At 51.9% G+C, this 70,254-nt stretch overlaps 3 protein-coding genes across 3 annotated transcripts; 1 reads left to right on the top strand and 2 right to left on the bottom strand.

Moving 5' to 3' along the window:
* Nucleotides 1–27,244: 27,244 nt before the first annotated feature.
* Nucleotides 27,245–35,894, bottom strand: LOC135326396 (olfactory receptor 6B2-like). The gene is made up of 4 exons (XM_064504280.1): nt 35,882–35,894; nt 30,451–31,376; nt 28,035–28,114; nt 27,245–27,494 (listed from the first exon to the last, which is right to left on the bottom strand). Exons 1-4 carry the CDS (start codon nt 35,892–35,894, stop codon nt 27,245–27,247), a joined length of 1,269 nt encoding a protein of 422 aa, XP_064360350.1.
* Nucleotides 35,895–41,927: 6,033 nt separating this feature from the next.
* On the top strand, nt 41,928–42,863 carry LOC135326395 (olfactory receptor 14C36-like). Its single transcript, XM_064504279.1, has one exon. The coding sequence runs from the start codon at nt 41,928–41,930 to the stop codon at nt 42,861–42,863; it is 936 nt and encodes a 311-aa protein (XP_064360349.1).
* Nucleotides 42,864–47,363: 4,500 nt separating this feature from the next.
* LOC135326420 (olfactory receptor 14A16-like) lies at nt 47,364–47,849 on the bottom strand (the record flags this gene model as incomplete). The annotated part of the gene is made up of 1 exon (XM_064504307.1): nt 47,364–47,849. A coding segment is annotated over one exon (486 nt), but the record flags the coding sequence as incomplete, so codon positions are not given.
* Nucleotides 47,850–70,254: the final 22,405 nt, after the last annotated feature.

The following is a 70,254-nucleotide window of genomic DNA, read 5'->3' as shown; positions in this document are numbered from 1 at the left end:
TCATGGGAACCATGCTGGGGGGACATTTCCCCACCCTGAACGCACCCTGTCCTGTGCGGTGCCTGCACAGTGGGGCCATGGGGGTCACACGGAGGGCAGCAGGGCTGGGCCAGCACAGGGACAGGAGGGAGACAGGAGCCACAACACTCCAGAAGCTCCCGACAGTCCTGGAGGGGACTCACTGCTGCTAGCAGAGTTGGGGATTTCTCGAGGGCTGCAGCCACCGGCACAGGCTGCCAGGACTCCCAGACCCAGCACAGGTGGTTGGAGCCCAGTAACGCAGCTCATGGGGCCTTCAATCCTGTGTCACTGCCCTCTCTCAGGCGCACTGCTGGGTGTGTCACTCCCTGCACGGGCAGGGAGAGGAGCTGCTGGAGGTCTTGTGTTCTCACCCCTGCTGATCTTGGCTCTGCCCTGGTGTCAGCCCACAGGCTCTGTCCTGGGTCATGTTATGTCTCCATACCCTCTCCTCTGAGACCATGTAGGGACCTGCAGCACATAGCTCTGCTTGGAGCTGGCCACCATGGCCCACCTGCACAGGGCCCAGAGAACCCAGTAAGGCTATGTTTGGAGGTGCGGCTCTGATTGTCCCCGGCCAAAGTAGATGGGATGGTCTGGCTGGCAGCCAGGAGAGGAAAGGACAAGAGACAGCAAGGAGAAGATGCAATAAGGGAAATGTCATATGAGTTTATGGAAAAAAATAAAGAAATAACCATGGTAGTTGAGCAGCACTGAGTCAGGGGCCAGGAGGTCTTTCAAAACTCTCCCAGAGAAAGCACTCACCAACCTGATCTAAATGTAGTTAGCTCAGCTCAGAGCAGGTTGTGGTCCTGGAGATCTCCAGCAGTCTCTCCCAACCCAAAGCCTCTAGGAGGAAGGGGCTGGAAGGAGAAGTCCTGAGCAGGGGACACTGTTGTGGGGTTGAGGTCTTGCTGGTATTTGTACTGACTGGTCAACTCTGTCCTCAGAGTCACACAGGGAGTGAGTTCATCCTCAAAAGGAGTCTCTGCTCCATGGCAACAGGAGTCAAACCAGTACAGGAGACTGCAGAAGAGTTCTCAGGAACACGCCAGGCATTCAGCCCCTTCGACTGCTGAGGTGTCCCCAGACTGGTGCTTTGCATGCTGGGTCTTGAGGGCTGAGAAATCTTTAGAGCCAGGGCAGATCGGAGTCCCACCTCCTGGGCCCACGGGTTACAGGACATCAGCAGGGCTGTACTGGCTGCAGGGAGGGAATCACTGCCCAGGGCAGGAGCAGATCCCCTTCTGCCCTCCCCTCTCTCTTCACACCACAGAACAGAGATTGTGTTTCCCATATTGACCCTCCCCGATTGTCTGTATTCCCAGCTGCGGGGAACACAGTCTTCAGACTAGGGAAATGTAGGAGAGCCCAGTCTGACCTAGAGGAGTGGGGTCCCGCCACACCTGCTGGGTGGCCAGGGCTGCAGGCTGCAGACCCCACGCTGTTCCCTGCAGACCTCCTGCCTGGGGCTGGAGGGTGCCCAGCAGCAAGGCAGGCATGCCTGGGGGCCTGGTGCCATTGGGGTGGTGGCCTTTGGACCAGCCTCTGTCTGTAAGGGGCTCAGGAGCTTCTCTGCCTCCATGTTAGTGGCAAAGTTAGTGTCCCAGGTGGTTTGTGGCATACAACGACACAGACCTGAGGTAGGAATGCCCAATTATATAGCAATCAAGCTCAGCCACTCCTCCAAGTATCTCCTAGACATTGTGGCATCTTGTGATAGGTAGGAAGACATCTCCTGATGCCCAGCAGGCGGGCAGGACAGTCCAGCAGCACAGCCCCACCGCAGCTGCTGGCACGTAGGCAGGGGGGCACACCGTGTCTGCTGGCATGTAGGCAAGAAGGCACATGATCACTGGTGACTCACGTGCACACATTCTGGCCACAAATCATAGTTACCACATCATTACTTTCTGCCTTAAAGATCCTCTGCTGTCTTACACAGCATCATTCTATCTTGGTCCCCAACAGTCTATGAAGCCTACTCAGGCTGGGGATTTCTATGCATACGACACCCTGGGTGATTAGTGTTAGGTCCTTATTTATTCATTTATTTATTTATTCAGAAGCAGACTAACAACAAGGGGGCCAGCACAGCCTTTGGCATTATCTGCTGGTGGGCGGGGGGGGGGGGGGGGGGGGTTAGCCCTGAAACTTTGTGTTCATAAACAGCCACAGAAGTCCACGAGACTCATAACCCTTTTTATGTCCCATTCTCACTGAGGTGTCCTTTCTACTCCTTCTTCATCCCACGCTACTTCCAGTACTAACTCCAGGAAAGAAATATAATTTCGGACATTCGTTCCAGTTTCCTGTATTTGTTACATATCATAGAAAATACAGCCCTTCCCTGTTTCTGGGGGTTTGACCACAGGCATGAAACACTGATGCTGGCCGACATTCAAGATCTTTTCATGACACAAACTGCATTCCTAGCTTTTACACTTGAGATGCTTTTCCATGTAGACTGTGCACCTCTCTCACAAAATCATAGACAAACCATTTAAAGTCTAATAGCCACGGCCTTGTGCTGGCCCAGATCTACATATAAGCTTGCAGTTAGGACACCTTATTCTTGTGCCTATGCTATCTGCACAGTTTTGCAGCAGGCGGAAATGGCAATAATGTAGCTATGGAGATGCTTGTGCAATGTCTGACAGCGCTCAAAAGAATTTCTCGACCCAAATACCTTCCTGCCATTCTTAATACAAGAGTAATAGCCATTGTGTAAAAGGAGAAAACAGGTCTTGAGATATTTGCAATAGGTATTTAGCTGAAAAATCCCCCAGTTTTATTTTTTTTTTTTACCCATGGATATGATGAAGATGGGTATAGTAATGTGCAGCAGATCCTCAGACAATGAAGTTTTGCTCACCACGACTGTCCTGCTCATGGACTGGCAGCAAAACAGTGATCATTGCCCCTGCTATTTAGATTGACTAAGTAGTGCTACTTTCTGTAGATGGTTTTAAAATGGAGGGTAGTTCATATGGCACTGCCCGTCCAAACCCAGCCACTTTTACAATAAAGGTTGGCAGATGATAAGTCTGACCAACAACAACAACAACAAAAAATCTCCCATTGACTCTAGGGAATCACTGACCCAAACACTTATAAAATCTTTGTGTTCGTATTGCTTAGATTAATAGTGGGGAAATAGAAAGATGTGTGCCAAAGCTGGTCCTTCATGCTGCAACCCCAAAGCCTAAGCCTATAGTCATCTCTGTCCCCTTTGGGGATCACAAAGTAATGGAGAAGAGGGACCTTGACATCAAGATCAAGCAGGTGCAGCACCTCCAAGGCCTGCACTGTTAAAGGACGCTGAACCTGGTGGACTTTTGGATCCAGGGGATTCCTCCTCCCTGGTCCACTGGATGGGAGACTGCTGCGGTTCTCTGCTCCCTGGTCCTGCCAGCAGTGAGGCTGCGCATGTGCTTCCAACAGGCACACACACACTCTGTACGGACATGGTGGGCCACCAAAAAATCAGTGCAGCCAGGGCACAGTACCTTTACAGGCACCACAGAAGCACTAGCAGCACTCATAAACATGAACCATGCAAATGGCCTGGTCCTGTTTTTGCTCACCGGCTAATGAGACTCAAAGCTTGCAGGAGACCTCACACGCACCCTTGCATGGGTGTCCCTGGCAGCTGGCTGCCTTGAGGGCTGCAAGCCTTCCACACATGTACTCACAAAGAACAGAGAACGCTCACCCAGAAAGTAGCTAGGAATAGGATTTAATACGATGCTAAGGCAGACCGCAGTGACCAGGCACACAGCTTGGCCAGGCAAGTGTACTTGCCAGCAGCTTGCTTACACAAAACTGGCCCCTTTTATTCCCTCTCCCTCCATTTTCCCATGCTTTTTCTTCCATAATCCAGCTGATCCCTCCCTTTCGCCAGCTTTATCCCCTTTGCAATAAACAATCCGTCACTAAGTAGTTTTTTCCTCATTGGTCCCAGTTTTACTATGTATGTACTCAAGCACATATGTAGTAGACAATTTAGTCAGTTATCTCAGCCTCAAGCCACAGCCTAGTTGTCTGCCTGCATACCCTAACCTACCCACGTTGCTGGTGGAGCTGTAGGCCTGGATGGGAAGACCAGGGCCACCACATCCTTCACTGCAGTGCAGAAGGACCCAGGCTGGAGCTGAATTTTTGTGCTTAGCATCTTCTGTTATTCAGGGAGAGAAGATGTTCTGAGCTTTTCTGAACAGTCCGGGGACATTGTCGCCAGAGTTTTCAGCTAAATTTCCTGAGATGACTTATGAAAGCCTCCTTGTGTCAGCACCCACTGGCAGTCTATGCCCCAGTCCTAAGAAGTACATTTCCAGCATTTTATTAATTTTTTTCAGATTTTGTTTATAATAACCCCCTGTGACTAAGACACACAATTCACATTTCTTCCTTTCACTACTACAATCCAACAAGAAAATAAATCTCCTGAGGCACCTGTACTTAGTAGCTACATATCTGTGTGTGTATGATATTTTACATGATACATAATTAAAATTGTTATCTCGAGAAACATCATGACTGGGGGAAAAGTTGAACCTTTGCTCGGCCAATGGCTTCCTTCAAGGCCAGTTTCACAGTCTTGTTTCTGAGACTGTAGACGAAGGGATTTAAGAATGGGTACAGGACAGTGTTCAGCAAAGCTACAGTTCTGTTGGTCTCCAAGGAAACATCTTCTGAGGGCTGTGCGTAGAGCACAATGCAGCTTCCATACGCGATGGCTAAGGTGATGAGATGGGAAGAACATGTAGCAAAAGCTTTCTTCCTCCCAGATGCTGATGGCATGTGCAGAATACAATGGAAGACACACATGTAGGACACCAGGACTAAACATAAGGAACCCAGCACTACAAATGATATGAAAAGAGAGTCTGCTTTCCAAAGCAGGCTGGTGTCAGAGCAGGACAGTTTGAACAAGGGAGAGTTGTCACAGAAAAAATGGTGGATCTTGTTTGGGCCACAGAAAGTCAGCTTTGAGAGCAGGACCAGGCGGTAACTCGAGAGTGTGAAGCCTATGACCCAAGCAGCCACAACGAGGTGGGTGCAGAGCTGCCACTTCACGACAGCAGCATAATGCAAAGGTTGGCAGATGGCAACGTAGCGGTCAAAGGACATGACAACAAGGAGACCCATCTCTGTACCACCCAGGGCAAAATAGAAATAGGACTGGGCAAAGCAGCTGCTTAATGAGATTGTCCTCCTACCAGAGCTCAGAATCACCAACAATTTGATAGTTGTGGAGGATGTAAACCAGATTTCCAGGAATGCCAGATTGCTGATGAAAAAGTACATGGGGGTTTGCAGGCGGTGATCCACACACACGAGGAAAATGATCGCTGTGTTCCCTATCACAGTTGTCAGGTATATGAGCAGAAGGAGCAGGGAGAGAAACAGCTGTAGTCTTCGATGAAGCCCTGAGAAACCCTCTAGGATGAACTCAGCAACTACAGTTCCATTTCCTGGTCCCATGCCCAATTTCAGTACATCCTGCTGAGAGAGGAGCAGGAAGAAACAAGTGTGAGAATTCCACAGCCTGCACAGGAGGCTGTATCCTTCTTTCTTTGCTCCCTTGCTTGCTTCCTATGTAACACAGACAGAATATTCCTCTCAACCATTCATTGCACCCTGATTTCTCTGTTTCACATTTACAGTCCTCAGAGATTTTACTGTCTTCTTTCTACCTTTTCCATAGTCTCACAAAGGATTCTTTCTCAAGAGCACAATATTTTAAAGAGATTGTGAACTATTTCGTGCCATGCCTTGGAAATTCCCAGTTCACTTTGACTTACTGCAAACATCCATCACATCTGTGTTTCAAAAGCCAGACTAATGTCCCAGCAAAAATGCTTACTGTTATCTGCAGATGCCAGACCATCCCTTTATATATGCATTTGGAAAGGTATTCCTTCTACTTTCCAGTACTTGCCTTTTTTGATTCAGAACATCTGGGCGGCTGTTGATTTCGAAACAAGTCAATATCGAGTATCTCTTTTGTAATTCCCTGCTTTCTTCCACATCTTCTTTCTCCAGAAAAGGGGAGGAAATAGGGAACAAGTATAGCTTGCCTTTTTTAATACTCTAAATAGTGAAATTCATGACGGTTCCTTTCAGTCACTGGAAGTGGCTTTCCCTTTAGGGGAGGGGGGAATCATCTCATGCGAAAAACCTAAAGGCTGTCCTTTTGGTTATTTGAAACAGGAAGCATCTGGAACAAAGAAAGCATGAAGCAGGGTTATATTTTAGGTGTCTAGAAGTTGGGCGCTTCAGTTTGAGCAAGTTAGCATACTCCCATATTGCCAGGGCAGAGAGAGAAGAGTGTCTGGAAGACACTGGTAACACTTCTTTCACGTGATGGTTATAGTCTGGGAGGACCCAGCCTCTAGAGCTCTCTGTTCATCTCCACTGACTATATAGGGAGCCAAGGGAAAATGAGTACAGGCTCCAGCTGCTCACAGACACCTCCAGTGATGTAGATGAAACTCCCTATTTCTATCTCAAATCTCCTAATTTATTTAGTAGCTAATTTCCTTTTCAGACAAAAGAACACGTCTAACAGAAGAAAGCCCAGGGAAACCACAGGCAATAAATGTTGATGTTTTGCCCTCCACCTTTGCATTTGGTTTTAGACATATAAAGGAAAGGAGCAGATGACTCCATAAACAGGATGCCTCAAAAATGCAAGGGTGGGAGGAGGAGATGATGGGTTTTAAGTGGTGGCACAGAGGTTCTCCACAAACTGTGTTGTCCCCCCAGACCTCGTCTCAGAGCATAGCACGTGGTTTTTATATAGGGAGTAAAATGGGAAGCCCAGTAGTGGGCAATACCCCATGTTTGCACTGGCATTTTAACTTGGGGCTCAGGTTAGTCCTAGATCCCAAACACCCTGTCTTGCCCTCTGCCTCTAGTCTGGCATTGGGGAATATCTGTACTGGGTTCATCTGGAAGATTTGCTGAAATTAAACTGCTGACTATAATTGAGCAAAAGCTCAAGCCCGGCCACCTACAGCAACATCACTGTAGCCTCAGTGAATCAGAGGTGACAGTCCCAGCTTCCCATTTTCTGGAGAAGTTCCAACATTCAAAGGGTTGTGTCTTCTTAGTCTGCTGGATGTCACCTAAACTTATTCTTCTGCTGAATGTACTCTCTTAGAGGAACCTGCAAAGTTGCTGAGGGGTTACAGCAAAGCAGCTTGTCTGCTCACCATGGGGGTAACCCTCTGCTGAACCCTTTTTTCAGGCTTTGATTAGTGCAAAGGATTTGCTGTGTTCAGGTCCCACATAGCCAAAAATGGAGCTAGCATACGCGATACTGACTATGGCAGTGTGAGATATGCAGGTGAAGAAGGCTTCTTATGGCTTCCAGCAGAGGGTATTCTCGGGACAGTACATCTAGTGCAGGCATAAGACAGAGTGGTCAGTGTGAAGAAACTCAGCAACACAGTGGAGGAGGGAACAGAGCTCTCGTTTGAAGGTAGCTGGTGGCCATGGAGGCTGCTCTCATCAAAGAGATGAGGCCACAGAAGAAACAGTCTCCTTACTGGGGACAGGGGGTACCTTGGTACATAGGGCACAGGATTCCCATAGCTTCTGTGTCATTTCTCACAGCCTTTAGGGATGTCTCCAATGCCTCAAGGTGTCTAGAACAGAATCAGATGTCTATGCCTGGGCACCTGGCTCCCACCCAGAGCTTCCCTCTGTAATTAATAGACACAGGCCCCTTCCAAAGGAAAAGTATTCCATCCTCAGGTCGATGTCCAGAACTGATGGGTGGGTCACTTTTGAAATATGACAGTTTCTTCTGGTACCACGAGGGAGATACCAAAAGACTTGCTTAGGTGATGTCACATCTGCTTTTTCAAAACGTTTAGCCCCTTGGCTTCTCCCTGAATCTGGTCCCCACTAAATGCATAATGGTTCAGTCCCAGGTTTTCTTTTAGAGTGAACCAGTTTGTTCCATCAAAGAAAAAAAAAAAGCTTTGAGACAGTTGTGGGGAAAGTGTATTCCATTTATGAAGTGGGTACCTTCACACTACTAAAACCAACACTGCTGCACACTGCAGAGAGCAGCCTTTATCCTCTAAGTCAAGTGGTGCAGACCAACAGGGTCTGAGGCTAAGGCCAGTCCCCCTACAGAGCAGAGTGGCTGGGCCCACACTACAGGGACATGGCCTAGCCCTCCCTGGGACCCCTGAAGTGACCATCTGGCCCTAAGATAGAGTCATGCATGTGTGTGTGTGTGTCTGTGTCCGTGTGTGTTTCACGTGTGTGTTTTGCCACTTAGAATGTCTTAGCAGTCTAATCCAAGAATCATTACCAGCCAGATCTAACTATTCTAGAAAGAGAAATATAATAATTACAATAATAACAGTTTAAACTGTTATACACATACTTTTCAGTTTCCACCCCTTTCCTGGTGTTACGCTCACTCTTCCCCTGCTACCCTGGGTCCTAAAGTTGCTAGTTTCACTCTGGTGTTGTTGGTGGGTTGTTACGACGAGTAGTCATCATCTGGAGTCCTTCAAGAGGTTGAATATAATTTTGTCAGTTATCACCTTGAGTTATTTTTGGAGAAGATTTCAGCTTATGACTAGATTCTCCTTTTGGGGCTTAATTCATTTGACCACATAGAGAGGCTGCTGCTGCCTGAGAAACCCTGGGATAGCTGTGTTCCCACGTGGTGCTGGAGATTTTGGAGGCAGCTGCTATGGGACCTTAGCTTGTCGTTAGGAAAAGTATCTCAAAACAACTCAGTTGAGACAACTTATTTCCCTCCTTTGACTAGAAACAGAAGTGCAGACAACTGGGTCAGACAGAGACATCTGCACTGACGGGGTCTGGCAGGGGGTGAGATCAGCCTCCTCCCTGTTGTCCCCTAAAATGAAGTTACACTTCAGTGACCATGCAGGGAATGTCAAGGGAGTGTGGCTAGATGTTTTAGGGACTCCTTTAAAAGGTCACAGTAACACAGGTATGTTGAGATTTGTGCAAAGTTAGCCATCCAAAAATAGACGAAGCTGGTCACCCTGCTTTCCTCATCAGTTGAGAGAGCCCGACACCTCAGAGTGCAACATGCTCTGTGCAAAGGGTGAGGAGTGGCACGGACAGTCGTGGGCAGGGGGTGGTTTTCTGAGTACTGGTCTCTGTGTGAGACTCAAAAATATCTTGTTTAACAGTGCAGGCCTGATTATAAGAGAACTGTTTAGAAAATGGCATTAAAAATGAAACAAGCAAGGAATTAAGAAAAAATGATTTAAAGCAAATAGATGTTTTCTTATACTTTCCAGCTTTTCATTTTTCTGTGTTCTTATTGTCTTTCTTGATTTGTTCTGTTTCGGTATACTAGTCTTCTGGGGAGATTATGCATTATCTTTTTGTCAGAAATTGAAAGTGATATTCAGAGCTGGGCTGGGATGCAGTCCCCGGGTCATGGACAGCTGGTGCCATTGCAGGTGCCCTGGTCCCCTCTGCCCAGCCTCCCTCTGCAGCTCCAAGGGGCTCTGGTCTCCCGCAGGTCCCCTGTGAGAGCTGCCAGGCCCAGGCAGGTCCCTCAGAGACACCGGGGCCTCTCCAAGTGCCACTGGGTGCTTGTGGTTGGACAGCTGAGCTCTGTCTGGAAAGGGAAAGAACTGTTTCCAACATTAAAGAAGTATATATATATGAGAACACTCCAACAACTCCTTCACTGTGTGTCTAAGCAGCCTTTGTTATCTATTTATGAATCACCCCGGGATCTCCCGACCTCTCCTGATATCTTCCTGTCCTCACTTGCTTTTCCTTGAAACACAAAGCCAAGGGCTGATCACAGACTCCTTCTAGGTGACCTGTGGCACCACAGCACTGCCCTAGGAGTCACATTCTTTTTACCTGAAGTCCAGTCTGAATCTCTCAAGCTGCTGTTTGTGGCTCTTTCCCCTTCTCATGCTGTTTCCCACTACCAAGAAAAGCTCCAGCATCTCTGAAACCACCCTTCAAGCAGTCACAGCCTCCTACTCTACTGCCCTTTGTCTGCACTTCAGTGGGCTAAAGAAGCCCAGGTCCCTCAACCTCTCCTCATGGACAGGTTTATTGCTGCCTATGCGCAGGACTTGACACTTCTCTTGTAAATCTTCATGAGGTACCTGTTGTCCAAATCACCCGAGTTCCTCAAGATCCTTCTGAACTTTAGCTCCTCCTGTGTCAAAAGAAAAATAAAAGACAAAGCAACAAACAAAAAAGAAACCAATACAGCACCAATGAGTTAAGAGTAAGCAGGAGTGGGCTGATTGTAGGGGAAGGGATCAGGATGGTAAAGGAGACAAACTGAGAAGGGGGGGAAGAAAACAACTCTAGGAAACTCAAAGTGAGGTAAAGGATTGATCAGGGCTGTCTTGGGGATTGAGGTGGAGAGAACCTCAGGAGGTCTCTAGCCCAATCTCCTTGCTCACAGCAGGGTCAGCTCTGGGGTCAGACCAGGTGGCTCTGGCCTTCAGCCAGTCTGGTCTTGGAAACCTCCAAGGCAGGAGACTGCACAGCCTCTCTGGGCAACCACTTCCAAAGCTTGACCATCCTCATAGTGGAAAAGCTTTTCCTTATGTCCTGCATGAACATCTCTTCTTTCAACTTATGCCCATTGTCTCTTGTCCTCCCACTGCACCCTGGTGAAGAGCCTGGCTCCATCTTCTAGGTGACCTCCTCATAGCCGTTGGAAGGCTGCTGTGAGATCCCTCCAAAGCCATCTCTTCTGCAATTGAACAAGCCCCATTTCCTCACAGAGCAGGTGCTCCAGCTCCCCAACTACTGTGAGGACCCTCAGCCGAATTTGCTCCCAGTTATCAGCCTCTCTCTTGTTCTGGGAACCTGAAACTGGATGCAGTATTCTGTAGATGGTCTAATGAATACTGACTGGAAGGTGATCATCATTTCTCTTGACCTCCTGGCTGTGCTCCTGCTCAGACAGCCCACAATGCTTCTGGCCTTCTTTGCTGCCAGGGAAAGCTGCTGGCTCATGTTTTGCCTCTGTCCCCCAGCACCCTCAGGTCCTTTTCCACAGAGCTGCTCCCCAGGCACTCAGGCTCCAGCCTGTAACACTGTGGGGTGTTGGTTTCTCCCAGGTGTAAGACTTGGCATTTGTCCTTGTTGAATTCCAGGAGGTTCCTGACAGCCCATTCCTCCTGCCTGTCCAGGTCCCTCTGAATGGCAGCCCTCAAGCATATGTCTGCCCCCCCCCCCCACCTCCAGTTTGGGGTCATCCACAAGTATGATGAGTGTTACCTCCTGCATGTAACTAGTACAGATGATAAACGAGACAAGTTCCTGGGGAGAGATCAATGGTGCTGCACTTCTCCCTGGCCTCCAGGAACGAGTGCTACCCATTCACCAATGCCCTCTGACCATCCAAGCAGCTTTTTACCCATCTGGGTGTCTACCCTTCTAGACTGTAATGTTCTAACGTGCATGCAAGAATATTGAGGGAGACAGTGTCAAACACCTTGCTGAAGTCTAGCAAAAAGACATTTACTCTTCTCCATCCACAAATGCAGTTATTTATTCATAGCAGGCAATCAGGTTGGTGTGGCACAATCTTCCCTGGGTAAATCCATGCTACGTGTTACCAGGCACCTTCTTCTCCTTCATGTGCCCAGAAATGTGATCTGAGAGGATTCATTTCATAACTCACTCCTCACCAAAGTGAGGCTGCACTGCCTGCAGCTCCCCAGGTTGTCCTTGTGGCTGTTTTTGAAGATGGATGCAACATTTGCCTTTCTCCAGTCATTGGGACTTCACCCCATCTCCACAACCTTTCAAAGATGGTGGTGAGTGGCCTTGCAGTGGCAGCAGTCAGCTCTCACAGCATCCTCTTTGCAGCCCATCTGACCCCCCTGACTGGTGTAGTTTGAGTTCTCACAAGGAATCCCTCACTAACCTCATCCACCATTGGCTGCTTTTCTCCTCCGGAGTCCTGACTCAAGGCACAACAGCCCAGGAAACCTTGCCTGTGGAAACAGAACCTAACAAGGGCTTGAGTCCCTCACACCTATCTGCATCTGCTGCTACAAGATTCCCTGTCCCATCTAGCAGTGAGGCCACATTTTCCTTCTTGTTCTTTCATTCTTACTGGAGCAATAGCAGCTCACCTCCATGCCCTTGACATCCCCTGCAAGTGTCATTCCTAGGGGAGCTTTTTCTTCCCTAACACCATGTCTATGACACAGGACAATATTTCTAAATTCCTCCTTAGCCTCTCCCTTCTTCCCCCTGCTGTATGCTGCCCTATTGCCCTGGAGCTCAGGTGTGAGGTACCTGTTTAGCCAAGTTGGTCCCCTGAGGTGTCTGCTAGTTTTAGCGAGTATTGGGATGGCCCATCCTTGTGCTTGGCAGGTCTGTCCTTAAAGACCTGCTGGGTTTCCTGAGAAAAAAGCCTCACCCTTATTGGCCCATCTGGCAGCTGTGTGAGGAAGTTGTCCTTGATGCCCTCCAGAATCCTCCTGGCCTGCTTGCACTCTGCTGTTGGCCCTTCCAGTTCATGTCAGGGGGGTTAAAATCCCCCCCACCAGAACCCGGGCTTGTTATTGACAGACTTTCTCACTTTGCTTATAGGAGACTGCATCCACCTCCTGACCCTTCTGAGGTGGTCTGTAGCTCCCATCATGATGTCACCTTTACTGTGATGCTCACCCACAAGCTCTCACCCAACCCTTGTCCATCTAATGCAAAAGCTCCACACACCCGACCTGCCCCTTCACACAACAGACATCCCCCCTGCTCATCTTGCCTGACAGTCTCTCCTGAAGAGATTGTACCCTACAAGCATCACCCTCCAGTCCTGTGAGGGATCCCACCATGTCTCAGTCATTCCAATGATGTTTCAGACCTCTGACAGCTTGTACATCTCCAGCTGTTCCTGTGTGTACCCCAGGCTGCATGCATTTGCATACATTTGGGCTGCAGAGCCTCAGCTGTGGCACAGAGCGCAGACTGGTCGTGGTGAAACCTGTTACCAAGAGCCAAAGACACCGTGTGTGCAATGGCCCCACTTCAGAGCAGAGACATGCTGGCATAGAGAGCAGGTGGCAATGTGATGGTGAATGGAGGTTCTCACTAAGAGAGCAAACTCTGCGGTGTCCAAGGCCAGGGAGAAACAGAGCTGGGCTGTGCAGGAGTGGCAGGAGAGGAGTTTGCTGCCTGAGCTGGTTCACAGTAGTGGGCATCTAGTGCCCTTTGAGATGGCCCAGGAAATTCCCCATCTGGCCCCCACCTGAGGCTCCAAAAGGATGAGTGTCACAGTCACTCCAACAGAGCAAGCAGACACTGGCACATGCCTTGGACCATCTCTGTCTCTTCACATGTCTCCAGGTGTTTGTGTGTGGGCAACTGACTCCCACTCTCCATCTCCAGTGACTCCACTGGGAGCTTAGACAAGGAGCTCATGGGCAGATCTCTCTGTTGTGTACACTTCAGCTTCAGCAAGGGGAATCTCAGCTCCTGTGTGTTTGTAGATATAATGGGAAGGATCTGAATCCCACTCCAGCCCAGGACCTTCTAAACCATCATGAGATGCCCAGATTGACTCATCCGAATCAATACCTGAACCATGGCATCAATGAATCCCTTCTTGTCCCTGTTTAGGTGTCCTGCCTAGTGAAGAGATGGGAAGAGGAGCTGCCAGAGTGGGACAGTTCCACCTCTTGCAAATAACCCTCCTCTGATGAGACAAATTGCAATGCTGGAATCAGTCTTCCTTCAGTGTTTAGAGAGGGACCATTGGTGATTATTTTAGTTTATTGCAGTGAACATTTCCCAGGAGGACGGAGCACAAAGGACAGAGAAAGTCACGCCTTCATCTGGGCCCCTGCTCCTGAGTGGGGCCAGGCTCCTGGGATGGAGGGAGCTCATGGCAACCTGGCAGCACTGCCCAGACACAGCTGTGTGCAGGAGCAGCTCCTCTGCCAAGAGCAGCAGGGCTGCGGGCACTGCCTGCTGCTGCTGACATGAGCTGAGAGAAGGCAGAGAGAAGTGCAAGGCAGTGTGGAGTGGGAGGACAGAGGAGAGCTCACTGTGGGAGGAATCTTCACAGCCCTTTGCATGGTAAGTCTCTGGCTGCAGGGTGATACTACTGAGGTTCCTGGAGGGGTCTTCTGAACCCAGCCCGTAACATGGGGTGACAGGCATTTTAATGCTCTCTCTCCTGGATTATCCAGGACATAGCAGGAGGAGGAGATGCTTCAGAGCAGGATTCCCTGCCTCACTCTCACAGGGACAGGGCATCCTGCTACTGGACAGGGCATCCTGCTACCTTCTTCCAGAGATACTGCAGCGGTGTGCTGCTGGGGTGGGCACCCAGGTCTGCGCAGGGCAGTGATTCAGAGCAGTGTCCCTGTGCCCCAGGGTGCTGTGTGCCCAGGGCAGAGACTCTGCTGCCTGCAAGTGTCAGCACTCAGCCTGCCTGGGGAGCTCCCCACGGCACTGAGGGAGCAGCTGTGGGTGGGAGGATCGACCCCTGGCCAGGCAGGTTTGTTCTCCCATCAAGAGGGTGCTGCATGGGTCGAGGCTGCTCACAGCTCTAGCTCATGCACAGGACATGTCCAAGGGGTCTTTGCAAGAGGAAGATCAAGAGAAGGGCTACTTCCAAGGGAAGGAGCTTTCCTTCTGGTGTCTCTGCTTTCTGTTTTCTCCCTAATTTTAGCAGGGAGAAAAAAGGAGAGTTTTCTTTTTTAGCAAGGAACTGGGACTCACACACCTCCCCTCTCAGAGATCAGGAGGTCTGGGAGAAAGCTCAGCAAACCCCTTCAGCCCCACCTCCACCTACAGACAGCATCAGCATCAGCATCAGCTGTGTGGTCTCCCTTGGGTGTATGTTACCTGCTCCTTACGAACTGCAGGCACAGAGATGCCTCTGGACAGTGCACTGTCCCAGGAGGTTTCTGTCAGGCAGATCTGAGCACACAAAAGGTGTGACGCGGTCTGTGAGCACTGACTAGAAGAGATATTGGGACAGAGAAAGGTCCCAGCAGGGACTGCTCCAGGCAGCAGAGACAGGCAAGGAAGGAGAGGGAACTGCTAAGAGAATCATCGTGGGAGGATGGATTTGGGCAAGTCATGATCAGTCCCTCCAATGCCAACACACTGCACTGAGCAAGCCCCCCACGTCTCTGCTTGCACCCAGCAGAGCCTCTGCCCTGACAGCCATGGAGCCCAGGCCATGAGTCACGCCCTCTGCAGCCAGACCTCCAGCAGAAGAGAGGGGCATCTCTCCTGCCAGGGGCCCATTTAGCGCTGCCCAGCAAAGGGGCTGAGCGTGACTGCCCTGCAATGTCACCTTCTGCCAGGTGGCATGCCCCACAGGATAAGGCGAAGGCTTTCCCAAGTGTCCCTCTGTCTCTCTCCTTGCCTCCCTTGGCAGCAGGATCATGGTATTGCTCCTTCTTCCCTCTCCTGTCCATGCTGCTCCTGTTCTTCTCTCAGGCTGTCCAGGGTGGATGGGTTTTCAATTGCAGTTCAGACACCACCACTGCGAGTTGGGCAGCAGAGGGGTCTGCATGGAAGTGAGGGGTCCGCAGCCCCCTTCTAAGCTGTGCGACTCCAGGAAATGCAGTCTGTGGGGTTGGGAAATGAGCTGATCCTCCCTTAAGGAGAACCCATCTCCAGTCCTGCTGGTCCTTTGACTGTTTCCCTGTGGTGTCCTGCCAGGCTGCGAGCTGCCCCCCAGAAAGGCACTGCTGTCTCATAGCGTATCTGTGATATCTGAGAGACCGTGAAGACAGTACAGAGATGCAGAGAGTATGGAGATGATGGTGGGTGTCTGTACATGGGCATCTGAAAAGAGCTCGGGGTGTCCTTGGCTAGAAGGGGAGTGTGGAGACCTCCCTCTGGTGCCCGGAGAAAGGGTGAGAAGTTTGGAGACCAGCACTTTGAAAGTGGAGTCCTCTGCTCTCAGCAGTGGCTGGTTTCCTTTTAGGGCAACATATAAGTGCGATCGTCCACCAGCTCAATGAGGTGGGAGCACAGGACAGCTGGGAACAAGACTAATAGACAGACTAGCTGTCCTCATGCTGCAACAAAGGACAGTGAATCCGTTTTTCTCAGGACTCACAGTAGAACCACCAAGGACTTCTACCTTTGAGGAACACTGCCCAGGGGTGACAAGGACATCTCAAAGAAAATAAGAAATCCCAGAAATTTTGTTCCTCAAACCTCATTCTTTAGAACTGAGAATGAAGATGCTGAAAACCCCTTCTACATGATGAGTGTATTTCAGCTGACAGAAATTGTGAGTGTCAGCGCTCGTCACCCCCAATCCCCCATTCCCAGTGCTGCACAGCACAACTGACTCCTCTGGAGCCCACGGGCAGAGGTCGCTGCTCCTCGCAGCAGCACACTGCAAAGTGGAGCCCAAGCAAGGGAGCTGCACAGAGATCTACTCAGTAAAGAGAGAGGCAATGTGGGGGGTTGTATGAGAACTGCAACAACTGGGGTTTTTTTTGTTTTTTTTGTTTGTTTTTGCTTGAAACATCTCTCCTAACTTCTCAATGTCTTTTCTTCTTTGGACAATTCCCCATGCTCAGAGAGAGCAAAATGTCCAACAGCAGCTCCCTCAACGAGTTCCTCCTCCTGGCGTTTGCTGACACACGGGAGCTGCAGCTCTTGCACTTCTCACTCTTCCTGGGCATCTACCTGGCTGCCCTCCTGGGCAACGGCCTCATCATCACAGCCGTAGCCTGTGACCACCACCTCCACACCCCTATGTACTTCTTCCTCCTCAACCTCTCCATCCTCGACCTCGGCTCCATCTCTGTCACTGTCCCCAAATCCATGGCCAATTCCCTGAGGAACACCAGGGCCATTTCCTACTTGGGATGTGCTGCCCAGGTCTTCCTGGTTGGGATCCTGTTTGCAGCCGAGTATTCTCTCCTCACAGTCATGGCCTATGACCGCTTTGTCGCTATCTGCAGACCCCTGCACTACGGGACCATCATGGACAGTAGAGCTTGTGTCAAAATGGCAGCAGCTGCCTGGGGCACTGGTTTTCTCAATGCTCTCCTGCACACTGCTAACACATTTTCAATACCACTCTGCCAAGGCAACACAGTGGAGCAGTTCTTCTGTGAAATCCCCAAGATCCTCAAGCTCTCCTGCTCAGACTCCTACCTCAGGGAACTTGGGCTTCTTGTGATTAGTGTTTTTTGAATCTTTGGGTGTTTCATTTTCATTGTGCTGTCCTACGTGCAGATCTTCACTGCTGTGCTGAGGATCCCATCTGAGCAGGGCCGGCACAAAGCCTTTTCCATGTGCCTCCCGCACCTGGCCGTGGTCTCCCTATTCATCAGCACTGTCATGATTGCCTACCTGAAGCCCCCCTCCCTCTCCTCCCCAGCTCTGGATCTGGTGGTGGCTGTTCTGTACTCAGTGGTGCCTCCAGCACTGAACCCCCTCATCTACAGCATGAGGAACAAGGAACTCAAAGATGCGCTGGGGAAAGTGCTTTCATGGCCATTTTTCAGCAGTGGTAACATTGCCATTGCTCTCCACAAATGACTCTCAGTGTATCCCATACCAGGACTGTGCATTTTTTGTTCACTTTAATTTTATTATGACTGTTGTTATTATTAGTAGTAGTATTTGTTATCATTTTGCTGCACAAATGCTTGGGTTCATTCCACCTTGACTGAGACTGCTCTGTCTCACCTTGTGTCTGCATAAAATTATATCTAATTAATAATAACTGTGTCAGAGCTGACTCCCTCACAGTATCTCTGTAATAAAGTAGGCTCTACCCAGTGCTGTGCCTGAAGGCTGGGCTTCCTCCAAAGCTGGTGTCAAGAATAGGCCCAAGGAATTGCACTCCAGAAGGGCCTGCTGAGTAGGGGTTGTCCATGGATCCAGCAGCAAAAAGCTCCTAATCATGTACTGATCTCTTAGAGAACAAGGGCTGGATTTAGGACTCCCCCATCGGTGTCCAGTGACAGTGGAGGGGATGAATGGTCTCAGATTTGCATAAGCAAAGCTGTACCGCATGTTTAAGCACAGTGTCAGATGCCTGTCCTTCTGGAGGGGGAAGCTGGAGAGGCCAGGAGAGCACAGAGGATCTCCTGAGACAGCAGGTTCTTTGGGTGGGCAGTGAGCGGAGCCTCACAGAAGGAAAGATCCTCCAAGGTGGAGTCATCTAAAGGTGAAGTGCTAAACCCAGGTATCTGTGGGCAAAGGAGGACTCTGCAATCCCAGGAGAGGCAGTGAGGACCCAGCTTGCACGGGGAAGGGAGACTGCAGTGATTCATGTCACCCTCTGTGAAATACCAGGGGCAGGATCTAGAGGCACACCTGGACACAACTACCACCTTTGGAAATGCTCCATAGTCCCTCCAAGCACCTGCCACATTTGCAGTTCCCTGGAGGGATTAGAGGCTGTGATCCCCATTTGGTTTGGTCTGATTTCCACCCTGACCAGCACGGCCAGCGCAGAGTCACCCCGTGGCCCTGTGGCCTCACAGTCCGCTTGCTCTGCAGAGCAGCATCATCAGCTCAAGGCCCTGGAGGAGAACAGGAGAGGGGTGGTAGGAATGGCCTACAAGATCAGAGGAGGGATTGGGAGAGATCAGAAAGAAGCAGAACTGGACTTGAAATTGTCTTGGAGAGAAAAATGCTGACATATAATCCATGACAATGTTCAGAGTGTGGGTACACTAAAGCGAGCTCATGGTGCAGAGCCAGAAGTCCTTGAAGTCCTGGAGCTCCCCATGGCCTGGGAAGTGCCTGAAGAAGGATTAATGCTCCCCACCCTCCCAGCTCATAGTGTCATTGTCCCTCCTGATAGGCTGCACCAAAAAGAAGGCTGGGACCCTTTGTCAGAGCTTGCTTTGGGGGAGGCATGAGTAAGGAGCCACATCGGTTTGCTGCTGTCCCTCAGGCCCTGTCCCCAGCACATGTCCTTCAGACAATCTCCCACACCCTGCATCCTGGTCCCTACCCCAAAAGTCACCCCCAGACAAGGCTCCGTGCCCAGCTGGAGGACTGGGCGTCCTGCTGTGAGCCCTGGGAGGATGAGCCCTCTCCTGGGTCCTCTGCAGGGCTGGCAGGGAGCATGCAGAGGAGGTCCTGGGCCTGTCTACTGGGCCTGTAGACCAACCTTCTCCCATGGGGGCCCTGAAACAGGGTCTATCAGGACAAAGATCCAGCCCAGCTTGTTGTTGCAAGAACAGAGAGGAGAAACAGTCCCAGGAAACTCCTCCCAGCCTCAGCCCCAGCCCCAGCCCCTTATAGCAGCCATTTCCAGCACTGGCCATTCCCCATGATCCTGGTGAGCGGTGATCCTTGAATGTGACCAGCTCCATCTGCCTGCTGTCCAGCCCTGCCTGGCCTCTCCCTGGGCCCAGACCCCAGAGCATGGCCTTCTGCTAACCCCGGGGGGGACATGGCTGGGGCTGGGCAGGGGCTGGGGATTGGTGGGAAATTGCTGGGCAGGAGGGCCTTGGGGGATGGGGCACTGGGGGCTATCATGGGAACCGTGCTGGGGAGATGTTTCCCCACCCCAGAATGCACCCTCTCCTGTGCAGTGCCTGTACAGTGGGGCCATGGGGCCATGCTCAAGGCAGTAGGGCTGGGCCAGTGCAGGGATGGAGCGCAGATGGGAGCCATGACGCTCCAGGAAGCTCCCGACAGTCGTGGAGGGGACTCTCTGCTGCTGGCAGGGTCGGGGGTCTCTCGGGGGCTGCAGCCACTGGCACCGCATGCCAAGGCTCCCAGACCCAGGACAGGTGGTTGGGGTCAAGCACCGCAGCCTGTGTCACCATCGTCTCTGAGGAGCATTTCCAGGTGCATCGCTCCCTGCCCAGATGTGGAGAGGAGCTGCTGGAGGTCTTCTGTTCTCACCCCTGCTGATTCTGGCTCTGCCCTGGCATCGGCCCAGAGGCTCTGCCCTAACTCATGTTATGTCTCCATACGTTCTCATCTGAGACCGTGTAGGGACCTGTAACACATAGCTCTGCTTTGAGCTGGCCAGAACAGCCCACCCACACAGTCCCAGGAAATCCCAGTAAGGCTGTGCTTGGAGACGAGGCTGTGATTGTCCTCCATCAAAGTTGGCTGGGGGCCAAGGGGAGGAAAGGACAAGAGGCAACAAGGACAAGCAGCAGCAAAGGAAATTTCAAATGAGTTTATGGGAAAAAAAAATAGTAACTATGATAGTGAAGCAGCACTGGGGCAGGGGCCAGAAGATCTTTGAAATCTCTCCTGGAGAAGGCACTTATCAACCTGATCTAATTGTAAAGTTAGCCCAGCTCAGAGAAGATTGTGGTCCTGGAGATCTCCAGCGGTCCCTCCCAACCCAAATCCTCCAGGAGGAAGGGACTGGAAAGTGGAGTCCTGGGCAGGGGACACTGTTGTTCAGTTGAGGCCTTGCTGGCATTTGTACTGCCTGGTCAGCTCTGTCCTCAGAGTCACACAGGGAGTGAGTTCATCCTCAAAAGGAGTCTCTGCTCCACCAGCAACAGGAGTCAAACCAGTGCAGGAGACTGCAGAGAAGTTCTCAGGAACACGCCAGGCATTCGGCGGCTTCGACTGCTGAGGTGTCCCCAGAGCAGTGCTTTGCATGCTGGGTCCTAAGATCTGAGAAATCTTTAGAGCCAGAGCAGATCGGAGTCCCATCTCCTGGACCCACGGGTTACAGGGCATCAGCAGGGCTGTACTGGCTGCAGGGAGGGAATCACTGCCCAGGGCAGGAGCAGATCCCCCTCTGCCCTCCCCTCTCTCTTCACACCTCGGAACAGAGATTGTGTTTCCCATATTGACCCTCCCCGATTGTCTGTATTCCCAGCTGGGGGGAACACAGTCTTCAGACTAGGGAAATGTAGGAGAGCCCAGTCTGACCTAGAGGAGCGGGGTCCCACCACACCTGCTGGGTGGCCAGGGCTGCAGGCTGCAGACCCCACGCTGTTCCCTGCAGACCTCCTGCCTGGGGCTGGAGGGTGCCCAGCAGCAAGGCAGGCATGCCTGGGGGTCTGGTGTCATGGGGGTGGTGGCCTTTGGACCAGCCTCTGTCCGTAAGGGCCTCAGGAGCTTCTCTGCCTCCATGTTAGTGGCAAAGTTAGTGTCTCAGCTTGTTCCCTCTGGGGAGCTGAGGATTTAATTCTCTGGAAAAAGCAAAAAGAAACCCTTTTATGCGTGAGACTTGTACTACACTGTCAACTCTCTACTGTCTTCTCCTGCTCTATCAACCCAGAAATCCTTCAGCAAGGGCATTTTTTTTTTGTTTCTGATCCTCTCTCTGACCTCTCCTGTGAGCAGCTGGTGGCACTACAGGCCTCCTGTGGTCTCTTCAACCTGAATTATCCTAAAAGCCTGTGATCTCAGGCCCCATTTCAAGCACAGAGCAAATGTTTCTGGGACACAAGTCATTTCTGCTTTATGTGACCATCTAAAAGAAGGCAGGTGAACACCTTCTTACCGTTGACTACAAGGGCAGCCTGGGAAGCACTGCCTCAGGCATGTCTACATTACTCCGGAAATTCTTTGCATCCATCATTAGCCACATAGAAGGCCTGAATCTCCTCAGTGTTGAGGGGAGAAATGCAGGCTTTTCTGCAGTGTGAGTTCTTCACCTCTGTAGTTGCACCTCTAAGTAGATGGTGCCATCTTCCCCTTTCTTTCTTTCTTGCCTGAAGCTCAGCCTGGATGGGGATGTGAATGTGGAGGCTGGCTGTCACTGCAGTGACTGTGAGATGGTGAAGAGGTAAGATGAATAGCAGAATCACTGCCCTGGACTGCAGCAGAGGGGATTTCATCTTGTTCAGGAGGATCCTTGTCAGGATCCCAGGGGTGACTGCCTGGGAGGGCAGAGGAGCCATGGAGCCCCCTTGGATCTTCAGGGACAATGTCCTCAAAGCACAGGAACACTCTATTCTGCAGGAAAGTCCAGCAGGGCCTGGCCTGAGGCTGGCATGGATGAACAGGGACTTTGTGATTTACCACTTGAAAAGGCAGAAGGAAGTGCACAGAGGGTTGAAGGGGGAATGGGATACCCAGGAAGAAGGCACAGACATTTGCTGTGGCAGAAGGGATGGAGGTAGGCAAGTCAAAGCTCAGCTGGAGCTGGAGCTGGAGCTGGAGCTGGAGCTAGCAAGAGAGGGCAACCGGAAGGGCTTCTGTAAGGACGTTGGCAGCATAAGGAAGGCAGCTAGCCAAGGAAAATGTGGTCTCCCTGCTCAGTGGGGCAGGGGACCTAGTGACAAAGACAGGGGGAAGGCTGAGGTGCTCATTGCCTCTTTTACCTTGTCTTTCATGGATATTGTCTACTGCCAGGCCTCCCTGGCCCCTGAGTCCTTTGGCAGCATCTGTATTAGCAAAGCCTCACCCATGGCAGAGGAAGCTGCAGCTGGGGAGCACTTTTGCCCAATGGGCACACACAAGTCCACGAGACCAGATGGGAAGCACCCCAGGGTGCAGGGAGAGGTGGCTGGAGTCACTGCAATGCTGCTCCCAATTGTCTATGAAATGTCAGGGTGATCAGGAAGGTTCCTGATGACTGGGAAAAGGCAGAACACACCCATTTTTCAGAAGGGCAAGAGGGAGGATCTGGGGAATGACAGGCTGGTCGTCTTCCTCTCAGTCCCTGGCAAGGTGATGGAGCAAATCCTCCTGGAAACCATCTCCAAGCACATGAAGGGGAAGGGTTGGAAGAGGCAGCATGAGCTGACCGAGGGGAAATGGAAACCATGCCTGACCAACCTGATTGCCTTCTACCATCAGATGAATGGCTTTGTGCCCAAGGGGAAAGCAGAGGATTTTGTGAACCTTCACTTTATCAAGGCCTTTGATGCAGTCCCTCGTAGTCTCCTCATAGCCAAATTGCTGAGATCTGCCCTGGATCAATGGACCATAGGGAAGGTGGAAGATTGGCTGGACCATCAGGCTGAAATGCTGTGCTCAGTGGTACACGTTCCAAGCGGCAGCCAGTTACTAGCAGCATCGCTCAGTGATCGACATGTGGGGCAGGACTGTTTAACCTCTTTATTAATGGCCTGCACAGTGGCTGGAGCACACTCTCAGCACCTCTGTGGACAATGCATAACTGGGGGGAGCCCCTGGGCAACCTCATCTAGTTCCCTCTGCAAAGACCAGGGGGTATGGGACTAGATGACATCCAGAGGTCTTGTCCACCCCAAGGGCTGTGATTCAGTGAACCATTCCCTGGAGAGCTCTGTAAAGAGAGACAAGGCAGAGGTAGCAGACAGGAGAGGGAAGCAGAAGAAGAGAACTGAAACATATCTATTTAAATAATGTGTATATATATACATATACATATATATATATGTGTGTGTGTACGCTCACACAGACACACTAATTCCTGTAGTGCTTGAACATGGTGCTGCCAATGAATAAGAAAGAAAAACTATTTGGCAATGGTGAAAACTGTGTGAAGTTTTGAAAATGAGGATTCTTTGTCAATTATTGCTTTGAAGATGTTTTAGAGACTCCTTTAAAACCTTGCTTTAACATGGCTATGTTGAGATTTGTGCAAATATGGCCACCCAAAAACAGAGCATTTCCTTGAAGCTGGGCACCCTGCTTTCCTGATCAGCCAGGAGAGCCGGACTCAGAGTGCAACGTCTTCTGCGCAAAGAGTGAGGAGCGGCATGAACAGCCGTGGGCAGGGGGTGGTTTTCTGAGCAGTTGGCTTTGTGTGAGACCTATCTTGTTTAATGGTGCAGGCCTGATTAAACAGAAATGTTTAGAAAATGACATTAAAAATGAAGCAAGAAAGAAATAAAGAAAAAGATTTAAAGCAAAGAAATGCTTTGTTATACTTTCCAGCTATTCATTTCGATGTGTTCTTATTGTCTTTCCTGATTTATTCTGTTTTAGTATAGTGGTCTTTGGGTCAATGATGTATTATCTTTTTGCCTGAAATACTGAATTTGATTTTCAGAGCTGGGCTGGGATGCAGTCACAGGGTCATGGACACGTGCTGCCATTGCAGGTACCCTGGTCCCCTCTGCCCAGCCTCCCTCTGCAGCTCCAAGGGCCTCCAGTCTCCCGCAGGTCCCCTGTGAGAGCTGCCAGGGCCAGGCAGGTGCCTCAGAAACACCAGGGCCTCTCCAAGTGCCACTGGGTGCTTGTGGTTGGACACCTGAGCTCTGCCTGGAAAGGGGAAGAACTGTTCTCAACATAAAAAAAAAAAAAAACATATGAGACCATTTTTACCAGCTGAAAGGACTGGATAATTTTAATTAAATGTCAGTGCTTTGCCATGATGACATAATGGAAATTTTGAGGAAGGGAATGAATCTCAGGAGAAGAAATGCTGATCTGCCCCTTTACTTGCGTTACCACTGCTCTGCCTGTTATGTTGTGGTTTTAACCTCACTAATGTTTCACCTATTTCTACATGCCCTGATTAAATTGATCATTTCTAAAGTCAGCTTAGTGTCAGAATCTCTGGGCATATGCACTTTCCATAGTTTTCCAGTCTTCCTCCTCCCCTTGCTCTTTATCATTCAGATACCTCTCAACTCTCCAGTTGCTGCTTTAAGCTTCAGGAAGTCTGAAGCTTGCATCATCTTTCAGCAGTCTAATTGCCTCTTCAACCAACTCCTTCACTGTGTGCCTGAGCAGCCTTTCCTATCTATCTGTCAAAAACATGTCAAGGAAGGTTAATCCTTGTAGACTGTGGATCTCACTGGAGGCAACTTGGACTTGACATACAGTTGAGGAGTGTATTTTATTTCTTATGACACTGGATCATGTTAATTTTGTTTGATTGCAATTAAAGTGTCACTGTGGGCTGCTCCCTTTCCTCTACAGAGCTCCAACACTCAAAGCAGAGCAAGAGTGCAAGGGAGGAGAGTCAGGCAACAGCTTGTGGGGACAGACCTTCTGCTCCTCAGTACCTTCCCCTCTGCCACATCAGGCATTGCCTCACTGCAGCCTTTGTGTGGGGGCTGCAGCTTTCCTGGAGATGCATCGACACAGCAGCAGGGCTCTCTCTTTTCAAGGTTTCTTCTCCTTTCCATGCTGTCCTGCTGTGCTCTCATGTGTGTATATGGCCCAGGAGTTCTCATAACCTGGTGATGGCAGGGTTGTGTATCCATGTGCATGTGTCCTGGAAGTACAGGCAGCACCAGGCGCTGGGCACCCTTATGTCAGACTTGGCCTCCAGAATAACATTTCTGTAATAAAAGAGCATCTCCCCTGTGACATGCCTGAAGTCTGGCTTTTCTTCAGAAGATGGAGTCAAAACTACTCCCAAGGGGTTGCACCACAAAAGGGCCTGATCTTTTGCTTGTGAACTCCATTTTGACTCCAGTTTGCACGAGGAAAGGGGCTGTGTCCACCTGAGGACATGATCTCTGAGCCTAAAACATTCTCTGCCAAGCTTCCAAGCATAAAAGGATGCAGGGGGAAGGAAGAGAGGTTCTCCCAAACAAGTAGACACCTTGGGCCTATTAGAAGGTGAAGGTTCACTTCCAACATGGGCATTTCCAGCAGGCTCTTGAGAGCCCCATGGGAGCTGCAGGACACCCCAGCCTGCAGGACCCCTTCCCTGCCAGAGTCAGATCCCAAAGGGGGACCTGCTCCCAGGGAAACCTGGACCTGGATTGCCCTCTGCCATGATGGGAGAGAACTGGGGCTCAGAGCAGCCCCAGCAGCAGGACCCAGGAGTCCAGACTGCCACATTGTCCCCTTGAGCCAGGCGGGACCCTCAGGCAGGGCTCTTGTGGCAGCCCCCAGGCCTGGCCAGCCACCCCCAGAGCCCAGGATCCACAGCTGTTTTTTTGGAATTAACAGTGTCTGTGCAACACCTTGGGAAGGAGCTCTCAAAGCCCTCACCCTTGGTGGAGAGCCACAGGAGCACTGAGAACAAGGAATTGTGGTCTGGGCTGATGGTCTTGGTGCAGCAGTCCTCCATCTCATTTGCCCCCTTGTCCTCGGCTCATCTGTCCAGCTAGAGAAAAGGGATACGCTTCCCATCTCGTCACCCAAAACTCCTCTCCAACATGTCCCTGCTCGTCTGCCTGTCAGTGAGCAGCCCCAACATGGCCCCACTGCCTCCTGTCCCCACCCCTTCTCATGGAGCTGCTCTGAAGGGCAGTGGTGGGGAGTGGGTAAGCAGTGCCCAGCAGCACCCAGCCCTCACAGGGAAATGAGGACACTTCTGTGGCACCAGGGAGACCTCCCTGTGATGCAGCACATCCCACTGTGACCTCAGCTCATGTCATCAGGGGGCTCAGTAGGTCACCGCCATGGAGATGGCACAAAATGAGAAAGAGCAGAGAGATGTTTCCCTCATGTTCTGGAAAGCAGCCACCTCCCTTCAGTTCCCAGTTCTGTTCCAGAATTGATGATAAATCCTTCAAGAACGTCTCCAGACAGTGACAAAGGCTATGAAATATCTTAAATGCAGCACTGGAGAGGTCACTTCTGCACCCCTGCACTGACAGGTCTCTGCACTTGGCAGACCTGTGTAGTAACCTGGGGGCTGGGGGTTCGTTTGGGGTTTGGTGTTTTCTGAAGACAGGAGAAAAGTCATGGGATGAAACAGCACAAAGTGTGGCCACAAGCTGAGATGCTTTGGTGAGCCTCAAAACTGATAACTACTGTGGGTCACTCTTGTTGTAGAAGTAGGAGGTTGGACAGTATGGGACAGGATGCAGCCTTCGTCCTTGAGGCATCAAATCAGGCTCTTTGTTTTTAAAAGTCCTCAGCAAGGTTTCTTGGTCTGCAATGCTTTAGAGATGATATGCCAGAAAAGAGTAAACATGTCCTTAACACACATCATGTGGAGGGCTCTATCTGGGACCATGGTCCCATTTCGCATGAATTTTGCCCAGCTTTCCTTCTGGCTGAGCCTGGGAAAAGCCATTTCTCACGTCTGGGGCTCAGCTGATCCTTGGGCTTGACCTCGAGGCAGCGCTTCTCCCCCGGGTACAGTCCCTGACCCCTGGGCCCTCCCTGGGACCTCAGCTCTCTTGGCGGCTGTACTGCCCTGGCACCCCGGATCCCCCCACCACAGGCACCCTGGCTCTCCCAAGGGGGCTGTCTGGCCCTGTCACCCTGGATCTCCCACAGTCTTGACCCTGGGCTTCTCAGGACATGCCCACACACTGCATGGCTGCTGCCCAGGCTCCAGTGCAGAGCCTGTAAGGCAGTGCAGTGCCTCAGGACCTGCATTTGGGCTCATTCAGAAATTTGTGATGTGACCAGCTCTCAGCGCTGCAGCTGCTGGAGTTTGAGAACATCCCTACAACCAGCCTTCCTGGTCTTCCTCATCTCTGCACAGTCCTGGGGTGGCTTGCAAACGGGAGACTCCGTCCCCTTTGAGTACTGTCAGATAGGGGACTCTCTTCCCCCTGGGGAGGAGAGGGAGGGCCTTCACCAGCTCCATGGTGCCTTTTCCACCCCCGACCTTCGCAGTTGCCTGGGCCTGGGTCTGCCCACTTGTCTTCACCATGGTCATGGCTGCACTGAGGCCCATGAAAATCCCAATGATCCTACCCTCAAGCGAGCTGAAACTGGAGCCTGGCTGGCCACAAAGGCATCGCCTATCCAGTTCCCCAGGCATGCAGCTGAGGGCAGGGGTCTTCACCCCAATTTCCCTGCTCCTCCCCTACTCCTGGCACTGCTGCTGCTGTGCCCATGTCAAACCCTCCTGCCATCAGGCTGCTCCAGGCCCAAGGCAGCTCCAGCTCCCTCCAGGGCTGTGCTGGAGCCTTTCAGGAGCAGGCTGAGGTGGGGCTGGCACTGCCAGGGTGGGTCAGGAGAGGGCAGCTCCCCTCTGCCAGGCTGGGGCTGGGGCTGGGGCTGAGGCTGGGGCTGGGCATAGCGTTTCCCTGGGGAGCTCCCTGAGGAGCTGCTCCGGGGGTTCCTCCACCTCTGCCCTGGCAGCAGCACCAGTGCTCAGGGTGCCGGGGTGGAAGTGCACAGAGGCTGGAAGGGGAAAGGGTTGCCCAGGGGGAGCATCAAGACCTTTTCCGTGCATTCAGGGATGGAGTGAGGAAAGCCAGAGCTCAGCTGGAGCTGGCATCACAGACCTCAGACATGGAAAGGGCTGGGGTATTATTAAATGACTTAAATGATCCTCCAGAGTGTGGGAGGTCTGAGCACCCAGCCCCTGCCCAGTCCCGGCTGAGCCCCACACGCAGGTCAGCAGACAGCCATGCTCCAGGATCTGCCAGGCTCTGGTGCAGAAGGGAGGCCAAGCAGGGCTGGTCTTTTCCCCTCCTTCGGGGGACATCTCTGTGTAACAGGGACTTTGGTTTCTTCAGATTTCTTTCCATACCAGAGGCTGGATGACACAGTTTCCTTCAGTCTCAGGTCAGGTGGGGTTTCCCCCAAATACACCTTGCAGGCAGGGAAGCCCCAAAGGGCAAGCCTGACTCAAAAGGTGGGGGAAGGCAGACAACTGAGACTGTCGGAGCCTGACCATCTCCTCCATGGTCACCAGTAACTGTGACATCAGAGACTGTGACATCACAATTGGGCAACCAGGTGAGCACATGAGGCAGGCAGCACAGGCACACCTGCCCTGGAGGCCAATGGGCACCAACGTGCTTTTCTTTGCTCTAGCAGGGGTGAAGACCTGAGGGACTGCTTCAAAGCAGTTTCCTCACAGAACAAGGAAACCTGCTTTTCTGTCTCACCCAAGGCTGGAGCTGGTCATTTCTGCTGAATTTCATGACCTCTGGCCACCAGCAGATCATCTCTCAGATCATCTGGGTCTGGAGAGGGCTCCTCTGGCTTCTCTCTCAAGGAGAAGGATGGACTGCATTTTGTGTCTTTTCTGCTGGTGGAGGCAGTGGGTTCCTAGGATGTGTCCTGGCTCCCAGAGCTCTCCCCTGGACACACTGGCCAGCGTGCCTATTGCTGTGGCTTTACTGACTGTTGGTCATCCTCTCCCTCTGGTCGTTCCCAGTGGAACCATCTCCTTACCAGGTTTGCCAGGCTGTCAGCAAAGATGCTTCTGCCCTGCTTGTTCAGGCTGACCCTATCTCTTCTGAGCAAAGAGGGCCCCATGGTCATAAAAACCAAAGTCCTGTTGCTGACACCAGCTGTGCAACAGTTGTTGGCCCACAGGATCTGTCCCCACCTCCTCAAGCCCTTTGCCCTCACCAGCAGGATCAAAGAGAAAACCACCTGGGCCCCCCAGGTCCCCTGATCATCACCCCCAGACCCAGGTAGTCCTTCTTGATGCTTTGCAAGTCTCCCTGGGCAGTGCCTTTGCTGTCTACGTGGACGAACAGCAGGAGATGACAGTGTGAGGGGCAGACAAGCCTCGGCCATCTTCACCTGCTTCTGCCTTGGCCCTCCCACAACCTCTCTGCCCTCCTGGGCTGCCCCTCGCCCTTCACTTGAACACCTCACCATGGCTGCCTGATGCTCCTCACCAATCAGCATCCTGCAGCACAAGTGACCTCACTACGTACAGCCCAGCCCTGACACCTTCCCCTGCAGCTCCCTCTTGCCTGCCTCTCCTCTCCCCTCCCCTCTCAGAATCACAGAATTACAGAATGGTTGAGATTGGAAGGGACCTCTGGAGATCATCTAGTCCAAGCCCCCTGCTCAAGCAGGGTCACCTAGAGCACATTGCCCAGGACCCTGTCCAGATGGCTTTTGAATATCCTTCTCTCTCTCTCTCTCTCTCTCACACACACACACACACATATATATAAAAATCAGTATCAATCAATTTTGAATTGCACTCAGGAAGGGCTGAATCACAGACAGGCTGGCACTGAGTCCCTGCCTGCAGGCACGAGTGCTCTTGCCAATGCATGGTATTGAGGACCCTTTCAGATGCCCTGAGGTGTGCCTACAGCATCCATTTACAGCCCCAGTCCCAACAAGTCCCTTCACTATTTCCCCGCACTGTCTGCCAGGAACCTCAGATATCTGGGAGACTCAAGGCCATCACAAGTGACAGGAGACACCAGCATGTGCTTGGGCAGCTCTAGCAGTATCTGCATTTCCACTGGACAGAAGAGTAACAAGGGCTGTGGGCTGAGGCAATGACCTCTACCCTGGAAATGTTCACAGCAGAGGGAGATGGCTCCCACCTGAGGAACCCCCAGTCAGGAAAGTACTGCCACTCCCGCTCTCCCTCCCTGTTCTCTCAGATTCCACCCCAGATGAATCCCCTGTCACCACAGGAAAAGAAAATGACACCATTGCAACATTTCCCACATACGGCAACACGACTTTATTGTCTGGAAAGGAAGCACCAAGAAAGGGACATTATTTCCACTCCCTTCTAACCCATGCCTTTAATTGCTGAAGGAAATCTGTACTCTCTTCCCTTCTGCTTTCTGAAAACAATTCTCAGTGCCATGTTCTTCTGAAGGGATAGCTACTATGCAGCATACTATTACCTGTGCTGATTTGACTACTTTACAGAACCAGCAGTGTTTTGCATGCAATAGCGCACAATGGCTATGAGCTCTAGGTGCAAGCCAGAGCTTTCCTGAGTGCATTTCTCAGGGCCTCCCTGACCTCCCTGTTCCGCAGGCTGTAGATGAGGGGATTGACCAGGGGTGTGAGGACGGTGTAGGAAAAGGAGAACACTTTGTTGAGCTGCCTCAGCTGGGGGGTTCTGGGCAGCATGTAGACAATGATGAGGGTGCCATAGAAAACATTGACAACAGTGAGGTGGGAGGAGCAGGTGGAGAAGGCCTTCTGCCTGCCCACGCTGGACGGGATCCTCAGGATGGCAGCTATGATGCACATGTAGGAGGCCACTGTGAACAGGAAAGGGAAGACTAAATCCAGGAAAGATAGGAAGAAAGTTGCTATTGTAACCACCCGGGTGTCACTGCAGGCAAGCTCCAGCAATGGTTTAAAATCACAGAAGAAGTGATTAATTGCATTGGGGCCACAGAACTTCAACTCAGATATGAAAGAAATGACTACTGTGGAGATTAGCAATCCCACTAGCCAAGACGCTGCTGCCAGCTGTAGAGAGACCTTCCAGGTCATGATGCTTGCACAGAGCAGGGGCTGGCATATGGCCAAGTACCGATCGTAGGACATAACTGCCAGCAGATAAGACTCGGTAACCACAAAAGAGGCAAAAAAATAGAATTGTACAATACAGCCCTGAGCAGAGATGGTCCTGGCCCCAGTCAGGAAGCTGGCCAGCAGCTGGGGCAGGATCGTGGAGCTGTAGCAGATCTCCAACGAGGAGAGATTGCTGAGGAAAAAGTACATGGGGGTGTGCAGGTGCCAGTCTGCCACCACCAACGCAACAATGAGGATGTTCCCAACCATCGTTACCAAGTAGGTCATAAACAAGAGGACGAAGAGTGGTGTCTGGAGCGAGGGCAAATTCCCCATTCCCAGCAGGACAAACTCCATTGACGATGTGCAATTCTCCCATTCCCCTTTCTCCCTGTAGCACCTCAGCTTCCTCACTCCTCTTTGCCAGCAAGGACACCTATGAGAAAGAGCCTTTGTTTATTTATTTGTTTCTTGTATAGAATAATCATGAAGACAGTTTCTGTCAGAGACAACATGACTCTGACACTTCTCTGACTGCATTTGTATTCTCTTAATGACCTCCATGACTAGTGAAAGGAGGGAACTAGAGAGAGTTAAACCATGCATCTACAGAGAAGGGCCTCCTAGGAGAACCACAGAGGTAAGCTGCCCCACAGAGGTGCTCATTTCCCTCTTGGGGTGGAGGTATAGGAGAGAAAGCTTTCACTCAGACCATGACAGTGTCTCTCCTACACCCAAAGTTATTCCAAATAGCAAGCCCAATCCCAACCAGGCAAGAAAATCCCTTTATGCGAGCACATCATGCCAGCTGCCTCATGGCACAGTCCAGCAGCTGGACCTCAGCACTGCCAGCTGTGCTCATGGGGCTCCCTGAACAGCCTTGCTAGGAGAAGGGGTGGGTGCTTCCATGGTGAGCGGTGGGTGAGATTGGGAAGGAGCATCGTTACCCTCCTGTTTGTGGTGAATGCCCAGGACATGGCTGTGTGCACAGCCAGGGAAGGTCCCTGCCTGAGAAGCACAGTCCTCTACCCGGATCCTACCTCCCAAGTGAGGTGGGGGTGCCCCTTGGCAGGACTCTGGGCAGGCTCAGGGCCAGCAAAGGCACAACTCTAACTCCACACCCACCAGCAAGCTCCCCAGGACTCTGCTCAGCTAACAAGGGCATCAGAAGAAATGTGTGGAGGGAAGAGGGAGCTGGAGTAGAAGACACCCGGGAAGGGATATGCCCGTCACCTTTCTCACTCATAGATACCACCATGCAAAGCCTCATCAGCTAAGAAAGAACAGCCCTGACTCAGAAGGCACAACACAAACCTGCAGTCCTCAGGATGAGGTGATGACCTCAGCGCTGATGGTGCCAGGAAGTGATGATCAAGGTGAGGGATCTGATCCTCTGCCTCTTCTCCAACTTGTCCTTGTCTTCCCTGAGCTCTCTGCAAACCCTGATCTGAGGATCAGGCACTGCTCTGAGCTTTCTGTCCTCCTTCAGCAGCTCCTATAGAGAGTCTCCAGCAGGAGCTGAATGCCCCAGCCCTCCAGATTGTCCTGGGGTTTATAGCACTAATGAGTCTCTGAAGGTTCCTGCTGCAGATCATCTCTCCCCAGTGACTACAGGGAGCAAGCAAGGCATAACTGGCCCTCAAAGGAGACTGAAACCTCTGAACTGCTGGAAACTTTGCAAACACTTCTGACATACAGCTTTCCCCATCATTCTGGTCACTCAAACTCTGGGACATGCTCCTTTGAAAAGGAAACTGAGGCAGCACAATCATCAGGCCTCCTCCTAAGTCATGACACAAAGCCAGGAGAGATCCCATGAATGGGATTCCCCTCACCTCCCTGCAGGCAACTGTCTGTTCACTGACTCACTCAGGTTTAGAGAGCCCTGATGGCCTGAGCTGGTCCCTCCAGCCTCCCACAATGGTGTGTGGGGAGGAAAAGGCCGAGCCCCTGGTATTTCTCCCAGCCATGGAGACTTCCCTAGGGGAATGGGTGAATCCCCCTTGGGTGCCAGGCTCCTTCCCCTGAAGGGAGAGGGCCCCCAAACCTCTCCCTGAGACACAGGGGCCTGGTGTGTGAGGGACTGAAGGGAGCAGAGCTACTGATATTTCCTCCTGGTTTCTGTCCCTCTCTCTTATCTCAGAGGTTCTCAGAGATCTCCTTTGCTCCTGTTGTCACACCGATGGGTGCCACAGGGCAGGATTCCACTCAGTCCTGTTGGAGCCTCCTTGGCCTCTACCCTGCCTGGAAGGCAGGAGTGGCTGGCTCCATAGACACAGAAGTTTGTGCGGCAGCTTCCTGAGCATCCTGATGGCCTTGTACTGAATTGGCCCCAGTATGTTGTTGTCTTCATTTGGGACCCAACACCGGACATGGCACTCTAGATGTGGTCTAAGGAGCACTGGGTGGTGCTCGCTCTCCTTGATCTGCTGGCCATGCTCCTGTGCACACAGCCCAGGAGGCTGTTGGCCTTTCTCACTGCCAGGGCACATTGCTGGCTCACATTCACTTGGCTGTGCAGCAGCATCCCCAGGCCCTTTTCCACAGAGCTGCTCCTGGCCAGGCTTTCGACAGGGCTTTGGGGCCAATAACAGGCCTTCACAGCCCCCTAACAGACTCACCAGGGGCTTCCACATGCACCACCTCTCAAAGGCCCAGGAACCCATTTAAGCTCAGTTCTGAGTCTTCAGTCCCATCTTGAGCTACATTGCAGGTATGCCTCTCTGCAGCTGTGTTATAGGTATGCCTGTTCCTGGCCATGGGCCCTGTTAATCCAGACTCTGACTCCTGGCCTGACTTCCCAGCTTGACCTTGGACATGCCTAATCTCTATGGCCCTGTCCCACAATTATGGGGCTTTGTCTGACTCAGGTTACTCTCATTGGACCTGATTTTGATTGGGTGACTTGTGTTCCCAGCTTGCCCTCAGACCTGCCTTGTCACCGAGAACTTGTGTGATGATCTGGAGTCTTGGCTGAACCTGGCTACCATTTCCAGGTCCTCCCTGCTCACTTTGTTTGGGTTTGGTGGGACTGGGCCCAGGCTGCTGGAGCCCCTGCCCTTTCAGCCATGTTATCACACTTGGCTCCCAGCATGCCATGCCTTTGGGAGCAGCCAGCCATTGCTGCTCCCTGTAATCTGTCCCCAGCCTTTGTTGTTGCAACAGGTTTTTTTAGTTCCCAGAGGCAGGATTTGGCATCTATTGAATTTCATGCATTTTCATGCTACCTGTTTGTCAAGACTTTTGAGGTCCCTCTTGATGGTTGCCCTGTCTTTGAGCATATTGGCTGCCTCCCACCCAGTTTGTTCGCCATGAGCCAGCAGCGTTCCTGGGCCACAAAGAAGGCCAGAAGCATCGTGGGCTGTCTGAGCAGGAGCACAGCCAGGAGGTCAAGAGAATGATCGCCTTCTAGTCAGTATTCATTAGACCACATCTAGAACATTGCATCCAATGTTGAGTTCCCACAAAAAGAAAGAAGCTGATAACTGGGAGCGAGTTTGGCCAAGGGCCCTCACAGTAGTCAGGGAGCTGGAGCACTTGCCCTGTGAGGAAATGGGGCTTCTTCAACTTACAGAAGAGATGGCTTTGGAGGGATCTCACAGCAGCCTTCCAATGGCTACGAGGAGGTCATCAACAACATGGAGTCAGGCTCTTGACCAGGGTGCACAGTGGGAGGACAAGAGGCAATGGGCAATGGCTGAAAGAAGAGACATCCAGGCAGGAGATAAGCAAAAGCTTTTCCACTATGCGGATGGTCAAGCATTGGAAGTGGTTGCCCAGAGAGGCTGTGCAGTCTCCTGCCTTGGAGGTTTCCAAGACCAGACTGGATGAAGGCCAGAGCAACCCAGTCTGACCCCAGAGCTGACCCTGCTGTGAGCAAGGAGACTGGGCTAGAGACCTCCTGAGGTCCCCTCCTCCACCCTGAAGGAGTCTGTGATTCTTCCCACTCTCGATCTTCTCTTCCTGATGTCAGGCAAAGCACACAGGTTCACCGTGACAGTGGAAGCAGGCCAGCTTTCTTGTCCTCCTCCAGGCAGAATGACTCAGATGCAGGGCTTCTTGGCAGGAATCCCCCAAATAGGCCTGATTCATCCTTTGCTCCACTATTAATTTCCTTTTTCTTTTCTATTTTCTATCCTTCTGAATTTGTATCTTTTACCATTCTGGTTGTTCCCATACAGCCCACCCCACCCCTGCTTACCCTTAACTCATTGGTGCTCTTTTGGCTTAGTTTGGGGGGGGGGGTTTGCTTTGTTTTTTTCATTTTGACACAGATGAACTTTAGTCCAGAAGGCTCTTGAGAAACTCAGGTGATTCTGACAACAGAAACCTCATGAAGATTTACAAGAGAAGTGTCAAGTCCTGTGGCTAGATGGGAGTAATCCCATCTGTGAGGGCTTCTTTATCCTGCTGAAGTGCAGGCAAAAGGCAGCAGAGTAGGAGCCTGTGACTGCTTGAAGGGTGGTTTCAGAGAAGATGGAGATCTTCTTGGTGGTGGGAAACAGCATGAGAAGGAGAAAAAGCCACAAACTGCAGCTGGTGGGGTTTAGATGTGACATTAGGAAAAGGAAATGTCACTTGTAGGGCAGTGTTGTGGTGCTACAGGATACCCAGAGGGAATACGTGTTCAGTCCCTGGCTTTGTGTTTCAAGGGAAAGCAAGTAAGGAGAGCAAGACGTCAGGAGACGTAGGGAGATCCCCGGGCAAGAGCAAGGTGGGGAAGCAGGCTGGGTGTCTACAGTCTGCAAGGAAACAGGCACAGGCGTGGGAAAGCATAGGACAGCCTGTGGTGGAGGTGGCCGAGGGCACTGCCAAGGCTGAAACCTCCCAACACAGCAAGGTCTTTGTCCTCTTGGCTATGGCTGGTGTCTCTGCCACCAAGGCCCACGAGAAGACACCATTCCTTAAAGCACTCTGGCCTTGCTGCCTCCTTGTCCCCAGGGAGCCCAGGAGGTGCAGTATCATGGTCCTGCAGTTGGCATTGCACACCCCCACCCACACACTGCCCCCAGGAAGAGCCCTGAGCAATGCAGGATGGAAAGGATCACCCTACCGAGGTGCTGGGTGTCAGTGCCTGCCTGCTCTGCTTGATAACACACCTCCAGGTTGACTTGGCATCACAGCCACCTGCACATTGCCTTTGCCTGCCTGCAATCAGGGCCTCCAGCTTTCTGCTCTAATCAGCCCCTGGGGAGACTTTGTTGGTAATTGCCCTCAGTGGGACCTGTTAACGCTCCAAGAAACTTGGGATTTGCTTCTGACTTCAACTTCTTGAGAGGTTTCTTCAGTCTCTTCTCAGCATCTGCGGTTCATGGGCTCAGCACCAGATACACCCGAGGGGTCATTAAAATGCCAAAACCCCTAAGGAGCCATGCCTCTTTCCATAATTTTCTTCAGTTCTTCAAGTCTTATGTGGCTAATTAGAAAGTTTTCAGGTGTGTATTGAAATTAGGCAGATTTCAATGAGCACCTGAAAAGGAAAGATGTTTGCTTCTTAAGCTTTCTTTATTCTTCAGTTTTCAGAATAAGCGATACCCACATTCTCCAATTCATACTGACCCACTCAGTCTCCGAATGAAGTCTGGACATGTAGGAAAAGCAGTATTTTTGATAGGAGACATGTATGGACAACCTTCCTCCCCAGCTCCCCAGCCCTGCCAGTTCCCAAATCAGCCACTGGGGACTTAGAGCACTCTTGGTAAAATCTCACCTTTTTCCTCTCAAGTCTGTAGCTGAATGTTACAGCTCATGTGCACCAATTCCCACCTGCTTTCCATAGAGAACTAGCTGCAAACAGACACAGAGGTGTTTTTCTTAATAGCAAAAAAAAAAAAAAAAAAAAAAAAAATTGAAACAGCTTAATAAAAGAGACTGTCCTCAAGTGTTAAGTCCAAGCTGCCTCCAGTGCCCACAAGACATAACCTTCCTTGAAATATTTTCGACAGATAGATAGGAAAGAGCAGACAAGAAACAGAACAAAGGAGTTGGCTGAAGAGACAATGAGACTGCTGAAAGACGAGGCAAGCTTCAGACTCCCAGAAGCTCAGAGCAGCAACTGGAGAGTTGAGAGGCATCTGAATGATAAAGAGCAAGGGGAGGAGGAAAACTGGAAAACTATGGAAAGTGCGTAAGTCCAGAGAGTCTGATGCAAAGATGCCTTTAGAAATGACCAATTTAATCAGGACATGTGGAAATATGTGAGAGATCACTGAGGTTACATCCACAGCCTAATAGACAGAGCAGTGGAAACACAAGGTCAAGGGCAGATCAGCATTTTTTCTCCCACTTCTTCTTCCCTGTTCTTCCACTATTTCATCACAGGAAAACATTCATATTAATGAATGTTAATCCTCCTGGATGGTTTGTACCCTGCTGCATTGCCCTCCCAGGGAATGTCAGGAAGATTAAAGTCTCCCCATAGGAACCGGGGTCTTTGATCCACAGACTGCCTCAGGTTGCCTAAGGTTGCTTTTGTAGTTCTGCAACAGCTTGTGCATCTCCCCTTCCTCTTGTTTTGTGGCCCAGGCTTTGTGCATTTGTGTATATTTGGGCTGCAGAACCTCAGCTGTGGCACCAGGGCTGAGCGCAGCGTTGTTACTGTGAAACCTGTTCCCCAGAGCCAAGGACACCATGTATGCAAAGGCCAAAGTTCAGCACAGAGACCTGCTGGCGTAGATAGCAGACAGCAATGTAATGATGATATGAGGCACCCACTAAGGGAGCAAACCCTGCAGTAGCCAAGGCCAGAGAGGAACAGAGCTGGGCCATGCAGCCATGTCAGGAGAGGTGTTTGGTGCCTGAGCTGAGTCTGTAGCACCTTGGGGCCTGTGACGGAGGTGACCAGATGTCCAGGAAGGACAAGATGCCCCTGAGAAAGTCCATGGGCCTGACCAGCCTGTGATCCAGCCACGCTGCAGCGGAATCATTAGCACAGTCCCTGTTCATATCATTGGGAATCAGAAAAGGTTTAGGGAGAGGAAAATGAACAGGGTTTGAGAGTCTAGGCATATGCGCGCAGACCTCAGTGTGATGTGCCTTCCTCCTGGACACCTCATGCATTTGACAGCCCTGCAGGCCTCTTGTCATTGCATTAATTCAAGTGTCTGCCCTGAATTACATGCGCTATTTGCAATGTTTGGAATCTGCATATATTTCAGCTTCAGAGCGAGGGGAGCTCTTGCAGTAGTAGACATCAAGTGTCATTTCAGATAGCCAAGACAATTCTCCACCCAGCCCTTAGCTGATGCTCCACAAGGATGGGGGTCTCCTAGTTTCTCCATCAGAGCAAGGGACACTGGCACACGTGTTGGACCACCTCCGGCACCTCAAATGTCCAAGAGTGTGGGTGTGTAAACAACTGATGCCCACCCTTCATCTCCATTGATCACAGTGGGAGCTTGGAAAAAGAGATTGCCTGCAGACACCCATTCTATGCACCCCAAACCTTGGGCAAGGGGAATCCCACCTCCTGTGAGTTTGTGGAGTGCACAGGAGGCTGAATGCCAGTCCATCCCAAGGGGCTTCTCAATGGGCATTGGATGTATTGATTTCTTCCTCTAAATCACTCCCTGAAGCACAAGTCAGTGAACTGGCTTCTTGTCTTTTGCAGGTGTCCTGTCTTCTTCTGAGACGGGAGCAGGGCCTTCCAGAGTGAGACATTTCCACCTCTCTCAGATAACTAGCCTCTGGTGAGAGCAATTGCAATCCTGCAATCAGTCTCTCTCCACTGTTTAGGGAGAGACCATTGGTGATTATTTTAGTGTCCTTCAGTGGACATTTCCCTTGGGTGACCCTGCTGCCTTTCAGGAGCTGTCAGCCCTGGAGCCCTGGGAACACCTCGAGGATGCAGAGGACACAGAGCAAGTCACGTCTTCAGCTGGGCCTCTGCTTCTGAGCTGGGCCTGGCTCCTGGGACTGCAGGAGCCCATGGCAACCTGGCAGGTGCTGCAGACAGCTCTGTCCTGGTGCAGCTGCTCTTAAAGGAGCAGCAAGACTCAAGGTGCTGTCGGCAGGCACCAGGATGAGATGAGCGACTCAGAAGTTAAAGACGGTCAGCAAGAGGAGGACAGCTGAGAGCTCACTGTGAGGAGAAATCTTCACCGCCCTTGACACAGTAAGTCTCTGGCTGCAGGCAGTGCTGCTGTGGTTCCTGGCAGTTTCTTCTGCAGCTGGCACCTTCCTCAGCTGATAGGGTCTGTCAGGGTGGCTCTCCCAGCTTCTCCTGTTTGGAGCAGGTGGTGCTTTAGACCGAGATTCCCACTCCATCAGATTGACAGGGCATCACAGCTACATTCTTGAGGGGATGGTGCAGGGGTGTGAAGCCAGGGAGGGCACCCACATCTGCCCAATGCTGCACTTCAGAGCAGTGTCCCTGCACCCCAGGGTGCTGTGTGCCTGGGAACAGCAACTCTGCTGCCTGCGAGGATCAGCACTCAGCCTGCCCAGGGAAATCCTCATGGTGGTGCTGCAGGGAGAAGCTGTGGGTGGAAGGAGCAATCTGCATCAGGGCAGGTTCCTTCTCCTGTTGAGAGGGTGCTGCATGGCTCAGGGCTGCTCTCAGCTCCAGATCACCCCCAGGACATTTTCTGAAGGGGACTTTTCAAGAGCAAAGTATATGCTGGTCATACCTGCAAAGGGCAGAGCTTTCCTGCCTGAGTCTGTGCTTAATCTCCCCATCCTTTGACAGGGCTGGAATGGAAACAGAGTTGTTTAGTTAGGCAAAAAATTGTGACTCCTAAACCATTACACTGAGAGATCAAAACGCCTTCAAGGAACCTCAGCAAATCCCTTCAGCCACCCCTCTGCCTACACGCAGCACCACCATAATCTTTATTAGCCTCCTTAGGCTGGATCTAAGCTGCTCCTTAGCACCTGCAAACCTGAAGGTATCTGCCCCTGGGACAGTGCCAGGTAGCAGCGGGATGATGCATGAAAGAGAAGAAACTTCTCACAGGAAAGGCTGTGGGAGGGTGGATGTGGGCAGTTCCCTGACAGCTTCTGCAATGCAGAGGCCTTCCCCTGAGCCAGTGCCTGTGTCTCCTCTGCCACCCAGCAGAGCCTCTGCCCTCAAGGCCACAGCATCCAGGGCAGGAGACACCTCCTTTGCAGTCCAGCCTCCAGGAGAGCAGATGTGCGTCTCTCCTGTATGTGCCCATTTTACCACTGCCTGACAGAGTGGCTGAGAGCAAAACCTCCTCTGCAGGGGGATGTGCACAGCTGAGTAAGATGAGGGCTTTCCTGTGTGCCCATCTGGAGGTGTTTGCATGGGAGCGAGGGGTCCAAGACCCCTTCTAGCCTGTGGGTCTTTGGGCCATGCAGTCTGTAGGGCTGGGGAATGCGCCAAGTCTCCCAAAGGAGACATCCTCTTTTGGGCAATGCACTACCCCAAACACTTTTGCCCCTCAGGATTCTCTGGTAATGGAAAAAGCCAAGGATTTCTATCCCTTCAATAGATGTGCCCCGTGTGTGGTGAGTAAGCCCCTCTGCTACAGCCCCTCTCCTGGAGAATGGGTTGTGAAGAGGTTGCAGACCCCTTCCACATTATGAGTAGGCTTAATCGGAGAGAGGACGTGGACACAGAGCTTGCCTGTATGCCCTGCCCCACAACCCCTATTGTGGCTGCAGATGTGGTGCAGGTGGTAAACTGATGTGAGGATCTATCTTAGTGGAACGGAGGCCTCTGTAATGGGTCCTGTAAGCCCTGCCTTCATGGGCCTGTTTTCCTCCTTTGCACCAAGTGGGAGCTGGTGGTGACTGACTTGGATACAGACACCTCTCTTCAGAAGGGTGAAAGAGGAGGAGACGAATTCCTCCCAGGGTTCTTCTCTTCCAGAGGCTGATGGGCTGGATGCTAATGTCATCTCTCCCTGCAGGACATGGAGAGTATTCCCACGGGGTCACTGCATGAAATCCCCCTCGCTCAACTCAGGGCATCCATCCCCAGAAACTGCCCCCCCACCCCACCTCCAACTACATGTTGCTGTTTGCTATCTCCGTGTACCCAGTGTGGCAGAGCATCTGGTGAGAGCTAAGGGTCTGAAGTTACAGATGAGTTTCAGATATGAAATGTCAGTTTTGTTCTGGAGTCATACTTGTGGTTTGGCTGGGTACCAGGGCTACGCTTGTGTGCACATCCAGAGCACTTTGGTCATTAGCTCCTTGCCTGGCCCGAGAATTGCCTGGCCAGTCATCTGCACAGATGGGAGAATAGGCTGTCATGAGTCAACAGACCACCTTGAAACTAGGTGATTGACTGGAGCTAGGCAATTAAGTATTTGACTGAGAGTTATGGCAGCGCTGCAGGTGGGAATTTCTGAAGGTTCTAGAAATTCCCCCGTGGCAAATCCTGCTGTGTCTAGTCCAATTTGTATGCCGAAATGTGTTGATCACCATCCTGGGTGGAGTGTCCCGAAGTGTCCTTGCTGCAAAAGTGATCAGATTGTGCACAGCTAAGACATTTGTATATAGTCAAATACAAAGTGTTCCTGCAGTGATTGTCACATACTATGGGGTTAAGGTGTATCAATAGCAATGAATTATGCCTGTGCTGGGTGGTCATGTGGGTCCCCAGCCAACGGGAGTAGAACTGAGCCAACCAGGGGTTCAGGAGTCTCACCTAATCCCACTGACAGCACTGCAAGGACACTTTGTCACTGCACAATGACTGACCATCCTGTTTTGATTCTGAGTGTCTGTGTAACAAGCAGGGCTGACTTCTCTGGAGCCCATGGGTTAGAGGACCCTGTTCCCCGTGGTAGACTCCAAAAGCACAGACCAAAGCACAAGCAGAGGAGGTGAAGGAAGGTCCTGCTGTTAAGGAGAAAGGACATGTGGGGAGTTGCTCTGAGAAATGCTGTGGGTTTTGTTCCAAGTCAGTCCTAACTTGTCAATATCCTTTCCTCCCTGGACATTCTCCCACAGCCCAGAGGCAGCAAATGTCCAACAGCAGCTCCCTGCATGAGTTCCTCCTCTTGGCATTTGCAGACACATGGGAGCTGCAGCTCTTGCACTTCGCGCTCTTCCTGGGCATCTACCTGGCTGCCCTCCTGGGCAACGGCCTCATCATCACAGCTGTAGCCTGCGACCACCGCCTCCACACCCCCATGTACTTCTTCCTCCTCAACCTCTCCCTCCTCGACCTTGGCACCATTTCCACCACTGTCCCCAAATCCATGGCCAATTCCCTGTGGGACACCAGGGCCATTTCCTACTCAGGATGTGCTGCACAGGTCTTTTGGTTTCTCTTCTTAATTTCAGCAGAATATTCTCTCCTCACAGTCATGGCCTATGACCGCTACGTTGCCATCTGCAGACCCCTGCACTACGGGACACTCATGGGCAGCAGAGCTTGTGTCAAAATGGCAGCAGCTGCCTGGGCCAGTGGCTTGCTCACTGCTGTGCTGCACACTGCTAACACATTTTCAATATCACTCTGCCAAGGCAACACAGTGGACCAGTTCTTCTGTGAACTTCCCCAGATCCTCAAGCTCTCCTGTTCAGACTCCTACCTCAGGGAAGTTGGGGTTCTTGTGGCTGGTGTTTGTTTAGCTTTTGGATGTTTCATTTTCATTGTGGTGTCCTACGTGCAGATCTTCACTGCTGTGCTGGGGATCCCCTCTGAGCAGGGCCAGCACAAAGCCTTTTCCATGTGCCTCCCGCACCTGGCCGTGGTCTCCATGTTTGTCAGCACTGGCCTTTTTGCCTACCTGAAGCCCCCCTCCATTTCCTCCCCAGCTCTGGATCTGGTGGTGTCCATTCTGTACGTGGTAGTGCCTCCAGCAGTGAACCCCCTCATCTACAGTTTGAGGAACAAGGAACTCAAGGAGGCACTGAAAAAACTGTTTCAACTGATACCAGTTCAGCAGCTATAAGCTGCCAATCCCTCTTTGTAAGTGACTTGAATTCATCTCAGACAACTCTTGTGCTTTGGGCACTCCCTGTGATAACCAAGTTTGTACAGGAGTGTTTGAATCCATCCCACTTCTGCAGAGGCACAAGCCCTGTCTGTCTGTCTGCCTGAGAGGCCTTCTGTGAATGTGTCTGTCACTGTGTCAGAGCTGGCCTGTTTCTAATAAAAGGGTATTTCCTCAGTGCAGTGCTTGAAAGCTGGTTTCTTCTTCCAAAGCTGGAGACAAGAATTCACTCAAGGGCTTTCACCATGAAAGGGCCTGTTGCTTTACCAGGGCTCTCCATGGGCTCAAGGTGATGAGCTCATGGGGTGCTGTGTTAGGGAATGAGGACTGCATTCAGCTCTCACTTGTGGGTTCCCAGTGCTCCTGGAGGTGCTGAATGATCAAACGCTATCTGCCTGTGTCCCCTATGACAGGGCTGGTGACAGATGCCCACAGTGGGGACCCTGCAGGCAGAGGGAAGGGAGCCTGGAGAGTGGTTCATGTCACCTTCAATGGAAAACACTGTGCTGCTTCTAGGGACACACCTGAGCACAGCCTGAGCCATTTGAAATGCCCTGTGATTGCTCAGAGCATCATCCACAGCCACAGACCCCTTGGTAGGGGGTTGTCAGGTGCAATGATGCCCGTCCAGCTGGGTCTGCTTCTCACCCCAACCACCACGGCCAGTGCAGAGTCACCCCGTGGCCCTGGGGCACCACAACCCGCTCGCTCTGCAGAGCAGCACCGCCAGCTCGGGGCCCTGCGGGGAGCACAGGGGAGGGTGCAGGAACGGCCAGGCAGGCCAGCACTGATGCACTCACTGTGGAAAGGCTCTCTGAGGAGCAGGAACCTCCCTGGGGAAGAGGAAAGGAGCAATTGTGTGCTTGCAAGGAAGAGAAAATAGGGAAATCTATTTCCATGTATGTCAACGAAGGGCAGGGGGTGGTGAGCAGAGGCATTTCTACACCTGCTCTGAGCTGGCTGCCTCCCACCTGCAGTCCCATTTCCTGGACTGGAGAAGAGTGGGGACACACTTACACTGCAGAGGTGGTCACATGGGGACTTGCTTTAGTTCAACAGAATGACATTCTGAGTGTAGCGGCAGGGCTGGCAGGCACTGGGGCCTTCTCCCTCGGTCCAGGAGCCGAGACTTCTGCCCAGTGCTAAGGGGCTAAAAAGAAAATTTTAGGTGCAGGGAGAAAGGCAGAGAAATACTGCAAGTCTCGTTCAGGCCAGACATTATGGGATCTGCTTCTGAGGGCATTTCAAAGGTGGTCATGATGTGACTCAGGTGCCTTGTGAGCCACACATTGGAGGCATCTCATAGTCTTCAGTCACCCAGGACTTTAAGGTCCCCAGTTGAAATCTTTGGGTTCCAAGAAACTCCCCCTTGGTTGGGAGGGGTGTCTCAAATCCTGATGTCCTCTATCACACAAGGGTGGCCAGGAAAAGACTCTCCTTCCCCCAGGTGCCACTGGAAGGAACGGCCTTGCCGGAGAAGGGGTAAAATCCACCTGTATTTGGAGATGTTTGCCAGTGGGACTCCTGGCCGCCATGCCCCCTCTTTTGATTTGTCTCCACTTTCTTCCACCACTTCTCCCACACAAATTTATTTGACTCTGTGAGGTGTGTCCTGGGCACATCATGCCCATGTCATGGGCAATCCGAGGAGGCTGTATCCATGGCTCAGGGATCGGGATCCTTGGCACCTCGGGATGGTCTATCTCTAGATAGGTTAGACTAGCAAAGATGGATTCTATCTCTAAAAAGTCATAATCCTGTCCATGCATCTAGAGATAGGGCAAATAACGGGTCCCCCTGGAGCTGCCTCCCTTAAGCAAGTCTGGGCACATGTGGCTGCAGCCACTTGGCAACTGGCAGAAATGCTTAAATCCCCCCCCCACACACACTTTTTTTTTCTTTAATTTGTTTTAAAAGGTTTCCAGTACTGGGACCATTGACCATACCATTGTCTCAAAGATCAGTAGTCTGCCAGTTCTGCTCTTTTTTTAATCCTGCTTCTTTTTGGATGAGGCTGCCAGGATATTTCATCTGTCCTGCTGCACTTGCCCTGCTGCCTGCACCCTTGCTAATACAACCTAGGATAAGGGTGGCTGTCTGTGCTACAAGAACAGCCTGAGGACTCCTTGTCAACTTGCTGTCCACCAGGACCCCCAGGTCCTTCCCTGCAAAGCTGCTTTCCAGCCAGTCAGCCCCAGCTTGCCCTGCTACAGGGGATTATCTCATCCCAGGGACAGGACTTGGTTGAACTCCCATATCACCAGCCTGTTGCTGCCCCTCTGCTTAGCAGCACTGCCCTCCAGCAAGTCCACCACTCATAGCAATTTGGTATCATCCATGAACTGGCTGAGTGCACTCCATCCCACCCTCTGAATCATTCATAGTGACAGACAGCATTGCCTCCAGTATTGACCGCTGAAGAACATCCCTGGTACCCATTAGTCAGCTGGATCTTGCATCACTCCACTCATTAAGCCAGGTGGCCTCCAGCTCATTTCCCACACCCTCCATTGCTTACTCCTCCATCCCACATCTCCCCAGTTTGGTTACAAAGATGTTATGGAAGAGCATGTCAAAGAGCTTCCTAAATTCAGGGTGTACAGCATGCACCGCACTCCCCTTGTCCACACAGCCAGTCATCCCATCACAGAAGGCAGTCAGATTGACCAGGCACAATTTGCCCTCGATGACTTCATGCTGGCTCTTCCCAACCCCTTCATATGGCTGGAACTAGCTCCAGGAAGATTTGCTCCCCAGGGACTGAGGTGACGCTGACCAGCCCATCACTCCCCAGATCCTCTTTCCTGTCCTTCTTGAAGATGGATGTGATGTTTGGCAGGCAGGAGGGGAGGGCCAGGGGCCGGGCAGCGGCTGTGGGGCTGTGCCAGCTCCTGCTGCATCACTGGTCCCTGCGGTGTGGAGAAGAGGGACAGAGGACGAGGCAGCACGGGGGTGGTGGCAGGTTGGCAGGGGCAGGTCGGCAGGGGCAGGGGCCAGTGGGGGCTGCAGCGAGGGCTTGTGCCCGTGCCACCCTCCCAGCAGGACAGGGACATACAAGGAGGGTGCTCTGCCTGTTGTGGTGCTCAGGGCAGCTCCCCAAGGAGCACAGCTTTGCCTGAGGGACCTCTGGGTCCTTGGTGTCTGTTCCAGCACAGCTGGAGCAGGAACAAGAGCTGGTGGGCCAGGCCAACATCCCCCTGGCACAGGCCCTGCGACAGCCTTCTGTGCTCCGTCCCCCACAGCCCTCCTGCTTTGGCAGCCTCCACAGTTCCTACACCTTGCCCAGCCCTGGCCATGCCCCAAACAGGGGTCAGCACACAGCCGTCCCCAGGGCCTGCTGGGGTCTGGGCCAGCAGAGAGGCTGGCTAGGCCTGGCTCTTCCCCTCCATACAGGCACTGAGCCCAGCAGGAATGAGCTGGCTGCACAGCAAAACCAGCCCATAAAGCTGGGCTGTGCAGCCAGGGCTGCAAATGGCCTCCACTCCCCTGCGCCCGGCATGTCTTGCTACCCCTCCACGAGACCTGGCTCTGCCCCACAGTCCCACCGGTGTGTGTCCTCACCCCAGGGAGTGCATCAGTGCTGGCCTGCCTGGCCATTCCTGGAGCCTCCCCTGTGCTCCCCGCAGGGCCCCGGGCTGGCGGGCTGTGGTGCCCCAGGGCCATGGGGTGACTCTGCACTGGCCGTGGTGGTTGGGGTGAGAAGCAGACCCAGGTGGACGGGCATCATTGCACCTGACAACCCCCTACCAAGGGGTCTGTGGCTGTGGATGATGCTCTGAGCAATCACAGGGCATTTCAAATGGCTGATGCTGTGTTCAGGTGTGTCCCAAGATCCAGCCCAGGGTTGGTCATTGAAGGTGACATGAACCACTCTCCAGGCTCCCTTCCCTCTGCCTGCAGGGTCCCCACTGTGGGCATCTGCCACCAGCCCCATCTTAGGGGACACAGGCAGATAGCGTTTGACCATTCAGCACCTCCAGGAGCACTGGGCACCCACAAGTGAGAGCTGAATGCAGCCCTCATTCCCTAACACAGCACCCCATGAGCTCATCGCCTTGGGCGCATGGAGAGCCATAGAAATGCAACAGGCCCTTTCATGGCGAAAGTCCTTGAGTGAACTCTTGGCCCTAGTTCTGGAAGAAGAAATCAACTTTCAAGCACAGCACTGAGGAAATCCCCTTTTATTAGAGACCGGCCAGCTCTGACACAGAGACAGACGCATTCACAGAAGGCCTCTGGGTCAGACAGGCTGGGTTCCTAGTGCTGGAGAAGTGGGATCAATTCAAATACTTCTGTACAAGCATGATTATCACAGATACAATGCCCAAAGCACAAGAGTTGTCTGATATAAATTCAAGTCTCTTACGAAGAGGGACGGGCAAGTTATTGCTGCTGAAACAGTACCAGTTGAATCACTTTCCTCAGTGCCTCCTTGAGTTCCTTGTTCCTCATGCTGTAGAGGAGGGGGTTCACTGCTGGAGGCACCACCGAGTACAGAACAGCCACCACCAGATCCAGAGATGGGGAGGAGAGGGAGGAGGGCTTCAGGTAGGCAAACATTGCAGTGCTGACAAACAGGGAGACCACGGCCAGGTGCGGGAGGCACATGGAAAAGGCTTTGTGCCGGCCCTGCTCAGAGGGGATCCTCAGCACGACTGTGAAGATCTGCACGTAGGACACCACAATGAAAATGAAACACCCAAGGAGTAAACAAAGACTAACCACAAGAAGCCCAAGTTCCCTGAGGTAGGAGTCTGAGCAGGAGAGCTTGAGGATCTGGGGAACTTCACAGAAGAACTGGTCCACTGTGTTGCCTTGGCAGAGTGGTATTGAAAATGTGTTAGCAGTGTGCAGGAGAGCATTGAGAAAACCAGTGCCCCAGGCAGCTGCTGCCATTTTCACACAAGCTCTGCTGCCCATGAGTGTCCCATAGTGCAGGGGTCTGCAGATGGCAAGAAAGCGGTCATACGCCATGATGGTGAGGAGATAAAACTCGGCTGAAATTAAGAAGAGAAACCAAAAGACTTGGGCAGCACATCCTGAGTAGGAAATGGCCCTGGTGTTCCACAGGGAATTGGCCATGGATTTGGGGACAGTGGTGGAGATGGTGCCAAGGTCAAGGATGGAGAGGTTGAGGAGGAAGAAGTACATGGGGGTGTGGAGGCGGTGGTCGCAGGCTACAGCTGTGATAATGAGGCCGTTGCCCAGGAGGGCAGCCAGGTAGATGCCCAGGAAGAGCGCGAAGTGCAGGAGCTGCAGCTTCCTCATGTCCGCAAATGCCAGGAGGAGGAACTCGTTGAGGGAGCTGCTGTTGGACATTTGCAGGGGACTGTCAGAGGAAGAAAAGTTGTTGACAAGTTAGGACAGACTTCTGTGAACAAAATTTTCTCATAAACCCCTGCAAACACATGCATTTCATTTCTGCCCATCTCAGTAAGACCATCACTGAGCTCCATGGCTTGAGCTCTGGTTTGTGCTAGCTGGGTTTGCTGTGAGGACATAGAGATCCTCAGCATTGCAGCTGCACTCAGAGTGAGCAGCTGTGATTACTGGGAGGCAAAAGAAATCACTCTGGCTTTAGTGTAGAGTGAGGAGGGCTGGCCTGTCCATCCCCCTTTTTCCCAGCTGCTCTATGCTTACACCTCTGAGGTAGGGGACAATTGCACTTGTGTTGCCCAGAAAGAAATGTCACCGCTGAGAGCAGAGGAATCTAGTTTCGAAGCACAGATCAACAAATGCAGCACCTTTCCTCAGAGTATCTGAGGGAGGTCTCAACCCTCCCCTTCTAGCCAGGACCACATTGGGCTCAGTCCAGCTGCCCACATCCAGCTGCCCAGAAGCACTTCCATGGCCTTTGTATCTAGGTGGCTTCTCCATGGGGTTCCTAGATGATACACAGATGCAATGGGAGAGCTGGGCCTTTCTGGAGGGCAGCTTGCAGCCCAGCTGGACACCCCAGAGAAAGTATCGAATCTCCTAAATACGAGGTGTCCTGAAGAGACAGTTGGCTCATTCCCCGCCCCCCCCCCCACCCCCCTCAATGCCTGTCTGAGAGCCTGATAGGTTAGAGGAGGACTTGGGTATCTCTATGTCAAGGACATGTCTGCATGGCAGGACCCACAGGGTCAGTATCTGAACTGCATTGGAAACCCCGCTGCCCAGAGAGTCCAGGGGTAAGGACAAGGACAGCTGGGAAACACAGAGCAATACCATGATATTTCTGCCAAGAGAGGGAGGGACACACAGAGGCAGGGGGAACTCAGCTGTTTCTCCTCTCTGGATGTCCAGCTGCTGAGGAAACGACTCCTGCCCTGGACTCCACAGCCTTGAGAGCAGAGGGCTGTGCTGGCTGGCAGAGGAGAGGAGGTGCTGGAGCTGAGGGTTTCCTCTCACACTCTGAGCATGACTCTGCTGCCTGGAGCCGTCCCTGCGGGCAGCTGTTTCTCTGTCCCCACGTCTCTGCCCTGCCAGTGCTCACAGACCCCATCCCACCCGCTGGGTGCTCAGCTCTGCCCTGCAGAAACCTCCCGGGGGCAGGACACTGCCCAGGGCACCTCCGTGGTTGCAGGTGCTCCGGAGCAGGGGAGACAAACCTTGCTGAGGCTGGGAAGGTGCTGCTGGCTCTGTCTGTAGGCTGAGGGGAGGATGAAGGCATTTGCTGAGTGCCTTCCAGAACTGCTCCTCTCTCCGTGTCACTGTTTTGGAGCCTCCATCCCCTGCCTAAACCTGACAGACCCATTCCCATTTCACCCCACCCAAAGAGAATCAAACTGAAAGCACAGACTCATGACAGCTCCTTCCCTTTCATGTATCCCCTGCCTTGGCATTCCTGTTCAAAAGTCACCTCCGGATATGTCCCCCAGCCCTGACCCACACAGCAGCCTCTCAAAGGGAGAAAGTAGCTGCCCTGACAAAGGTCGCTCCTCCCACCCACAGCTTCTCCCCACAGTGCTGTGGGGAGCTCCCTGGGCAGGCTGAGTGCTGACCCTGGCAGGTGGCAGAGTCACTGCTGCAGGCACACAGCACCCTGGGGCGCAGGGCACTGCTCTGAACCACAGCCCTGGGCAGACCTAGGTGCACACCCAGGCTTCTCACCCCTGCAGCCATCCCAGGGACAAGGTGGCAGGATGCCCTGTCCCTGTGACCGTGTGGCAGGGAATCCCTGCTCTGAAGCATCTCCCCCTCCTCTGCAAATGAGAAGCCAGGAGAGCAATCCTTAAAAATCTAATTGTGTGACTGGATGAGTTTCAAGACATTTCGAGAAACCGCAGTAGCACTGCCCTGCAGCCAGAGACTTACCATGTCAAGGGCTGTGAAGATTTCCACCACAAGGAACTCTCCTCTGTCCTCCCACTCCACACTGCCTTGCACTTCTCTCTGCCTTCTCTCAGCTCATGTCAGCAGCAGCAGGCAGTGCCCGCAGCCCTGCTGCTCTTGGCAGAGGAGCTGCTCCTGCACACAGCTGTCTCTGGGAAGTGCTGCCAGGTTGCCATGAGCTCCCTCCATCCCAGGAGCCTGGCCCCACTCAGGAGCAGAGGCCCAGCTGAAGGCATGACTTTCTCTGTCCCCTGTGCTCCTTCCTTCTGGGAAATGTTCACTGCAATAAACTAAAATAATCACTGATGGTCCCTCTCTAAACACTGAAGGAAGACTGATTGCAGCCTTGCAATTTGTTTCATCAGAGGATGGTTATCTATGAAAGATGGAAACGTCTCATTCTGGTAGCCCCTATTCCCACCTTAGTACACCTAAATGGGGACAAGGATAGAGTTTGTTTTCCCATTGTTCAGGTATTCATTCGGATGAGTCAGTTTGGGCTTCTCAGGCTGCTTTAGAAGGCCCTGGGCTGGCATAGGATTCAAATCCTTCCTGTCAGCTCCAGAAAGAACACACAGAAGGTGGGATTCCCATTGCCAAGGCAGAAGTGAGCACAGCATGGATGTCTGCATGTGAGATCTTGGTCTATGCTCCCATTATAATCCCTGGAGAAGGAGGGTGGGAGTCAGCTGCTCACACACAATCACCTGGTGACATTGGAAGAGACAGAGGTGGTGCAAGGCATGTGCCGGTGTCTGCTTGCTCTGATGGAGCAACTGTGACACCTACATCCTTCTAGAGCATGAGTTGGGGGCCAGGTAGGGAACCGACCACCTGAAATGATGCTAGATGCCCACTGCTAGCAGAGCTCCACTCACTAGCAAGCTGAGACACAGGCAGATCCCGACATTGCAAACAGCTGATGCCATCCAGTGCAGGCACTTGATTCAGTGACAGAGAAATAGGCCTGCAGGGCCATGTCAGATGCCTGGGGTGTCCAGCCCAACCACAGGTCTCTAGCACATACAGCATGGGAGCTATAGGAAAACCATGCCCCTTTGGAGTGGTTGCTGGGCAAGTGCCCCAGGGCATCTCGGGTTTCCTACCAGTGCTCAAACAACTGGATCCCACCACTGCCTTTAGGCCAACTCCATCCTGTCTGCATTCAAGCATGCTTCCTAATGGGAGAGGCACATCACACCAAGGTCTCCGCTCTAGTCTCTGCACCCTTCAAACCTTCTACCTTTCCTCCCCTTGAACCTCTTCTCACCCCCAGATGATATGAACAGGGAATGGGCTAATGATGACCTCAGGGTGCCAAATTACAGGCTGCCCTGGCCCAGGGACTTCTTCAGTGGCTCCTTTTCCTTCCTGGAGATCAGTCCACATCTGTCACAGGACCCAGGGTGCTATCAATCAGCTCAGGCAGCAAACCCCCCTCCTGCCATTCCTGCACAGCCCAGCTCTGTTTCTCCCTGGCCTTGGGCACTGCAGGGTTTGCTCTCTTAGTGGGAACCTCCTTTCACCATTACATTGCCACCGGCTCTCTATGCCAGCATGTCTGTGCTTTGAAGTGGGGCCATTGCACACACAGTGCCCTTGGCTCATGGTAACAGGTTTCACCATTACAAATCTCTTCTCTGTGCTACAGCTGAGGCTCTGCAACTCAGATAAACACAAGTGCATGCAGCCAGGAGCACAGAGGAACAGATGGAGATGCACAAGCTGTCCCAGTACTGAAACATGGTTGGAATAACTGAGATGAGGTGGGACCACTCGCATGACTGGAGGGCTGTGATGGCAGGGTACAAGCTCTGCAGGCAAGATGGTTAGGGAAGATGAGCAGGGGGAATGCCCTTTTTGTGAAGGGACAGCTCAGATGTATGGACCTCTTGCATGGGATGGACAAAGGTTTGGGTGAGAGCTTGTGCGTGAGCATCAGAGTAAAGGTGACGTTGTGATGGGAGTTACAGACCCCCTGATGAGGGTGAGGTGGTGGATGCAGTCTCCTTTAAGCAACCTGAGGAAGTCAGTGGGTCACAGGGCCTGGTTCTTATGGGGGAGACTTTAATCTCCCTGACATTCATTGGAAGGGCAAACAGCAGGGTGCAAGCAGTCCAGGAGGTTTCTGGAGGGTGTCAGGGACATCTTCTAAGCACAGCTCCCTGATGGGCCAAGAAGGGTGATGCTCGCCTGGACCTGGTACTCACACACAAGGAAGAACTGATCAGAGCTGCAATAATCGGTGGAATCCTCGGCTGCAGTGACTATGGAATAGTGGAGTCTCAGATCATGAGGGCAGTGAGGAAGGACAAGAGCAGTGTACAGATTCCGGCCTTCAGAGGAGCAGTTCTGGGCCTCTCCAGGGGATCCCATTGGAGGCAGCTCTGAAGGGCAAGGGAGCTCAGGAAAGGCAGCAGGTCTTTAAGGACAGCAGCCACCAAGCACAACAATGGTCCACACAAATACTCAGTGAAGCTAGCAGACATCTTGGGGGATTGGCTTGGCTAAACAGGATGCTCTTGTCCACCAAAGTAGGGATGGTGTTGGGGAAACCAAAGCTCTCAGAGGATAGACGCTTGCAGGGGACATCAAAGGCATGAAGAAGAGCTGCTACTACTCTGCTAACAGAGAAAGAATAAGCAAGGAACACCTGGGCTCACTGCTGAAGGAGGCAGGGGCTTTAGTAGTAGCAGGTGCAGATAGGTCTGAGGAGCTCAGTGCTTTCTTGGCTTCAGTCTTCACCAACAAGGTCTCCTGGCTTGTTGTGCTTTGCGTCAGGGCTCCAGAAGAGAAAAACAACCAGCAGTGGATCAGCATTGAGCGAGGGATTGCTTGCAAGAGCTAAACCCATACAGGTCTTTGGGTTTAGACAGCTTGCATCTGAGGATTTTGAGAGAGATGGCTGCTGTCTCCAGAAGGCCACTGTCTATCCCCTCTGAAAGGCTGTGGAGATCAGGGGAGGCCCCAATGAGCAAAAAAAGGAATATGTTGTGCCTATCTGCAAAAAAGGCCACGAGAACAACCCAGGGAGCTGCAGGCCCTTCAGCCTCACCTTGGTGAGGAGTGTGTCATGCAGCAAATCCTCTCAGATCATATTTCTGGGCACATGAAGAATGTGCCCAAGAGCAGTCAGCATGGACGTACTGAAGGTAAATCATTCCTGCACAAGCTGATTGCCTTCTGTGATTCAAGGCCTGCGATTGTGCAGGAGCAGAAAGTACTGGATGTCATTTACCATGATTCTAGCAAGGTGTTGGACACTGTCTCCACGAGTATTCTTGAATACAAGTAAGGCTTCACGATAAGATGGGTAGAGAACTGGGTGGGTAAAAAGCTGGTTGGATGATCGAATTCAGAGGGGTTTTTCTGAATGGGACTTGTTTTACCAGGAAGCCAGATAAAGGTGGAGTATGCAGGGGTCTGTACTGGGACCTGTCTTGTCTGACAGGTTCATCAGAGACCTGGAGGATGCAACTCTCATCACGAGTGTAGATGACACTTAATCAGGAGGAACAGTCACATGTCTGAGGGCTGCCATTCAGAGGGACCTCAGCAGCAGGGAGGAATGGGCTGTCAGGAACTTTGTGAAATTCAACAAGGACAAATGCAGGTCCTGCACCTGGGGTAGGCCAACACCTTGCAGTGATACAAGCTAGGGAGTCTTTGTGGCAGGGAGCTGAACATCAGCCAGCAGCCTGCCCTAGCAGCAAAGGAGGCTGCAGTGTCCTGGGCTGTGTGACCAGGAGCACAGCCAGGAGATCAAGGGAAGTGATTATCTCCCTCTACTCAACACTTGTCAGAGCACATCTAAATACTGCATCCAGCTGGGGCTCCCTATAGAGGAATGCTGCTGATCACATGGAGTGAGTTCAGCAGCAGGCCCCCAAGGTGGTTGGGGGCTGGAGCACTTGCCCTGTGAGGAGAGGCTGAGAGAATGGGTTTGTCCAGTGCAGAGAAGGGAAGGTTTCTGGGAGGACTCATAGCAGCTTCCCAACTGAAGGTTGCCACTGATAAAGAATGAGGTTTTTACAGGAATTCACGGAAGGAGAATGAGAGGAAACATTTAAAAGCTGACACAAGTGCAGTTAAAATTGTATATAAGGGAGAAAAAGCAATGAGGATCCTGAAGCATTTGAAATGGGTTCCAGAGAGGTTATGGACTCTCTGTTCTTGGAGGCTTTCAGGATACAGCTGGACAAAGCCCTGAGGAACTTGGTGTGAATTCAGTGTTGATCCCAATGTGGGCAGGAGGTTGGACCAGAGTCCTCCCAAGGTCCCTTTCGACCTGAACGGTCCTGTGATTGCATCATCTCTGGCAATAGCTACTGCAATTCTTGCAGGCAGGAGTTCCTCTGCTGCATGTGGGTTAGCACCAGATTTGGCCTCCCCAGAGCCAGGCCCTCCTAGTGGTGTGAGGTTGCCTCTTGGGCCTGAAAGGTTTTCAGTTCAAGGGTCAATTAGGAGTGACTGCTTGTCCAGAATGGGCTGTCCTCACAGCCTGCAACACCCGCATATTACAACATGATGCCAAATAAGTATGACGCAAACAAAAAGTCATGGCATGAGGGTGATGGCACTCTAATGTGCCTAAGGTCTTTAGAGAGTGCAAAAAAGTCTGGAAGGATTGGAAGGGCCTTAAACCTTCAGCACTATGGGAGGCTGAGGCAGCTGGGTTTGTTCAACCTGGAGAAGGGACGGCTTTGGGGAGACCTAATAACAGCTTCCCCATACCCACCAGGACGTCATCAAGAAGATGGAGCCAGGCTCTGCACTGTTGTGCATGATGGTAGGATGAGGCCCAATGGGCATTAGCTGAAACAGGAGATGTCAGGCTGGGGGTCAGGAGAAACATTAGACCCATCAAGACAGCCAAGCACTGGGGCAGGTTGCCCAGAGAGGCTGTGCCATCTCCGTTCTCAGAGGTTTTCAAGTCCTAAATGAGTAAGGCCCTGAGAAGTCTGGAGCTGATAGATGACCCTGCTGTGGGAAGGAGATAGGGTTCGGGATATCCTGGGGTCCCTTCTAGTCTGAAAGATTCTGCATTTACTTCCACACTGCGTCTTCTCTTTTTCACCTTAGGGAAAGCCTTCAGCTTTCTCGTGACCACGGAAGTAGGTCTCCCAAAAGTCTGACAAGATCAACTGCATATTCCTTGTCCTGCTCCAGTCAGAGTCATTCAGGTGCAGGACTGCTTGGCAGGCACCCACAAATAGCCTTGATTTTTCTTTTGCTTCACCTTGTATTGCATTTTCCCCTCTTTTCCACTTTCCAAGTTCTTCTCCTTTAACATCCTGATACCCTCCCATGCAGGCAGCTGACCCCTGTTTGCCCTTTCCCCATTGACCCTGGATTTGCTTTCTTTGTACATTCACTTGGCTTTTCTGAGATGGTTGCCATGGGGATCCCTACCACTGCCAGCAGTCCCTTTAAATGACTACCTCCTTTTATTATGTGTAGTGTCCTGCAGTTCCTCCTGCTGTTATGCTGTCAGAGGCACCGCAAGACAGGATGAGGCATCTGCACACACTCCTTAACAGCTGACACAAAGGAGCTTCAGTCCAGAGGGGCCTGGAGAAACTTGGGGATTTGGCCAACAGAAGCCTCATGATGTTGTGCAAGGAGCAGTGGCAGGTCCTGCACAGAGTGGCAGAACAGCCTATGGATCAGGACAGGCTGGGATATGACCGTCAGAGGAGTGACCCTGCGGAGAAGGGCTTGGACGTTATGAGGGATGCTGTATGAGCCAGGGGTGCATGCTCACTGCAAATGAGGCCAGCTCCATACGAGGCTGCTTCAGGGAGAGTGTGAACACCCAGACAAGTGGAATTATTATGTCCCTCGACTCAGCACTGGTGTGGCTGCATCTGGAATAGTGTGTCCCAGGGTGGGCTGCCCAGTCCTGGAGGAATGGGAAGGAAGCAGAGAGGGTCCAGAGGAGTTATTGTCCTGAAGCACATGGCTTGTATGGAGAGGCTGAGGGACATCGGCTTCTTCAGCCTGCTGAAATGGAGGCAGAGGGCAGTAGTGTAAACGGCACGAGAAGGGGAAACCAGGCTAAAACGGGAACTCACAATTCAGCTCCAGGGCAATAAGGCAGCATACAATAATTGGAAGGAAGGAGAGGCTGAAAAGGAGGAAGTCAAAAACATTGTCCACCAAAGTAGGGATGGTGTTAGGGAAGCCAAAGCTCTCAGAGGGTAGACACTTGCAAGGGACATCAAAGGCCTGAAGAAGAGCTGCTACTGCTTCAGTAAGGGTAAAGGATAAAAAGGACAATGTTGGCTCTTTGCTGAAGGGGGCAGAGAATCTCATAATAGCAGATGTAGGGAGGTCTGAGGAGCTCAGTGCCTTTTTGGCTTCAGTCTTCACCAACAAGGTCTCCCGTGCTGTTGTGCCTAGAGTCTGGTCTCCAGATGAGAAAAGCAACCAACAGTGCATGAGGGCTGGGTGAGGGACCTGCAAGAACTCAACCCCTACAAGTCAGTGGGATTGGAACGACTGCATCCAAGGACATTGAGAGAGCTGACAGCTGTCACAGCAAGGCTGCCCTCTATCACCTTTGAAAGATGGTGGAGATGGGGTGAGGTCCCAATAGCTGCAGAAAGACAAACGTTACATCCATCTTCAAAAAAGGCCCAGAGGGCAAGCCGGGGAAAACAGGCCTTTCAGCCACAATTGGTTGAGGAGTGTGTCATGGAGTGAGTCCACCCATTTTTGGGCACATGAGGGAGAAGAAGGTGACAGCGAAGAGTCAGCATGGATTTACCCAGGGTAAATTGTGCCTCACCAACCTGATTGCCTTCTATGATTAAATAACTCTATTTGTGGTTGGAGAGTAGAAAGTGTCTTTCAACTTGACTTTTGCAAGGTGTATGAAACTGTCTTCCACAATATTCTGGAGGAACAGATTTTGGAAATTCACCGTCTAGATGGATGGACAACCAGATGTCTAAAGAACTTGTTGGATGACCAGGCTCCAAGGGCAGTGGTGAATGCATAGTACTCTTCTTGGAGGCCAGGGAGAAGTGGAGCACGCAGGTGCCCTGTGACAATGGAAGTAGACCAGCTTTCTTGTCCTCCTCCAGGCAGAATTATTCAGATGCAGGGCTTCTTGTCAGGAATCCCCAAGACCAGCCTGATTAATCTTTTACTTCACTTTTAATATCCGTGGTTGTTTTTTCTCCCCCCCCCCCCCCCCCCGCCAAGTATGTCTCTTTTACCATCCTGATTCCTTGCCCTACAATCGGTCCATTCCTGCTTACCCTTAACCCATTGGGGCTGTTTTGGATTGTGGGTTTTTTTTGTTTTGTTTTGTTTTTTGACACAGAAGAGCTTCAGTCCTGAAGGTTCTTGAGAAACTGAGGTGATTTGGATAACAGGTACCTTATGGAGATTTACAAGAGAAGTGTCAAGTCCTGGGCCTAGGCGGGAAAGACCCTGTCCATGACGAGAGGTTCAGGGACTTGGGCTTCTTCAGCCTGCTGAAGTGGAGGCAAAGGGCAGTAGAGTAGGAAGCTGTGACTGCTTGAAGGGTGGTTTCAGAGATGATGGAGCTTTTCTTGGTAGTGGGAAACAGCATAAGAAGGAGAAAAGCCAGAAACAGCAGCTTGTGGGGTTTAGATGTGACATTAGGAAAAGAAAATGTCACTCGTAGGGTAGTGCTGTGGCACAACAGGTCACCCAGAGGGAGTCTGAGTTCAGCCCCTTTTTTTGTGTTTCAAGGAAGAGCAAGTGAGGACAGGAAGACATCAGGAGAGGTTGGGAGATCCTGGGGTGAGAGCAAGGTGGAGAAGCAGGTTGGGTGTCTACAGTACACAGGGAAACAGGCACAGGTTGGGGAAGGCATAGGACAGCCTGTGGTGGAGGTGGCTGAGGGCACTGACAAATCTGAAAGCTCCCAACACAGTGAGGTTTTTGTCCTCTTGGCTATGGCTGGAGTTTCTGCCACCAAGGCCCATGAGAAGACACCATTCCTTCAAGCACTGTGGCCTTGCTGCCTCCTTGTCCCTTGGGAGCCCAGCAGGTGCCATATCATGGTCCTGCACTCGGCATTGCACACCCCCACCTGCACACTGCCCACATGAAGAGCCCTGAGCAATGCATGATGGAAAGGATCACCCTACCCAGGGGCTGGCTGTCAGTGCCTGGCTGCTCTGCCTGATAACACACATCCAGGTTGACTTGGCATCACAGCCACCTGCACATTGCCTTTGCCTACCTGCAATCAGGGCCTCCAACTTTCTTCTCTAATCAGCCCCCAGGGAGATTTTGTTGGTAATTGCCCTCAGTGGGACCTGTTAACGCTCCAAGAATCTTGGGATTTGCTTCTGACTTTAACTTCTTGAGAGGTTTGTTCAGTCTCCTCTCAGCATCTGTGGTTCATGGGCTCAGCACCAGATACAGCCAAAGGGGCATTAAAGTGCAAAAACCCCTAAGGAGCCATGGCTCTTTCCATAATTTTCTTCAGTTCTTCAAGTCTTGTGTGGCTAGCTGGGAAGCCTTCAGGAGAATATTGAAATTAGGCAGATTTCAATGAGCAACTGAAAACGAAAAATGTCTGCTTTTTAAGCTTGTTTTATTCTTCAGTTTTCAGAATAAGTGATTCCCACATTCTCCAACTGATACTGATCCAGGGTGTCTTCTAATGAAGTCTGGGCATGTAGGAAAAGCAGTATTTTTGATAAGAGAAATGTATGGACAACCTTCCTCCCCAGCTCCACAGCCCTGCCGGTTCCCTCATCAGCCACTGGGGACTTAGAGCACTCTGGTTAAAATCTAAGCTCTTTCCTTTCTAGTCTGTAGCTGAAGGTTACAGCTCATGTGCACCAATTCCCACCTGCTTTCCTTAGAGAACTAGCTGCAAACAGGCACAGAAGGATTTGTCTTAATTGGGATGAAACCAAAATAAAGTTTGAAACAGTTTAATAAAAGATAGAAGACACTCCTCAACTCTATGCCAAGTGCGAATTGCCTCCAATGAGTTCCACTTCCCACAAGACATAACCTTCCTTGAAATGTTTTCAACAGATAGATAGGAAAGGATAGAGAAGAAGCAGAACAAAGGAGCTGGCTAAAGAGACAATGAGACTGCTGAAAGACGAGGCAAGCTTCAGACTCCCAGAAGCTCAGAGCAGCAACTGGAGAGCTGAGAGGTATCTGAATGATAAAGAGCAAGGGGAGGAGGACAACTGGAAAACTATGGAAAGTGCATATGCCCAGAGATTCTGATGCAAAGATGCCTTTAGAAATGACCAAGTTAATCAGGACATGTGGAAGTATGTGAGAGATCACTGAGGTTACATCCACAGCCTAATAGACAGAGCAGTGGAAAAAGAAGGTCGGGGCAGATCAATATTTCTTCTCCCCAGATTAAGACCCTTCCTGAAGATTTCCACTCTTTCATCATAGCAAAACATTGACATTAAAATTAATCCTTTGAGCTGATGAAAGTGGGCTCATATCTTTGAAATGTTGAAAAACAGCTCTTCACCTTTCCAAGCAGAATTCAGGTGTCCAGCCACAAGCACCCAGTGGCACTTGGGGAGGCCCTGGTGTCTTTGAGGTGCCTGCCTGGGCCTGGCAGCTGTTGCGGGGGACCTGTGGGAGACAGGAGCCCCTGGGAGCTGCAGATGGAGGCTGGGCAGAGGGGACCAGGGCACCTGCCATGGCACCACATGTCCATGACCTTGCGACTGCATCCCACCCCAGCTCTGAGAATCTCTTTCCTTTAAAAAAAAAAAGAAAAAGAAAGAAAAGAAAAATACAACATCCCCCTGAGGGACCATTATATTAAAAAAAAAAAAAAGGAATAAATCAAGAAAGATAATAAGGACACACAAAAAATAAAAGATGAAAAGTATAGCAGAACATTTATTTGCTTTAAATCTTTTTCTTAATTTCTTTCCTGTTTCATTTTCAATGTCATTTTCTGAACACTTCTGTTATAATCAGGCCTACACCATTAAACAAGGTATTTCTGTGTCTCGCACAGATCCCAGTGCCCCAACACCACCCCCTGCCCACGGCTGTCCGTGCCACCTCTCACTCTTTGCACAGAGCATGTCACACACTGAGGTATCAACCGATAGAGGAAAGGAGGGGGACCAGCTTCAAGGAAACACTGGTTTTTTGGATGGCCAAATTTGCACAAATCTCAGCATACTTCTGTTAGAGCGATGTCTTATAGATGTCCCACTGAATCTAGCCACACTCCCTTTTCATTTCCTGCACTGTCAATTGTCATAGAAGGTTCGGCTCGCTGGCCACCATAACAGGGCCCGACACTAGGTTCCTGCTGAAAAAGTCTGGAGCCAAATCAAAGCAAATTAAATAACTAAATTTTAATGATGCACATGCAGTAATTACAGCTCAAGCTGGGTGCCTTTGAAGAGGGACCCCGAACAAAGAAATCCTTGGGCAATTATAACTTTTTCAACTTAAGTTTCCCACCCCTTACACGGTAGTTTGGACCAATAGCAGTATTCAGGTCTGGGGTCTCCCATTCCTTATTGGGTCTCATTGTTGTCCCTAGGCAGGCTGTTTTTTTCCTTATTTTCACTGTTGCAGTTTCTGCTGATGGATTTCTTTCTGATGCCTTTGTTCCTTGTTGGGTCCTGCTGTTGTCTCTCAAGGTCCTGACAAGGAGGAGGTAATTCCAGACCACGATTAACACTGCCCCAGCAGTGAGAGCAGGCTTTGTTTCTCAAGGTCCTGATGCCCTGCACAGGCCTTATTTCAAAGCCTTGACATCCTCCCTTTGGGAGTGTGAGACACAGGAACACAGACTGCTTGTAACTCCCTTGTCTTTCCAGCCTGAACCAGCTCTGGGGCCCTTTCTTACTGAACTAGGTGAAAGTTCCTCATGTTATCTGAGTGCGGCCTAAGGCTTCAGCAAATTTAGCTCCTCATGCTAAATAAGTTTTATAGAAGTTGTGCTAAACGGCTACCTCTAACTTCCTTACCACAGTTTGATGATGGGTGGGTGAGCTGAACTGTGCAAGGCCTCCTGGGACAGCCCAGGACCACTCTAGAAGGAACTGACCCTCACTTGCACTTATCCACACCTCACTGCCAAGAGGGGACCTTTGTCCAAATCAGCCTCTGATCCACATGTGGGATTTCGTCTCACAGGGGATTCACTTGCAAAGAAGAGTCCACAAGTGAGCTAAGACCCAGGCTGTGCCCAAGCTGATCAGGCAGCAGCTTCAGAACCTGCAGGCCTCAACCAGCTCAGTGACACACTGCAAAACGTGCTCAGCTGAGCTGGACACCTGAACTGTCAGGTCAGAAATGACTCCCTTAGAGCAGAGAGGAGCACATGGAAAGGTGAGGAACCTAATTCTGAGGGGCCTTGCAAGTTATCTGCACAAAACAACTTCAGCTTTGCAAGCTGATTCTCAGCTATGACCCCTGAAGTATTTCCTGCTGACTTGCAGGAAAGTGCTTGAGCATCACAACTCACTGTAACCACTGCACATCTGGGAGAAGTATTTTTAATGATCAGTTGTTTTCTGAAGAAATACTTTGTCTTTGGGAGTTTTCCTTATTTTGCCCACTTTAAAAGCTAATGACTGTGGTATTGACACTTGAAATGGCACCTCTGAGCACTCCACTGTGGCAAGACCCTTTCCTTCTTAAGTGTGTGGGTGAAAAATGTCCCACATGATCTAAACTGCTCTCTGAGGTCTCCTGCTAGATGTCAGCCCCTGGATGTCCTGTGTCAGAGCCCAGGGCAGTGCGCAGGGTGCAGGGAGCAGCAGAGAGCCCTGAAGCAGGGAGGCCTTCAGCAGGAAGAGCTCAAGATCCCCTCTATAATTCAATGGATTGGAAGGGGTTTAATCGGTTGGTTAAGTAAGGGCTAATTGGGGGATACTACTGCATTATAAGCAAAGAGTTTCTAGGGTCCTGCCACATGAGAAGAAAAGAGTGTCTGCACCTATTAGGTATATGGGTAGTATCCTCCCTTAGGCTTTGCTAATAGGAGAGGGAGGCAACTCCTACGCCTCTAGCCTAAAAAAACACCTGTTGTTGGACAGATCTCAGAAGTGCTAACTTCAAGAATCTCCAGCAGGAAACCCTTTCAGAAAGATGACCTCTTGTACTCTGAGCTCCATATTTCTATGTATTTCACAGTCTATGTGGCATATCTGGCTGCAGATCCTGGCAAGAGCTGAGGAAACTCCATGCCTGAACCTCAGTGCACAGAAGGCAGCAGGCTGCCAGCATCCCTGGCTCTCGCCACCAGGGCAGCCTGGGCCCTGCGAGCCAAGTCACCTCCTCACCTCCAAGGGCTCCCCAGCTCCCCAGCCTGGCAGCACTCCCCACGCACAGCACTGCTCTCTCCAGACACTTCCTCCCACACAGAGCAGCACCAAGACACTGGGGCCACCACTCATCCCCAGCACAGGGCACCCCACCACTGTGACACGCTGCATCCCCACCCCTCGCCTCACATAGGGTGGCCAGCCAACATGTGCCTCTGCAGCAGGGACGTAAAGGGCACTCGACCAGACATGGCAGCAGCCAGGCCTCCTGCAATGGCTCTAAAGCACACAAAGGCCATCTCTTCCTCCCTTCATTTTGTTTCTATTCCTCCAAGGCCTTGCAACAGCACTTCCTTTGAACAACCAGTAACAGCCCTGGGTTCCTGGTCACTTCCCACCTCCAGTAATCAAGGAACAGAGAGATCATTCATATCTTGGAGAAAAATCTCCAAAGTCTCCTGGTGTCGTGATGGGGCAGAATTTTCTGCAGCACACAGACACTGGAAATCAGAGATTACTACTGTCACTGCTCACCCCAGCTCTTAATTCATTTAGCGGCATAAAAATTCTGGCTGGACTCCCTCATCGACTGGTGGAGGGTTGTAAGCCTATACTCAGGAAGCAGTACAAAGTCTAACTCCATGTCTGCGTTTACAGCCAGGTGCCTGCTGCAGGCCTATATGCTGCTGGGACAGGAGTGACCTCAAAGTCAATTCCCAGTCCCAGGGCAGGGCTGGGCCAGGCCGGGCAGGGAAGGGCAGGGCCCTCGTCCCCTGGGGCCCCAGCCCCCTGCCCACAGTAGCCCCGGGGCTCAGCAGCCCTCACGCTGCGCCCAGCAGGGCTGGGCTATGGCCAGGCAGGGGCTGCTCTCTGCAGGGCTGGGCTGGGCCCCAGCATGTCACTCCACAGGACTGAGGAGCCCCGGGGCCCCGGGGCAGCCAGGGCCAGAGCAGCTCTGGGCCTGCCGGTGCTGGGCAGTGGAGGTGTGGGGCTGGGAGGGGGCAAGGGAGATGGCCCTGCTGGGCTGCCCCCACCACTGCCACCCACGGCTCAGAGAAACAGGCTTGGGGTCAGCAGGGTCTTGTGGGGTGGCGATGGCACCCCCACCTGTTCCCAAGCTGCTCCCCCAAACAGGCTGTCTTTTGGGTGCAGAGCTCTGACCCCATTTGCAGGAGGACAGGGGCTGTGGCCATCAGAGGACAAGATCTCTGAGCCCAAAACATGCTCTGCCACGTTGGAAGCATAAAAGGATCCAGCGAGGAGGAAGAGAGGTTCTCCCAAGCAAGTAGATGCCTTGGGGTTATTACAAGGTGAAGGTTTCATTTCCTATATGGGCATTTCCAGCAGGCTCTTGAGAGCCCCACAGGAGGTGCAGAACACTGCAGCCTCCGGGAGACAGGACCCCTTTCCTGCCAGAGCCAGATCCCAAAGGGGGATCCACTTCCAGGGAAACCTGGACCGGCATTGCCCCCTGCCATGAGCAGATGGAGCTGGCCCCACAGGAGCCTTGGGGCTCAGGGCAGCCCCATCCCCAGAACCCAGGACTCCTGGTTGCCACATGGTCCCCGGAGCCAGGCGGGACCCTCAGGCAGGGCTCTTGTGGCAGCCCCCCGCCTTGTGCAGCCAGCCCCACAGCCCAGGACCCACAGTTGTTTTTGCAGTTAACAGTCTCTGTGCGACACCTCGGGAAGGAGCTCCCAAAGCCCCTACCCTTGGTGGAGAGCCACAGGAGTGCTGGGAACAAGGACTTGCATTCTGGGCTGATGGTGTTGATCCAGCAGCCTTCCATCTCGCTTGCCCCCTTTTCATCAGCGTGTCTCTCCAGATGGGGAGGAAGGATGCTCTTCCCATCTTGTCACCCAAAACCCTTCCCCAACATGTCCCTGTTTCTCTGCCTGTCAGCGAGCAGCTCCAACATGGCCCCACTGCCTCCTGTCCCTCCACCTTTTCATGGACCAGCTTCGAAGGACAGCAGTGGGGAGCACGTGAGCAGTGCCCAGCAGTGTCCGTGCCTCGCAGGCAAATGAGGACACTGCCATGGCAGCAGTGGGGAGACCTCCCTGTGATGCAGCACATCCCACTGTGACCTCAGCTGATGTCATCAGGGGGCTCAGTAGGTGACTGCCATGGAGCTGGCACAGCCAGGGAGAGAGCAGAGAGGTTTCCTCTAACGTCCTGGAAAGCAGTCACCTCCCCCACCCCAGTTATATTCCAAAAATTTTTGATAAACCCTGGAATATCTCCAGATGGTGCCAAAGGCTGTGAAATATCTTGGTGCACTGGGGAGGTCACTTCTGCAGACCTACACTGGAAGGTCTCTGCCTTGGGCAGACCTGTGTAGCAGCCTGGGGTTGGAGGGTTGGTTTGGGGTTTGGCATTTTTCAGAGACAGGAGAAAAGTGATGTGGGATAAAACAGCACAAAGCATGGCTACAGGCTGAGATGCTTTGGTGAGCCTCAAAATTGATAACTACTTTGGGTTGCTCTTTTTGTAGAAGTAGGATGTAGGACAGTATGGGACAGCATGCAGGCTCTTATTAAAAGTCCTCAGCAAGGTTTCTTGGTCTGCGGTGCTTAAGATAGAGGTGATACGCTGGAAAAGAGCAAACATGCCCTTAGCATACATCATGCAGGCAGTTTTATCCAGGACCCTTGTCCCCGCCATGCTCCAAAGCCAACGGGGCAGGCCAAGTAGCAAACCTGGGGAAGTTTTCCCATTTCCCATGAATTTTGCCGAGCTTTCCTTCTGGCTGAGCATGGGGCAAGCTGTTTCTCATCTCTGGGACTCAGCTGATCCTTGGGCTTCTCAGCATGACCTTGAGGCAGCACTTCTCCCCTGGGTACAGTCTGGGATCTCTTGGGGGCTGTACAGCCCTGGCACCCCAGATCTCCCCACCACAGACACCCTGGCTCTGCTGAGGGGGCTGTACAGCCCTGGCACCCTGCATCTCCCACAGCTTGCCTTAAAAATTTCTTGGGTCCATGGGGTGCAGGCAGGCCATAACCCCAAACAAGCCATCTGTCCCTGGCGGAAACAGGACTGGGCTGCTGCGACCCCCGAGATGGTCTCCCTGCGACCACCCAGAACACACCGAGCCTGCACTGAATGAGACCACAGTCGAGCAGAGACTTTGGGATCCGTTTTTAGCACAACTTCTATAAAACTTGCTTGGCATGAGTGGCTAAATTTGCTGAAGCCTTAGGCCGCACTCCCTAGTTTGGTGAGAAAGGGCCCCAGAGCTGGTGCAGGCGGGAACGATAAGGGAGTTACCAGCAATTTGCATTCCTGTGCACTGCTGAAACAGTGCTAATTGCTGGAGTTACCACCTCTTTGTCAAGACCTTGAGAGATGATGGTGGGACCCGAGGAAGGAAGACACACCTATAGGAAGGAAGACACACCTGTCTGCAGAAACTGCAACAGAAAAGATAAGGGAGAAAAGAAACAGCCTGCCTAGGAACAACGATGAGATCCAATAAGGAGCAGGAGACCCCAGACTCAAAAATTACTATTGGTCTGAACTACCACGTGGGGGGGTGGGAAACTTAATTTGAAAAAGCTATAATTGCCCAGGGATCTCTTTGTTCAGGGTCCCTCTTTGGAGGTACCCAACTCGAGCTGTAACCACTGCACGCGTGTCATTCCGAGCTAACCTAGGGTCAGACCCAACTCGAGTTGTAATTACTGCACGTGCACCACCAAAACTTACACCCAGGGTGAAGAGGACCCACCTACCACCAGACGGGAGCCCCCCCACTGCCGAGACTCCCAAAGGAAGAGGACCAACAGGACTCTGCTGGATCCACGGGTGGTGATATCTTTCTCTCTCTCTCTCTCTCTCTCTTTCCCCCTCTCTTTTGTTGAATGTTGGTAAGATCTGTTTTTGTCTAGCTAGTTGCAGTATTCGCCATTGAATTATCCTATTTGACCACATGCCTTATCTTTGTGTTAATAAATCTTAAAACTGGTTGGCTGGTGTCGTTTCACCTTAATTCAGTCCAAGGGCATCACGAACTTGGTCGTTTGGCCCCAAGGGGAGGGAGGTCGTCCTGAACGACTCCTTTCGGGCCGCGACACCTGGGCAGCCCGTGATTTGTCAGCCTGAGGTCATCATTAGCCCAGTCCCTGTTCATATCATCTGCAGGTGAGAAGAGGTTCAGGAGGAGGAAAGCTAGAAGGTTTGAAGGGGCAGAGACCTTGGTGTGATGTGTCTCTCTCATTTATGAAGTATACTTGCCTGTAGATGGGATGGAGTTGGCCTAAAGGCAGTGGTGGGATCCAGTTGTTTGGGCACTGTTAGGAGACCTGAGATGCCCTGGGGCACTTGCCCAGCAACCACTCCAAGGTTTTCCTATAGCTCCCGTGCTATATCTGCTAGACACCTGTAGTTGTGCTGGATGCCCCAGGCCTCCAACATGGCCCTGCAGGCCTATTTCTATGTCACTGAATCATGTGCCTGCACTGGATGGCATCAGCTGTTTGCAATGTCAGGATCTGCCTGTGTCTCAGCTTGCTAGTGAGTGGAGCTCTGCTAGCAGTGGGCATCGAGTATCATTTCAGGTGGTCAGTTCCCTACCTGGCCCCCAAGTCATACTCTAGAACGATGTAGGTCTCACAGTTGCTCCACCAGAGCAAGCAGACACTGGCACATGCCTTGCACCACCTCTGTCTCTTCCAATGTCACCAGGTGATTGTGTGTGAGCAGCTGACTCCCACCCTCCATCTCCAGGGATTATAATGGGAGCATAGACCAAGATCTCACATGCAGACATCCATGCTGTGCTCACTTCTGCCTTGGCAAGGGGAATCCCACCTCCTGTGTGTTTTTTGTGGAGCTCACAGGAAGGATTTGAATCCTATGCCAGCCCAGGGCCTTCTAAAGCAGCCTGAGAAGCCCAAACTGACTCATCCGAATGAATACCTGAACAATGGGAAAACAAACTCTATCCTTGTCCCCATTTAGGTGTACTAAGGTGGGAATAGGGGCTACCAGAATGAGACGTTTCCATCTTTCATAGATAACCATCCTCTGATGATACAAATTGCAAGGCTGCAATCAGTCTTCCTTCAGTGTGTAGAGAGGGACCATCAGTGATTGTTTTAGTTTATTGCAGTGAACATTTCCCAGGAGGAGGGAGCACAAGGGACAGAGAAAGTCATGCCTTCAGCTGGGCCTCTGCTCCTGAGTGGGGCCAGGCTCCTGGGATGGAGGGAGCTCATGGCAACCTGGCAGCACTGCCCAGACACAGCCGTGTGCAGGAGCAGCTCCTCTGCACAGAGCAGCAGGGCTGCGGGCACTGCCTGCTGCTGCTGACATGAGATGAGAGAAGGCAGAGAGAAGTGGAAGGCCGTGTGGAGTGGGAGGACAGAGGAGAGCTCCTTGTGGTGGAAATCTTCACAGCCCTTGACATGGTAAGTCTCTGGCTGCAGGGCAGTGCTACTGCGGTTTCTCGAAATGTCTTGAAACTCATCCAGTCAAACTATTAGATTTTTAAGGATTGCTCTCCTGGCTTCTCATTTGCAGAGGAGGGGGAGATGCTTCAGAGCAGGGATTCCCTGCCACACGGTCACAGGGACAGGGCATCCTGCCACCTTGTCCCTGGGATGGCTGCAGGGGTGAGAAGCCTGGGTGTGCACCTAGGTCTGCCCAGGGCTGTGGTTCAGAGCAGTGCCCTGCGCCCCAGGGTGCTGTGTGCCTGCAGCAGTGACTCTGCCACCTGCCAGGGTCAGCACTCAGCCTGCCCAGGGAGCTCCCCACAGCACTGTGGGGAGAAGCTGTGGGTGGGAGCAGCGACCTTTGTCAGGGCAGCTACTTTCTCCCTTTGAGAGGCTGCTGTGTGGGTCAGGGCTGGGGGACATATCCGGAGGTGACTTTTGAACAGGAATGCCAAGGCAGGGGATACATGAAAGGGAAGGAGCTGTCATGAGTCTGTGCTTTCAGTTTGATTCTCTTTGGGTGGGGTGAAATGGGAATGGGTCTGTCAGGTTTAGGCAGGGGATGGAGACTCCAAAACAGTGACACTGAGAGAGGAGCAGTTCTGGAAGGCACTCAGCAAATGCCTTCATCCTCCCCTCAGCCTACAGACAGAGCCAGCAGCACCTTCCCAGCCTCACCAAGGTTTGTCTCCCCTGCTCCGGAGCACCTGCAACCACGGAGGTGCCCTGGGCAGTGTCCTGCCCCCGGGAGGTTTCTGCAGGGCAGAGCTGAGCACCCAGCGGGTGGGATGGGGTCTGTGAGCACTGACAGGGGAGAGACGTGGGGACAGAGAAACAGCTGCCCGCAGGGACGGCTCCAGGCAGCAGAGTCATGGTCAGAGCGTGAGAGGAAACCATCAACTCCAGCACCTCCCCTCCTCTGCCAGCCAGCACAGCCCTCTGCTCTCAAGGCTGTGGGGTCCAGGGCAGGAGTCGTTTCCTCGGCAGCTGGACATCCAGAGAGGAGAAACAGCTGAGTTCCCCCTGCCTCTGTGTGTCCCTCCCTCTCTTGGCAGAAATATCATGGTATTGCTCTGTGTTTCCCAGCTGTCCTTGTCATTCCGCTTGGACTCTCTGGGCAGCGGGGTTTCCAATGCAGTTCAGATACTGACCCTGTGGGTCCTGCCATGCAGACATGTCCTTGACATAGAGATACCCAAGTCCTCCTCTAACCTATCGGGCTCTCAGACAGGCATTGAGGGGGGTGGGGGGGGGTGGGGAATGAGCCAACTGTCTCTTCAGGACACCTCGTATTTAGGACATTCGACACTTTCTCTGGGGTGTCCAGCTGGGCTGCAAGCTGCCCTCCAGAAAGGCCCAGCTCTCCCATTGCATCTGTGTATCATCTAGGAACCCCATGGAGAAGCCACCTAGATACTAAGGCCATGGAAGTGCTTCTGGGCAGCTGGATGTGGGCAGCTGGACTGAGCCCAATGTGGTCCTGGCTAGAAGGGGAGGGTTGAGACCTCCCTCAGATACTCTGAGGAAAGGTGCTGCATTTGTTGATCTGCGCTTCGAAACTAGATTCCTCTGCTCTCAGCGGTGACATTTCTTTATGGGTAACATGAGTGCAATTGTCCCCTACCTCAGAGGTGTAAGCACAGAGCAGCTGGGAACAAGGGGGATGGACAGGCCAGCCCTCCTCACTCTACACTAAAGCCAGAGTGATTTCTTTTGCCTCCCAGTAATCACAGCTGCTCACTCTGAGTGCAGCTGCAATGCTGAGGATCTCTATGTCCTCACAGCAAACCCAGCTAGCACAAAGCAGAGCTCAAGCCATGGAGCTCAGTGATGGTCTTTCTGAGATGGGCAGAAATGAAATGCATGTGTTTGCAGGGGTTTATGAGAAAATTTTGTTCACAAAAGTCTGTCCTAACTTGTCAACAACTTTTCTTCCTCTGACAGTCCCCTGCAAATGTCCAACAGCAGCTCCCTCAACGAGTTCCTCCTCCTGGCATTTGCGGACATGAGGAAGCTGCAGCTCCTGCACTTCGTACTCTTCCTGGGCATCTACCTGGCTGCCCTCCTGGGCAACGGCCTCATTATCACAGCCGTAGCCTGCGACCACCACCTCCACACTCCCATGTACTTCTTCCTCCTCAACCTCTCCATCCTTGACCTTGGCACCATCTCCACCACTGTCCCCAAATCCATGGCCAATTCCCTGTGGAACACCAGGGCCATTTCCTACTCAGGATGTGCTGCCCAAGTCTATGGTTTCTCTTCTTAATTTCAGCCGAGTTTTATCTCCTCACCATCATGGCGTATGACCGCTTTCTTGCCATCTGCAGA

Source organism: Dromaius novaehollandiae, unplaced genomic scaffold (genome assembly GCF_036370855.1).
Source record: "Dromaius novaehollandiae isolate bDroNov1 unplaced genomic scaffold, bDroNov1.hap1 HAP1_SCAFFOLD_27, whole genome shotgun sequence".
Lineage (NCBI taxonomy): Eukaryota > Metazoa > Chordata > Aves > Casuariiformes > Dromaiidae > Dromaius > Dromaius novaehollandiae.
The sequence above is the reverse complement of the archived record's forward strand: the minus strand, read 5'-3'. Positions and strand labels throughout refer to the sequence as shown.

Coding starts and splice junctions, on each gene's coding strand:
- LOC135326396 (XM_064504280.1), bottom strand. Junction 28,115..30,450: donor ATGCACTCAGGAAAGCTCTG/GCTTGCACCTAG, acceptor GGGACTGGGCAG/GGGCTGGGTGCTCAGACCTC. Junction 27,495..28,034: donor CAGCCCTTTCCATGTCTGAG/GTCTGTGATGCC, acceptor GCTTGAGGGTAG/GATCATTGGGATTTTCATGG.
- LOC135326395 (XM_064504279.1), top strand. CDS start 41,928: ATGTCCAACAGCAGCTCCCTGCATGAGTTCCTCCTCTTGGCATTTGCA.